Source organism: Mirounga leonina, unplaced genomic scaffold, assembly GCF_011800145.1.
Source record: "Mirounga leonina isolate KUSES-001 unplaced genomic scaffold, KU_Mleo_1.0 Mir_180, whole genome shotgun sequence".
Taxonomy (NCBI): Eukaryota; Metazoa; Chordata; class Mammalia; order Carnivora; family Phocidae; genus Mirounga; species Mirounga leonina.
The window spans coordinates 1,803,283-1,872,630 of NW_023270469.1; the positions used below are offsets into that span (position 1 = coordinate 1,803,283).

The 69,348-nt window shown below is 51.9% G+C and overlaps 2 protein-coding genes across 5 annotated transcripts in view; one reads left to right on the forward strand and one right to left on the reverse strand.

Moving 5' to 3' along the window:
* Nucleotides 1–5,257: 5,257 nt before the first annotated feature.
* Nucleotides 5,258–56,986, forward strand: KLHDC4 (kelch domain containing 4). 4 transcript variants are annotated; one of them, XM_035024635.1, is made up of 12 exons: nucleotides 5,258–5,408; nucleotides 8,513–8,604; nucleotides 12,346–12,424; nucleotides 13,153–13,251; nucleotides 24,331–24,467; nucleotides 42,234–42,326; nucleotides 46,155–46,314; nucleotides 52,422–52,497; nucleotides 54,033–54,244; nucleotides 54,811–55,213; nucleotides 55,933–56,037; nucleotides 56,183–56,986. In XM_035024635.1, exons 1-12 carry the CDS (start codon nucleotides 5,310–5,312, stop codon nucleotides 56,203–56,205), a joined length of 1,578 nt encoding a protein of 525 aa, XP_034880526.1. In that variant the 5' UTR covers nucleotides 5,258–5,309; the 3' UTR covers nucleotides 56,206–56,986. The 4 variants fall into 4 exon arrangements, with proteins under 4 accessions (XP_034880526.1, XP_034880527.1, XP_034880528.1 ...); XM_035024636.1 differs by having other exon boundaries at nucleotides 54,036–54,244; XM_035024637.1 differs by lacking the exon at nucleotides 5,258–5,408 and having other exon boundaries at nucleotides 12,346–12,401.
* Nucleotides 56,987–65,038: 8,052 nt separating this feature from the next.
* The window catches only part of JPH3 (junctophilin 3), a 73,464-nt gene continuing 69,154 nt past the window's right edge, over nucleotides 65,039–69,348 (reverse strand). The window contains exons 4-5 of the mRNA XM_035024634.1: nucleotides 67,774–68,672; nucleotides 65,039–65,827 (exon numbers count right to left, since the gene is read on the reverse strand). Of these exons, the coding sequence (XP_034880525.1) occupies nucleotides 65,747–65,827; nucleotides 67,774–68,672 (980 nt within the window). The 3' untranslated portion in view covers nucleotides 65,039–65,746. The remainder of the gene's footprint in view (nucleotides 65,828–67,773; nucleotides 68,673–69,348) is intronic.

Consider the following 69,348-nt stretch of genomic DNA (forward strand, 5'->3'; position numbering starts at 1 on the left):
CTATCCTAGGATGTTTGACCACTGAGCTCCTCCCCTTGTCTGACCGAGCTGGACAAGGCGTTCTGCAGCCCTTGTCAGTCATGAGGGGACTTCATGCATTCACTGTTTACTCATAGTTCGTGAACATTTAACAAACAGTGTGACCTTGCTGTCTGGGGATAGAAAAGTGAACAAGACAAGGTGGAAGGGAGATTAAAATCTAGGGGAAGAGAGCTACAGCACGTGGGTGATTCTGACACAGTGGGTTTCTAATGTATTCTCAGGACCATTAGAGGAAGTCCATTAGTGGGAAAATCTTGACTTAACCTGGAAATCAGATACTCTGTTATTCCTGGCGTGTCATTGAACAACTGGGCAACACTGCACCAATTCACCAGCCCAGTCTCTGGGCACGTCTTATAACGAACCGGCCCTCAGAGTCTCTGATGGAGAAGGTCTTTCTTTAATTGCACGTTTTCTATTAATTGCATCATTCACTAGTGTGGACAAGGAAAGGAGGATGTGGTGAGCTCTGTGCCCAGAATGCAGGTTTCACAACTGTGCTTCCGTGAAGGGTTAACACCTGCTTCCTCCAGATGGCCTGAGATCAGAGCCTTGTGGATGAACAGTGACAGCAAAAGCCCTTCTTGAGAGCGGGGAGGTTTTAGTGGGTGTGATCTAGATTCATAGCCAGGGAGCTGGAATTTAAGGGGATACCACAAACAGTCCTCAGTGTAAGTTGTTAACTACGAGGCGACTGAGCTTGGAAACAGAGCTGGTTCCGGGGATTCAAGAGCCAGATGCTCAACATAGTGATATTATGGGAATTTTTAAAAATCAAGTTACTTGAAGAATGACGAACATCTCCAACTATTTGGCAAAGGAATTTTACCTTCTTAAAATCAAATTTATCTGGGCGCCTGGGTGGCTCAGTCGGTTAAGCGACTGCCTTCGGCTCAGGTCATGATCCTGGAGTCCCGGGATCGAGTCCCGCATCGGGCTCCCTGCTCGGCAGGGAGTCTGCTTCTCCCTCTGACTCTAACCCCTCTCATGTGCTCTCTCTCCTTCTCTCTCTCTCTCAAATAAATAAATAAAAAATCTAAAAAAAAAAAAATCAAATTTATCATTAGGGAGAGATTTGCACTGTTTCTCTTACTGTATTTTCTCTCATCTCGCGCCTCTGACCACTGCGTTCAGGAAAGCTGACTCTGGGCTGTTTGGGTAGGTTTATGGGACACGGTCGACACAAAATGGATGCGAACCTACAGACTGTCCTTGATTGTCATGTGATGCTCTGACCATCAGTGATAAAGAAGACAGGGGAAGAGAAAGAGTGATAAAGAAAACAGGGGAAGAGAAAGGAGCTAAGCAGATGAGGGAAAGACAACCCAGACCTTTGCTTACCATCAGTCAGCAGGAAAATCCCACAAATGCTGAGAGTGGTTGCATGTGGGAGGGAAGCCCATGGGCGACTTTGAAGTTTCCTTCTTAGACTTGTGTTTTCCAAATTTTAAAAATTAGTATGTGTTAATTACATACTGAAAAATACCACCTAAAAAAAGGAAGCAAGGCTGTGGGTTATGTGGACCAATCCCTCCTATTCAAAGCAACTAAAAATGCTGGATAAATGTTGAAATGAGTTTCTTAAAGACATTTCAGAACTAACAAGGAGTAAAGTGTCACCAAATCAGAACCCAACAGAAAGGAAAAGCAAAATAATTGGGTAGAAAGGAGGTTCTGCAAATGGCTTTTGCTTCCAGGCATGAGCAAATGTTGCCATGTTTGACTTTGGTTCTGAGAGCCTCAGAGGGCATTGCCTGGGCTGTCAGAAAGACAGATTTGATGGAGCTGAGCAAAGAACCCATGAACTAGTAGATAAATCAGAAAGAATTATCCAGAATGCAGCACAGAGAGACTAAGAAATGGAAAATGGGGAAGATTAGTTAAGAGACCTGGCACAGAGATTGAGAAGGGAGGTCACGTATTTAACTGGAGCTCCAGGAGAAGAGGAGAGAGAGAAAGAACAGCATCCTCTGAAGAGAAAATGGTAGAGCCGTCTCCAGCTCCACGAAGCCCACTGAACCCCAAGCATGATAAATAAAAAGAAATTAATATCTAAATATATCTTAGTGAAACTGCAGGCAATAAGAATAAAGATAAAATCATGCAAGCAGTTAGAGGAAAAACAAAACTTTTCAGAAAGATCTTTGGAAAATCTCCACATTATCTGGAAACTAAATAACACATTTCTAAGTAACCCAGGGATATTAGAAGAATTCAAAAGGGAAATTAGGAAGTATCTTGAACTGAATGAAAAATGAAAACACAGCATATTAAAATGTGTAAGATGCATTTAAAAGGAGACCGAGAGCAGTAAACTCTTAGAGATCTCAAATAAATGAAATAAATTGGAAAAAATGATGAAAAGGTCCCCGAATATTTGGAAATTAAACAGCACACTTTATATAAATAACCCCAAAAGGAGAGAATTTTGCTTTCAGCCCCGATGGAGCAACGAGACTGGATTTTCCTTTTCCCCTCCGACGTCCAGAACACTGGATGAATGTGTGAAACAACAGATTGATTTCCCTTCCTCTCCTTCCCCCCTCCTCCCTTCTTCCCTCCCTCTTCATTCCTTGCTTCAAGCATTTGAGGAGTGTCATCACGTGTTTATCTGTCTTGTTAGAACCAAAGCTCCTGGAACAGGTGGTCAGGTCTTGCGTTTTGTATCTCGTGTTCTGGTACAATGTTCACGCGTTGCAGGGTCCAGTTCATTTTGCTACATGAAATGATTGCCAGCCAGCTCAAATTCATGACTTCACAGCACACGGAATCTCTTAAGTTTGTATTTTGCTAAACTCTTCTAAGCTTTTTTGTTATTTTGTTTGATGCTCCCAAGAATGTTTTGTAGTAGGTGGGCTGGCTAAATAGTCCCATTTTTCCAGATGGGAAACATGCAAAGAACCACATCATCTATACCACCCATGGGAGAATTTTCCAATTACACTGATTATTTGTGGTGAGGGTAATGAGTTAGTTCCATTGTTAATATTTTTTCTCTTTCTGGGTTCCAACCTGAAGACAGCAGAGGGCGCCTGACCACACAAAAGATACACTAACAGTTAATGACCTATTGGTTGTTAAGATAATCCATTAAAGTATCAAAAATATGATTTCACTAACATAGGACCATGTAGTTAATCTTTTTACTATTTTGAGATTCTGATCTCATTTTAAATGTTCTAGCTTCTGTCTGGGTAATGAGAATTTCAATCTCACGTAAATCACCATGACACATCCCCCAAGAGCCTTCCAACTCAGCTTGAAGATTCTTTCCGGTAATAAAAGCATTAAACCCTGCATCTACCAGACCCTTCTAAATCTTAATAGGGAATACGCTCTCCCTTTCTCAGTCCTTAAGAGGGGCCCACTGTAATGTATTTCCTACAGATGCTCTGTGACTCAAGGGCCATTTGGCTTCCAGTGCATTGCCTCAACGTCATCCAATATTCTTAGAAAAGTACAAGAAGATTAGGTATGTTCTTAAAGTCATATTGCACTAGAAGGAAAGCAGGGGCAATAGTAAGGACTTGGCCTTCTGTAGCTCATTGTCAGAGATGATTATGTCTGAAGGCTCAGGAGCCAGCTGACGGTGAAATTCTGTAGCTGCTTTCTGATAAACATCTGTTTTTTTTTTTTTTTTCATCATCACACATGGTCTCCTAATCTCCTCCAAGCAGCGCTGGACACAGATGCAGCCTGAATCCTCCTCTACCTCTTCCCATAGTTTCCCCAAACTTCATTTTTCTTTTTACATAACTAGGTTTATGGACAAGGGTTGGAGTTGGTTGGAAAAGCATTCACCCTGGCTCTTTGGGGATTAGCATCTGATTGGATCTGTTAACCATAAAAATAAAAGTTATTTTACTAGCAAAAGTGGGTTTATTCAGCAATGGCAGAGGAATTGCAACTCAGGACAGGTAAGCTGCGGCAAAACCCTAGGCAAGTCCAATAAAGGAGAGGGGTGCTATTTTATGGAGCAGGAGGAGGGAGCTAGGAGGGGTTGTTCGGCACAAAAGTCCGTGCGAGACAACCAGGGTAATGAGGACTTAGCAGCTGAGTTGCTGGGTGGTCTATTTCTTGCAGAAAACGCAACCTACATCTTTCCCTATGGGGCCTGAAATGATTCTGCTGGGCTCTGCAGTGGACAGTGCTTCCTGGAACTGACCTCCTGGCCCCCCACTCTGTTTTAGCGAGGTTTCCTTTGATTAATTCTCGTAGATCCAAGGTAGTTTCTTTACGGCTGAGCCCTGTGTCCGTTCAGTCACAAAGAAGCTAGATGCTTTCCCTTTGCCAGATGTTGGCTCGTCCTTGTCCTTAATTTGCTCTACTTCCCTGATTACCAGCCAAAGGTGGCATTTTCTCACTCACGTTAAGGGTTTTCTTTTCTTTTTTTTTTTTTTTAAAGATTTTATTTATTTATTTGAGAGAGAATGAGAGAGAGAGAGCACACGAGAGGGGGGAGGGTCAGAGGGAGAAGCAGACTCTCCGCCAAGCAGGGAGCCCGATGCGGGACTCGATCCCGGGACTCCGGGATCACGACCTGAGCCGAAGGCAGGCGCCCAACGACTGAGCCACCCGGGCGCCCCTCACGTTAAGGGTTTTCCTTCTACTCCGTGCAAACCACCGCTCGCACGCCCGGCACACGGCGTTCCCACTTCGAAGGGCACTCCGGTCAGACCCTGGAGCACGCTGTGCCTGCAGGCTGCTTCAGTCTGCGGGGCACGTGAGCTGCGCGCCCCCGGAGGGGTCATCAGCCGTCCTCCCGCGAGGGAGAAGCGGGTCCTCCGCGGCGGGACGCGTGCGGCCGTCGTCGAGCGGGAGGAGGGACCGTCCTCGCCTGAGAGTCCAAATCCGAGCAAGGGTCGGGACGTTTTTCTGGGCCCGAAGGCGAGGCAGTCGTTTGACTTCAAGAGGGTCCGAGGAAGAGGCAGCGGTGGCTCGCGCCCCGCGTCACCCGACGGGGTCCCTACGTGCGGGCGCCAAGCCACGGCTCGCCCCGGCCGGGCCCGGGGGAGCGGAGAGGCGGCGGCTTCCCGCCCACGGCTTCCCGCCGACGCGCCCCACAGCCCGGCGGCCCCCAGCGGGCCCCGCGCGCCCAGCGCCGGGCCACGTGAGCGCGGCCCGCCGGCCGGAAGCGCGTGCGGGGGCGGGGCGGCGGGCGGAAGTGCCGCGTTTCCGCGCGCCGCCCCCGCGAGCACGTATTTCCGGCGCGCCGCGCGCCGCTGCCCGCCCCTCCGGGAGTCCCGGCGGCCCGTCGGACCGGCGCGATGGGCAAGAAGGGCAAGAGGGAGAAGAAGGGCCGCGGCGCGGAGAAGACGGCTGCCAAGATGGAGAAGAAGGTGTCCAAGCGCTCGCGGAAGGAGGAGGTGAGCGAGGCGGCAGCCAGGCCCGGCGCGCCCTCCGCGCCCTCCGCGCGAGCCGCCGGGGCCCCGGGTCCCGTCGGGCTTCCCTCGGCCGGCGGGGCTGGAGGAGCCGGCCGAGGGGCGCGGCGCGGCGGCGGTGTGGTCTGGGGCGAGGGCCTCCGCTTCCGAGCCTCGGTCGTCATCCCTAGAGAGGCCGATGCCCCCACGGCAGCCCCGAGCCGGGGGCTTCGGTGGGCGCGAGGGCAGCCGCGGGGTTTGCGGAACAGCTCTTGGGAACGCCGCGGTCTTCTCGTCCCGCCGTCCGTCTCTCCTTTCCGTCTCTCTCGGCCCCGCGGTCTCTCAGTCTCCGTGTCCGCCGCGCGCCCCCGAGCCCGGTCTGCAGATGGATCCGTGCTGAGTTGAGCGCGGATGTTCCGCCTTCTGTTGGCGGTTGCTCGCGCGCTTCCCCAGCTGCGCGGCTTATGATGCTTCACGAGCGTGTGCTGTGCTGCCTGGGCTCTAGTCCGGACGACCAGGTGAGCCCGGTAGCTTTGGCACGCCCAGCTGGTGGGGAGGAAGTCAGGAACAAGAAGTCACGCAGCTGTGAAGGGGCGCGGAGCCACAGTGTGACCAGAGGCTCCCCATGCCCAGCTCTGACTCCGCCCTGCTCCCCTTTTCTCCAAAGCCTTTCGTGTCTCTGTGTCCTCATCTGTCAAGTAGTGGGGTCGGGCTTCTCCTCCTGCTTCCTCTGGGCTCTGCTGTTGTAAGGCTCTTCACCCCCTCCCTGTGCAGCCACAGGCCGGGGTTTGCATCTCCCCTCTGCCACAGCTAGCTGGAAGGCCTCAGAGGAGCGTGACCTGTCTGTGCAACCGCTGTGCCTCAGTTTCTCACGTGTGACTGCACGGGCCTGCGTAGGGTCGTGGCGCAGAAAGATAATTTGTGGGGCATCTTTGGAACAGTGCTTGGCACTTAGTAAGCACTCGGTAACTGTTAGCCGGTTTTCACTCGTGTTCCCATCTCTCTGCAGAGCCCGGTGCTTAGGGGATGACAGGGGCTCCCCTGTGGGGAGAGAGAGTCTGTCGGGCCTGGGGCCTGGGACTTCGCATGTTGCCTTCATCAGCCCTCCTAACAGATCTTGAAGATCCCTGGTCATCTGATGAGGTCGTGTCCACAGAGCATACTCTCCCTTTCTTAAAGTCAACTGTGTCATATAGTGTAACCTCATCATGAGAGTGCATCCCATCATTTCCTGGCTGGGGCCCTGAGGGCAGATCTTGGAGACCGCTGGGAATTCTGCCTACCACAGAACTCACGTGATACCTGGTTGACAACTCCACTTGGGTGTCACACACGTTCCTCCCCCTTCCACACTGTGCGTGTTGAAGCCCTTTGCCCCCAGGAAGGTGATCTCTAAGGTGAACGACACTGGGCCAGGCGCTCTGGGGTAACTGTGACTCCCAACGGTCAGTCCCTTCACCCAGGTCTCCATAAAGTTCAGTGGGTCAGGAACTTGCCTTGCCTACCTGAGGCAGCGGTTTTGCATTAGAGATGCGGTGGCCGATAGGAGAGCCTTTAGGCAACTGCTCACGTAGAAGTGGCAGGATAGTGATTGCTTTTGTGGACCGCCATGAGGGTGAAAACTGGCAGAGCCCCTTCGGATCCTGGTTTGTCCATATCGAGAAAAGTAGAAGCTGCCACATAGCAGTTATGCACCTGAAGGCTTACCTTGGAAAAACTCCAGCTACACGAAGACATTTCACAAAATCGGCCAGAGTAGTGTTTGTGAAAACAAAGCCCTGGAATTGACCCAGATGATCATCATCAGCAGGATGGGTGGAGAAGCCGGGAGGGGAGGGAGTGGTAACTCGGCCACAGTGAACACGACTGGAGTCGGGGTTCAAACTTCATTCAACAGCATCGAGCAAAAAAGCAAGTTGCAGGAGAATGCCCAATATGATGCAGGTGACGTGAAATTGAAAAATGTGAAACGATAATACGTATTACTTAGGGATTTGTTTACGTGTAGTAAGAGTATAAAGAAATGCGTAATAGTGAGGAGCACTCTCCCAGAAAGTGGCTGCTTCCTGGGGGCACATGGGTACACACGGGAGGTGGAGGGCTGCAGGCGGCTGTTCAGGCCGAGGAATGTGGTCTGATGAGAGGAACTGAGGCAGCCTTTGCAGCTTGGAGCCAGGAGGTGGGGTGGGAAATGAAATAGGATAGTCTGGAAGTGTTTTTAGGTTCAGGAAGGACAGCTGCCTACATTGTGGAATGTGGAACTGGGGAATGAGGGCTGTGGGGTTGGGGAGAGCGAAGCAGGGAAGAAGGAAGTGGGGACACATCTCAGATCCCAGCATGAGCAAGGGGAGGAGAGCGAGCATTCAAGAAGAGAATAAGGATGGAGGGAAACTTTCCCCATGATGCACAGGTCACACATTACTGGAGTGTGTGTGTGTGTAATCACTAGTAGATGCAGGGATATGACTCTGGACTGGGAGTAGGAAGACCAGGTTCCAGTGCTGTCCAGCTGGGCAGGTGAATTGGCACATTAACTTCTAAATCTGTTTCTGCAGTTGTAAGAATAGAGACCTTCTTACCCAGATTGGCTGCAGCTGATAGCTGCTGAGCTCTCAGGCCGCAGGCACAGTTCTAAACAGACAAGTCTTGCTTGGAGCTCACCTTTTTATTGTTTTGGCGGGAGGGCGATGTAAACAAAATGAGTAAGCGAGCAGGGGAGTCGCAGACACTGCTATGCAGACCACAGAGCATGTGGTGGGGCGGCCAGGCCTGGCCACATGAGAAGTGGTGGAAGGTGCTGGCAGAAGTCAGGGAGGGCTTGTCCAAATGGGAGGCCCTTTGTGGGGAGTGTGACGGTTTGGAATGAGGTGGTATATGCAGTGTGTGTGCATCTTTGTGTACTTCCCGAGAGAACTGCCTGTAGGGTCAAGCTCTGAGTATTTTTGCAAGTGTCAGAGTCTGTGTCCCTGAAATGGGAGGAACATGTGCTCATCCCTGGATGTGACTGGACCCCGGGCCGGTCAGACAGAGTGGGAAGGTTGACGCAGGTTTTTGACCACATAGGAGGATTTAAGAACATGTCTCAGGTGTGACTGCTTGTCTGCCTTTAGGAAGACCTTGAAGCTCTGATAGCCCATTTCCAGACACTGGATGCTACAAAGACTCAGATCGTGGAGACACCATGCCCCCCACCTTCACCAAGGTAAGCCAGCAAGGACTCTTCATTCGAGCGTCTGATGGATTTGTGTACATTGGAAAACCACTTTAAATTGGCACCATGTTTTCATAAATAACCGGGCACATGGAATGTTTTCCTCATTAAAACCGGTTCCCATCCCAGATAAGCTACCACAAAACAGTTTTTTCACTTTTCTTCTGAAGAATGGGAGTGAGGCTTTTCAGATCTGTTGTCACAAACACAGAAACAAGGTCCCCTGGCTCAGCTACTCAGCAGGGATTGTGCCATTCAAAAGCTGTCCAGCTGATCACAGTTCATGGATGAGAGCATTGCCCCAGAGAGCTCTTCAGTTCTTAAAATGTTTCAGAAGTGTGTGTCACAGGCGTAGAACTTCAGATCACAGTCTCTTGTTGCTGTTCGTAATGACAAGTGTGATTTTCAGACATAAACATGTATAAGTCATTTTAAATGAATTTGTAAATTACGTGAAGAACTCCAGAGTCTTTGGTAGGATTTCAGATACTTGGAATGAGCCAGAATGAGCAGGCTTTGGTTTTCCACTTTCTTACTCTTCTGTGTCAGTTGCTGTCCTCTCAGCTTCTGAATTCCAGGTGTGTTAAAAGTTGATTTAGGGCCCTCTAATTCTTGTATTTGCTACTGACAGGTTAGAGGGAAAACCCTGAATGCATTGAGTTAGGAATCAGGAAAGGCCAAATGACTCTAGAAAAGATATCTTCAGAGAAGGGGAAATGCATTAACTTCACAAGCACACGGGACTGGTTTGGTTGAGAAATAATTCGCTTCCTTTCCCTCAGAATAAAAATTAATCTTACTAGTGTTGCTGTCAGAAATAGATTAATCTTTTTTTTTTTTTTAAGATTTTATTTATTTATTTGACAGAGACACAGCGAGAGAGGGAACACAAGCAGGGGGAGCGGGAGAGGGAGAAGCAGGCTTCCCGATGAGCAGGGAGCCCGATGTGGGGCTGGAGCCCGATGTGGGGCTCGATCCCAGGGCCCTGGGATCATGACCTGAGCCGAAGGCAGACGCTTAATGACTGAGCCACCCAGGCGCCACATAAATGAGATTAATCTTACTAGAGGGGCCACCAGCCCGAGTGGAGGCCCAGGTCCAGCATGTCAGGAGGGGGCTGCCGGTCGTGCCTTTGATGCCCAAAGCCCACCGCCTCAGACACGGGGTTTAGTCTCCCCTGTCCAGAGATGGGGGGGACGACGTGGTGGCCCCTGTGCAGAACGGGGTGACACAAAGCGTGATCCAGCAGCTCCCGGAGTTGCGAGTTGTCCCTGTCTTCATATAAGAAACAACATCAGGAACCGGGATGTACTTTGCCCTGTATTTGGCGTGTTATCCTGGGGGCCACACAGAAGTTACACATGTGGTAGACACACATTGTCCTTGGAGTGGTTTAAGCAAGTGAGTCCTTGAGATCGTGAAGGCTTCGTACCCACAGCACCCCTGAGGGAAGCCATTCTGAATGTGGATTGATTCTCCCCCACCCCGCCGCCTTTTGGTGACGTTTAAAAACTTTCCTAAAGTAATGTGCCCAAAAAGCCAGATTTAATGTTAGGGTATAATTAGGAACCTTGGCGCTTCCCTGGTCAGCTGGGAATGCTTTCTGATGGAGCTGAGATACAATGAGATCTTTCAGTCAGTAACCTTAGTAACTTCTCCCGCCCTCCTCCTCCATCGTATTATAGGAAAAACCATGAAAATTACCAAGTTTTGTGAGTGTATGTGTTTCCAGGTATTGGCTGCGATGTAATTTAATGGGGAAGCAAGGACCATAGACCAGGTGCATCAGAGCCTCAGGGTACCCATGTGCATGAGGGAGGGGGTGTGTGTGGCTGGGTGTGGGGGGCAGGGACCCTGAGGGGACCCTATGGGGGCTCTGTGCCTGACTTGGATTACTGTTCCCTAGCTGTGCTTGTTAATTTTCCCTAGAAAATTTTAATAGGTGTTAAGTGGAAAAAAAGATTTGGAGTTAACTTTGGGAAACAGATGGTTTCCTTTCGAAATTTTTAAGAAACTGTGGTAAAATATATCTAACATAGAATTTCCCATTTTAACCATTTTTAATTGTGCTGTTCAGTGGGATTCCTTACATTCACGGTGCTCTGGACCCATGAGCTGTCACTCCCCATGTCCCTCCTCTTGGCCCCTGGTGACTACTACTTCCTGGTGTTTGATTTGCCTCTTCTAGATATTTCACATAAGTGGAGTCTCACAACGGCTGTCCTTTTGTGTCTGGCTTCTTTCACTTAGCATAATGTCCTTAAGGTTCATCCATGTTGTAGCATGAACCTGAACTCCATTCCTTTTTAAGACGGAATAATACTCCATTGTATGGATGCACCGCTTTCATCTTGTCGATAGACCCTTGGGTTGTTTCCACCTTTGGGCCCCTGTGAGTAGTGCTATGGTGAATGTGGGCATGCAGGTGTCTCTTCGAGTCCCTGTTTACAGGTTTCTTTGGCACGTACGTACCTAGGAGTGGGATTGCTGGTCATGTGCTAATTCTGTGTTTAACTGTGAGACTATTTTCCACGATGTAGTCCAATTTTTTTGTGTGTGTGTGATTTATTTATTTATTTGAGGGGGAGAGAGAGAATCTCAAGCAGACTCCACACCGAGCACAGGGCTCGATCTCACAACCCTAAGATCACGACCTGAGCTGAAATTAAGAGACGCTCAACCCACTGAGCCACCCAGATGCCCCAGCATAGTCCTATTTTATAACATTGGTTTCTTTACGGCAAACTTTCTAAACCTATAAAATGTTTTTGTGTACAGTAAATTTCCAAGAGAAAAAGAGTTTTCCGATTTCTCAAACTTACCTGACCTTGAAACCTTTGTCTTCCTTTACGAAGTATCTTCTGAAATTACTGTTATAGTCTGCCCCCTGAGGAAGTCCACATGAGGGAGTTTGAAAGAAGGGGGTTTTCCAGTGATCACATGAGGGATTTTGAAAGAAGGGGATTTTCCAGTGATTGTTAGTCCTGTCCTCCCACCCCCATCACTGTCTTACTTTCTACTGAGATGGTCCACGTGTATTTAAAGTTTCCTTTTAGCTGGTCTTTTGTCCTCATGTGTGATGTAAGTAGGAAGCTATTTGTGTTTTTTAGGTGGAAGCTATCTGGATACATATTGCAATGTTTAAGTACTGGACTTTTTAAACGGTGAAAGATTTACTCATTTGTTTACTTATTTATTTATTTACTTATTTTACTTACTTACTGGAGAGAGAGTGCAGAGCGAGAGAGAGCATGAGCAGTGGGGAGAGGCAGAGGGAGTGGAAAAGCAGGCTCCCTGCTGACAGGGAGCCCGGTGCAGGGCTCGATCCCAAGGACCCTGGGATCATGACCTGAGCTGAAGTCAGATGCTTAACCAACCGAGCCACCCAGGCGTCCCTGTAGAACAGTTTTGATTGTGATTTAAGAGGATAGACCTGTAAAAAGTTAGCTGTGGGAAATGTGGCACTTAGATTAGGAACACTTAGACTTCTCACTGCCTGATGGCTTTTACCCAAATGCTGTGTGAGTCACCCAGGTCCGGGGCCCTCCCGGTGTTGTGGCTGTGAGGTTGATTTTAAGGGTTAGGGGCCTTAGCTTCCGTTCCCAGGGCCAGGCTTGTCTTTCACAGAAGTCTGGGGAGCTGATACGGCCCTCGGGTGGAAAGGAGGCCGGCTCTCAGCTGGGCGCCACGTGGCTGTATGGTGTGTAGAACTGCTGCTTCTGTCTCTTGTAGGTTACATGCCTCACTCTCTGCTCATCCTGAGAAAGACGAATTAATCCTTTTCGGAGGTGAATATTTCAATGGCCAAAAAGTAAAGTATATATTTTTTTCTTTTCTCCTCAAATTTTCATGCGTCTCATTTTGAGTAAAATTAGTTTAAAGCCATGATATCAAATATGCATTGGTCCCACCTCCTGAGCCTGTAGGACTGGCATGCAACCTTGTCCTTGAGAAGCCACCGGGATCCTTCAGTGAGCTTTAGAGTCACTGCTCTTACTGCCTGCTTGAGATCGACCAGCACACTGCTCACTTGGGTTGATTATTCATATGCTCATGATGGGTTTCAGAGTTGTTTTGAATAGTGGAAGAAAGTGCAGATAATTGTAGAGCTAATTTTCATTTTTGAGCAGGCCAGACAGACCTGTGTTTCAGAATTGTGTATGAAACATTTAGAAAAGCCTGAGTTTGCCTTCCCTCCATGCTGAGGATCCCTGTGAGTTTGACTTAACTTGTTCATCTCCCACTCTGAATTCTCATCCTTTAAGAACCAGGCTTGACTTTGAGAGATGACTTGCCGAGCAGCAAAGGATCTTGGTACCTTACGTGCTGATAGGCATGGTGGGCAGACAGTTTTTTTCTTTGTCATTATCCCAAAGGATCCGAGGGGCCCAGCCGCAGGCTTCCTGCATTGGTATGATTTACGTGGCTTTAGGAAACCCATTTCCTGGGGAAAACTAGTGATTGAGATCCTGCTTTCCACTTACTGTCACTTGCATGGAGGCTTCATTGATGACACGAAGTCCCTCTTCCTTTTTGCAGACATTTATGTATAATGAACTGTACATCTACAATATCAGGAAGGACTCCTGGACCAAAGTGGAGATCCCCAATCCACCTCCAAGGCGCTGTGCTCACCAGGTATGTGTCCGTGTTGACCCTTCGCCTTCTTTACCTGTGAGGGTCTGTTCTGTGCTCGTGGAGTTGGTAGACGACAGGTGGCCTGGTAGAGAAGGCAGGGGGGCTTACACATGGTCACACTTGCTGTCACTGACTTGAACGGATTGCTAAGCTTCTTGCTCTTCAGTGTCTTCACTTATGAGATGGAGGTGCACACCTTCTCCAGGTGGCCTGAAGAGCATGGGAGAGGGCCCAGGTAAACCTGCGTTGTGTGGTGCCCAGCACACAGCAGCCCCGTGGCAGGGTTCTCCTCCTGCGTTGGAGTGACAGGCTCCCGCAGGACCCAGACCTGGTGGCTAGCGAGAGGAGTTCCTCTGGAGAAACGGAATGTTCCAGGGTAGTCATTGAGGCACGAAATGGGTCATAACCAGAGATAGTGAAGGGTGCTGAAGTCAGCCTGTTGTCGGCTGGTTTCTGCTTCCCTGGGGAGCTCTGTCAGAGCTGCTGCCCCTGTCCAGTTCTGTAACTCCACGAGGACAGGCCCTTAGTATTTCCTGTTCATTGTCCTAACCCCGGACTGGGAACAGTGTCACGGTGCAGAAAATAATTTGAGTGAGTGATACGTTTTCAACATGGAGAAAGAAGATTGTACGAGTCTGTTGTGGTGCGAGTGAAGCATCCCTCCACAGTACGTGGGATCCTTTCTCGGGTTCTCTGCTCACGGGTAGCCTACTGATCTGAAACTGGTCTGAGAGGAGGACCTGCCTGCCTGAACTGCACATAGAGACTGGCAGGCATTTGGACTGGTTTGTCTTTTGGAAAAGAAGAATGTACTTGCAGGTTTAGCAGTACGATCTTAGTAAGCTTGGATTTTAATAAGTAATGGATCTTTTTTTTTCTTTTAAAGATTTTATTTATTTACCTGGCAGAGAGAGAGCACAGGCTCCCTGAGCAGAGAGCCTGATGCGAGACTCGATCCCAGGACCCTGGGATCATGACCTGAGCTGAAGGCACATGCTTATTAACCCACTGAGCCACCCAGGTGTCCTAGATAATGGGATCTTGAAGTTTGATCTGTTCACCAGAGACTGCCCCAGTTCTTGAGAATGCATGATCTGCCCCAGTCCTCCAAGCTTAGGACAAGTCCTATCCTGTCCCAGCCATGATCTCTCCATGTCCCCAGCCTTCCCAGATAACTCCTTGGATTCCTGGACCCCAAGAATGCTCACGTTCTGATGGAGCAGTCCCACTCTGGGCCCATGTCACGTGATGTGGGCTCAGGGGCTTCTTTTGAGTTTGTTTTCTTATCCATTTTATCATATTATTTTTTTTTTTAAAGATTTTATTTATTTATTTGAGAGAGAGAGAGAGAGAGAGCACATGAGGGGGGAGGGTCAGAGGGAGAAGCAGACTACCTGCTGAGCAGGGAGCCCGATGTGGGACTCAATCCTGGGACTCCAGGATCATGACCTGAGCCGAAGGCAGTCGCTTAACCAACTGAGCCACCCAGGCACCCTAATCATAGTTATTAACTGTGTCCTGGAAGAATAAGTATAAAAGTCTTTGTGATTTTTAAATGCAGTTTTTTTGCCAGAGTGCTCAGCGGGCTCTGATTCATATGCGTGCCTTAGGAGGACCTTCCTAGTCTGGGACTTAATAATATCTTTGTAGTCAAGGTTGGTTCGCTGTTTTCTGTGAATTTCACAATGAATCAGAGCCACAGGAAACAGAAAATTGGTTGTAAAGTCTTTGGCCTGAAGGTCATTACAGTCCAAATTCTACGACATTGAATTCTGCGACCTAAAACCTTCCTTCTTACAGACTTGTTCAGTGTGATGTCAGAGGTCATGTTCTTTATCTTCTCTTTAACTGAGGCACAGGGGGTGGAAAGAGGAAGCCTGCATGTACACCATTCTTTCTCTTCTAGATTCTGGAGTTCTGGGGGGTGAAGTTGATTTTAGTGTGTAATTTGAGAGTTTAGGTGGCTTTTCTACGAGAACACAGCCCAGTGAGAGATAGGAAAGGGCGGTGGCACCTGCTGTGGGTGTGTTTGGCCGGATGTGTGCAGGCTTCAGTGACTCGCTGCTCTTCTTGGCACCCCGTTTTCTGGGAGAGAGGAGGATGCTGTCACACAGCTCTGCCTAGACCGTGAGGATGCCACCACCACCAGGAGGGGGCCACTGAGAACTGCGGGGACAGGTGACAAGGAGGTGGCAATCATGAGATCATGTCTTCTTGATCCCTGGATGGTTTCTCCCAAAGTAGTCACTAAAACTCACATGAAACAAAAGGTGTTCTCTCCTAAAATAGAAAACAGTTGATGGTTAAAAACATCCTCTGTGTTCTTATCAGCCTGGTGCATTAATGAGCAGTAAGTTTCTGGAGAGGGGTTAACGTGTAAGAGATCTTTCTTCGTGAGATCAGCAGAATTCCACGGTGGTCCATTGGCGCTATAGAAGTGTCAGCCTCCATCTGGGTCCTGGCTGTGGCTCAGTCCCCAGGAGCAGGCATTGCGGGGGTCCTGGGTTGCTCCCTCAGGAAATAGGAGGCATCTTGTACATTTGAGGCACCCTTCTGGGGCCGGGATACGGCAACAAAAAAGGCCAATTTGCCTTTCCTGACGATGCCCCATGGTTTGGGTTTTCTCTGGTCCTGATGGCCTCATGCATTTTTCGGACCCCCACTTTCGCAAAGCTGAAGCTGCTGTCACATCCGTTCCGAGTCTGTTACTTTGGATTCTGATGGGCTTTTTTTGGCATTTGGAGGGAGAGTGGGGAACTTAGGGTTTTCCAGATGTGACTTGACTCCAGGTAATGCAACAGTAAGCAGACCCAAGTGCCTGGGCGGCACACAGCCTCGTGGGACAGGTCAGAGCGAGGTGCTGGTGAAGCCAGCCTTACCTCGCCCCTGGAGTGGTGCGGTCGTGCTTTGTCTTTGTGAGGCCCAGCTGTTGGCTTCAGCAGTAACTTCCAAACCACTGTGTGCATGTGTGCGTGAATATGTATACACTTAACGTTGTTTTAGTTTTATTGTTTAGTTTCCCAAATATGCAAGTTAATCACTCAGGAGAGGGCCTAGGGGGGTAAGCTTGCTGGGTAGGGAAGCTTCCAGCCCAGTGACCTCACTTCCCTGTCCAGTCGGCCAGGCCTGTCGTGAGGAGCTACCGGGTGGTCCAGCCCATGCCTTGATGTCTTCCATAAGAAGAATCCGTATTGGGCGCCTGGGTGGCTCAGTTGGTTAAGCGACTGCCTTCGGCTCAGGTCATGAACCCGGAGTCCCGGGATCGAGTCCCGCATCGGGCTCCCGGCTTGGCGGGGAGCCTGCTTCTCCCTCTGACCCTCTTCCCTCTCATGCTATCTCTGATTCTTTCTCTCTCAAATAAATAAAATCTTTAAAAAAAAAAAAAAAAAGAATCCGTATTTTAGGATATCGTAGGAAGTCGTTTCATTAGTGCTTAGACTTCTTTTTAAAACGTAAACTCTTTCAGATCTCCTTACTGGGCCCTGAATGTATTATTTTTGTGTTACGTTTTGAGGTGAGTGTACATTTTGTGGGTATCTTCTGGCAAATTTTTTTCTGCTGCTGCAGGACATTTTAGAGTACAGTGTGTTGATTCTGAGATGAGCTTTAACTGACGGTGACCTTAATAAAAATCAGTTCTTGGAGAACTTTGGCACGGATCCGTGACCTGGATTAGATCCCTTTCTTACTACTTTCCCTTTCACTCACTTAACAGTTATGAAATAGGGGCCCTGGGTGGCTCAGTCGTTAGGCATCTACTGTCGGCTCAGGTTGTGGTCCCAGGGTCCTGGGATCGAGCCCCGCATCGGGCTCCCTGCTCCGCGGGGAGCCTGCTTCTCCCTCTCCCACTCCCCCTGCTTGTGTTCCCTCTCTCACTGTCTCTCTCTGTCAAATAAAAAAAACCAGTTATGAAATAGAAGGAATTTGAAAATGTAACTTGGATGAGACTGAAACTTTTGAGTTGGAATTGTAAGATCCTATTGCTAATTCCCAAATGAACCACTTTGTTCCTTATTCTTTCCGTAGCCAAGAAACTTTTCTTTTTTTTATCTTTTTCTTAGTTACTTTGATATAGAGCTGTATATTGTTTTTACTCATGGATAGTCTGTTAGAAATATTTGAATAGGGCGGATTATTTGAAATAGCTAGACTTGTAAAACATGTCTTGCTGGAGGTGTATTTGCACAGTAGTGTGACTTCTGTGCATTTCAGTATGGGCATGCAAACTAGTTTCCCTAGAAAACGCTATTACAGATGTTTCAGTTTGAACATCATCAATAACGTGACACGGTGCCACCACACGCGTAATGTCCGTACTTTTTTTTTTTTTTTTTGCAGAAGGGGACTAAAAGAAGATGAATTTAATTTACCCTAAAACCCATTTTCTTCATCTTTAGGGCTGGCAAGTAAAGGGAGATTTTCTTTATTATCCATTTCCTTAAGAACCTTAAAAAAAAATGTAATTTAGCAGGAAGTGCAGATGTAATTTATCATAATCTGTCTTTAGCTGGTACATTGGAAAGGCTTCTCTCTCGGGCTTGCTTTGTGTTGATGTGAACTGGAGATGCGGAGCCCTAGGTGTCCCACCTCGCTCGGTGAGCCGCACACTCGTGACTGGCCCTTTGCTTGATTCCTTAGACTTGAATTTCCTAGTTTTATCGGATGACTGGGGTTGTGTTAAGTGGTTAAAGGGCCTTCTAATCTTTTAAAAGATAGGTCTAATTTGAAGTCCGTAGGAAAGTAATCTGCCTCGTACTTGTCATGTAGTAGTTTTGAAATCATTCTTAAAAGGTGGAGAAAGTTCTGTGTGACTCAAAATCTCAACGCTGGATCCCAAACAGAAGTTGTGTTTCTGTAGAATTCCTATTTTTCTTGACATGGGGTTCACTGATTTTTTTTTTCTCTCAATTTATACATTTGTCTAAATGTTTATACGTTTTTCTTTTTTTAATAATTTCTATTCTTTATTGTTTCCTTTCACTTTGGGTTTAATTTGCCTTTTCTGCTTTCTTAAGGTGGAAATGTAGAACATGTATTTTATTTTATTTTATTTTATTTTATTTTTTAAATTTTTTTTCTATTTATTCATGAAAGTCAGAGAGAGCGAGAGAGGCAGAGGCAGAGGGAGAGAAGCAGGCTCCCCGCCCAGCAGGGAGCCCGATGCGGGACTCGATCCCAGGACCCCGGGATCATGGCCCGAGCCAAAGGCAGACGCTTAACCATCTGAGCCACCCAGGCGCCCCTAGAACATGTATTTTAAATCATCTTTTCTTTTTCTTTTTTTTTTTTTTTAAGAGTTGTGTGCTTTTTTTTTTTTTTTTAAAGATTTTATTTATTTATTTGACAGAGAAAGACACAGCGAGAGAGGGAACACAAGCAGGGGGAGTGGGAGAGGGAGAGGCAGGCTTCCCACAGAGCAGGGAGCCCGATGCGGGACTCGATCCCGGGACTCCAGGATCATGACCTGAGCCGAAGGCAGACGCTTAACGACTGAGCCACCCAGGCGCCCCTGTTTTCATTCTTTACATCCATTTGCGTCTTTACATTTAAGGTGCATTTCTTGGGACGCCTGGGTGGCTCATTCGGTTAGGCATCTGCCTTCAGCTCAGGTCATGATCCCGGGGTCCTGGGATGGAGCCCCACATCAGGCTCTCTGCTCAGCGGGGAGCCTGCTTCTGCCTGCTTCTCCCTCTGCCTGCCACTCCCCCTGCTTGGGCTCACGCTCTCTCTCTGTCAAATAAATAGTCTTTTAAAAAAATAAACAATAAAGTGCATTTCTTATGAACACTGTTGTTGGGTCTTTTTATCCGGTATGACAGTTGTTTTTTAATTGGTGTATTTGTCTATTTCTTTCATTCATTCATTCATTCTTTCATTCATTCATTCATTTATAAGTAAGCCTCACACTGGGCATGGGGCTTGAACTCAAAACCCTGAGATTGAGACCTGAGCGGAAATCAAGAGTCAAACACTTAACCAACTGAGCCACCCAGGTGTCCCTGTCCATTACGTTTAATGTGATTATTGACATGGCAGTCAGTAATGTCTTTGATATTGTTATTTGTTTTCTATTTGTCTCACCTGTTGTTTATTCCTTTTTGCTTTTTTCCTGCTTCTTTTGGGTTGATTGTATTTTAATATCCATTCTTTATCTTTTCTGTTGGCTTAGGAGCTGTCCCTTGTCTTTGTTTTCATGCTTGTTCCAGAGTTTGCAATACACATCTTTAACTTAGGACAGTCTCCCTTCAAATACCACTTTCCAAAAACTGTTAGAACTTTACAGTAGAATACCCACATTTTCTTCTATCCTTTGTGTTGTTATCTCCACAATACAGTGTTACTGGTTTTGCTTTAGATGGTTATTATGTAAAGAAATCTTAAAACGAGAGAAAAAAATATCTTATATTGATTTACTAGTTTACTGTTTCTGGGACACTTCATTCCTCCGTTTTCATCTGGTAATATTCTTTAGCCTACAACTTCATTTACTGTTTCTTGAAGTGCAGGTTTGCTGATATCAATTTTTTTCAGCTTTTTTTCTAAGTGGAAATGTCTTCATTTTACTTTAAATTTTTTTTTTTTTTAAGATTTTATTTATTTGAGACAGAGAGAATGAGAGAGAGCATGAGAGGGAGGAGGATTTTACTTTAATTTTTCATGATGTGCTTGTTAGATAGCAAATTCTAGACTGACAGCACTTGAAAGATGTTCCGGTTCCTGGCTTACATTGTCCTAATGAGAGGTCAGTGGTCATTTTCGTTCTCCTATATTTAACGTGTCTATTTTCTCCTCTAAGACTGCTTAAATGATTTTCTCTTTCCCTTTGGTGTTTTAGCAGTTTGATTTTGATGTACCTTTTAGATTTTTCTGGGAGTCCAGTTAGATGTATGTTAGACTGTTTAATATTGTCCAATAGTCAGTGAATCCTTTTTTTTTTTTTTTTTTTTTTCTTCTTGCAGTGTTTTTCTTTTTTGGCTTCATTTTGGATAGTTTTTATTGCCCTTCACAGTGGATGTGCTGTGAACTTGTGCATTTTTCATTTTACAGATGGTGTTTTTCACGCTAGAGATTGGTTTTTGATTACCATTCCCATGTCTATTTATTATGTTCATATTTTCCTTTAAATCTTTGGGCATGTTTATAACTGTTCTCACATCCTCGTATACTAATTCTCTCATCTTACTTCTGGGTCTCTTTCTGCTCACTGACACTTCTAATGGGTCACATTTTCCCCCTCGGAATGTATGGTTAGATACTGGTTGGATGCCAAAGGATGCTCCTGGCACTCGGCAGCACCTGGCTAGATTGGCAAATGCTGCCCGTTGACGGTCTGGGTTTTGTTCTCATCTCTCAGTGAAGGATGAGATTTGTCCTGGCACACGGTTCAGTCACCGGCAGATCATCGTGATCCTCTTGAGGCTTTCCCTCTGGATGGCCTAGCCTGAGGGTGTGGCCTTTCCGGGGTCTCCACCAAATGCCCTGGGTGCTCAGTGATACTTTTCACACTGTCTGGTTGGAACTTGTTGGTCTCCGAGCCCCTTGTAAGCCCAGGTTGTTGGCAGGCTTTCAGCTTCGCCCTGGTGGGTGTTTGCCCAGCCTCCTGTGGTTGTGCCCTGCAGCTGTGCAGCTTGGGGTTGGAAGGCTCCAGTGGGGCCCCTGTGTGGATTTGCAGTGTGCTCTGTCTCCAGTGTTCTGCCCTGCAAACCAGCAGCCCTTCGCATCCCTGAACTCTGACCTTTGTCTCCTCAGCTCAGTAAGTCCCCCTGCCCTGCTGCGCTCCTTTCCCCGCGTCAGGTGCAGAAAGTGCCTCCAGAGTCGAAGGGCTCGTCCTGCCCATTTGCCATCTCTCAGGAGCACGGTCCTGCTCTTCCTGTTGTCTGGTTACAGCTGCTTCGTGGATGGTCCAGTGTTCCCCTTGTTGACGGAGGGAGTCTGCTGTGTTGCACGTTGGTCCCTCTTGGTCAGAAGGGCAGGTTTGATGCCTGGGCTCTTTGTAGTTTTAGTCTTCTCTTGATTAGTATGTGAACTTTTCTCTTGGTGTTCACAGTCTTTGAGGAGTAGGTTAGATGAAACTATGAGGTTGCTGACTGTAGACCCACCTTCGAGCAGCTTCCAGAGTTCCCACTGTGCTGGGCCTGCTGTTGCCGGCAAGTGGGGGATGGGATGTGGAAGACAGAGCTCTTCTTGCCTGGAGTTTGACTTCATTTTTTCAGAATGACTGAAAAAACCAAGGCACCTGAGTGGTTCAGTTGGTTAAGTGTCCGACTCTTGGTTTTGGCCCAGGTCATGATCCTCGGGGTTGTGGGATCAAGCCCCTCTTTGGGGTCTGCCCTCAGCGGGGAGTCTGCTTGGGATTTTTTTCCCTCTGCCCCATGTGCATGCACGCTTTCTCAAATCGATCTTTTAAAAAAAGGAATGAAAAAACTGATTAAGTAATACATACTCATTATGAAAAGAATTAAAAAGGAAACTAAGTCCATTGTCCATTTTTCCAGAACTATTAATTTGTATTTTTGCATCTCTTGTCTAAACACGTAATTTGGGAGTGCCTGGTGGCTCAGTCGGTTAAGCGTCTGCCTTCAGCTCAGGTCATGGTCCTGGGTCCTGAAATCAAGTCCTGCGTCGGGCTCCCTGCTCAGCGGGGAGTCTGCTCCCCACCCCCCACTCCCGGCTTGTGCTCGTATGCACGTGTGCTCTCTCTCTCAAATAAAATCCTAAAAAAAATAAACACGTAATTCGTATTTTTGCATGTTTGTATTTCCTGTTGGACTACTCATCAGTACATGCAAATCCACCGTGCGTGTGCGTTGTATGATAGCTAGACTTCTGTAACGTCACGCCTCAAGGCGCCTTTGCGTTGTGTAGTACGAACGTACCACCTAACTTCTCCAAACTCAGAAAAGTGTTAGATTGGGCCTCAGCGGATCATCGCATCTGCTTTACTGGTTTGAAACGATCACGTCTTCCCCGCACACGGACTGGCGTTTTAGGGTGCTAGGAAACTGGCTCATCTCTTCATAGGGTGGTCATCTGTGCTGAGAGAGCACATACAAAACGGATTAAAATGGGAGTGGAGAGGGCCGTGTCACCCTCAATATGCCACCAGGACCCCCAGTTAGTGCAGGGCAGGACTGGCATTGGTGACAGAGCCCCAGTTCTGCAGTGTTCTTAGGTGCCAGGTAGGGCAAAGGACCTGCGTTGTTGCAGGAGCTTTGGGGTGCTCCGCGGGTGCCCTGGGACAGAGCCTCCTGAGAACCACTGCCCAACCCACCCAGTGTGCGCTTTTTAAGGGGGCCTTGGGGGGTCCCCACAGCTCCGGACCTATTCCCCCATCCCTGCCACGCTGCCTGCAGCCACGGCCACTGCTTCTGAGCTCCCGGGCAAGAAGGCCCCTCTGGTGTGAAGGACGCGCCTGTGTGTCGACTTCGTTGCCGGGTACCCATGTTTGGTGACCGCATGTGGACCGGCGCGGCCTCTGCTCTGTCACAGCTCGGTTTGCGGGGTGCTTGTATGGTCACTTCTGTAAAGTCTGTCCCCTTAGGCACGCGGTTTCCAGATCATCTCACCTCACGGTAAAACCAGCCAGATCACAACTGTCCTTGAAATCATGCTGCCCACCAGGTGGTGTGTCATTGGATGAGATCTCAAGGGAGCAGGACTCCCGTCACTGGGCGGCCAGTGGGGGGTTTGGCTCTGGTGGGTTCAGGCGGTCGTGGGTCATTCGCACGTAGCCTGCAGCAAGCTCCCAGAGGCCAGGCATTCTGAAGTGATGTGCGGCCTCGGGAGCAGAGTGTCCGCAGGGTGAGAAGGGGCATAGGTTTTGGGGTTCTGGGCAGGGGCTTCCAGAGTCACTCGTACCACCTGTTAGTCTGTACTGAAGCTTGTGTTTGGAGAAGAGGTCTACTCCTTCACAGCTCAAAGCCCTGGACCAGATCGTCCAGAAATTGCCTTTAGAATTCTCCGAATAGGTGTTTATTTGCATCTATACGGGTCGATTTACGTGGAGTAGCATTCACTCTTATTTTAGCTATCTGAAATACATTCCCTTACACGATACTTTCCCTTTTCTGGAAAATCAGAATGCTTTGACTTGCTTTGACACATGCTTTTTAATCACATGCTTTGACTTGATTTTTCCGCTCTTATGGGGGACCCAGCATGTGATTCCCAGTCTCCCCTGGGCAAATCGTGTGCTTTCATGCTTGTATTTCTGGGGTGCTGGGTGTTCTTGCCTCATTTTCGTTGAGGTAGTAACCTTGGGCATGGGAAGTGACCTGAACCCTGGAGTTCCCATCCTCCCTCACCTCCCCACTCAGATGGGTGCATTGGTGGATGAGATGTGCCCCAAGACCATTGTTCTCTGAGAGCTTTGATACTCTGCTGAGCCCAGTCACACTTTTTTTTTTTTTTTTAAGATTTTATTTATTTGAGAGAGAGAACGAGTGGGAGCGGGAGAGGGAGAAGCAGGCTCCCTACTTAGCAGGGAGCCCAATGTGGGACTTGATCCCTGGACCCAGGGACCATGACCCGAGCGGAAGGCAGACGCTTCACCGACTGAGCCACCCAGGCACCCCAGCCCTGTTGTACTTGAAATATGCCCACGTCGGTCTTCAAAGCCTGGTGCTGCACGTGCCTGGTTGGCCTGGCTCCCCTGCTGCCTCTCATGTGCCCACAGGTGTGGGACTGCCCGAGCCTCCGGGATGTGCGGCCCCAAGGGCGCTGTTTTCACCGCTTTCGCTTGCCTTTGCTGTTGTGCTTCAGGCTCTTAGAGATAAATATCAGTTTGTGTTAGAGCTCTTGTGAACGTTTGACACAGCTGTGTCCGTTTTAATGGGATCTGGGGTTGTCTGAATCTCTTTTGCAACCTAGGGATACCTGGACGTGTGGTAGGTATTTGACTTCGGAGGATTTGCTGAATGCAGGATTTCTGAGGAATCTTCCCCTCAGATGCAGGGGAGAGTGATCACTGAGTGTGGGTGCCGGCTACGGCCACCATGTGTCGTGCTCTGGTGGATCTTGGGGACGCAGACCTGGCTGAGAGCTGCCTGGTGGCCCTGACCTGTCCCTTTCTTCTAACAGGCTGTGGTGGTGCCTCAGGGTGGAGGACAGCTGTGGATCTTTGGAGGGGAGTTTGCTTCTCCCGATGGAGAGCAGTTCTACCACTACAAGGATCTCTGGGTGCTGCACTTGGCCACCAAGACCTGGGAGCAAGTAAGGTAAGGTGCTGGGTAGTGAGCCTGACCTCTGGGCCTGGCTCCTGTCCTGTGCGCCATTCTGCGTTCATGGTGACGCAGTCCTAGCCCTTGGAATTCCGGGGCTCTGTGGAGCACGATTGCAGAGCCCTGAGCGGCCAGTCTCGCTGGTGACTGAGGGCAGGGGAGAGCTCGCCTTTTTCTCTAGACCCTTCTCAGAGAAGTCCGGCCTGGCGACAGCCACCTGACCACTTGACTTTGTTGAAGGCGTTTCCGGCCTCGCTGGGAGCAGCGCATTATCCCTGCTAGTTTTCCCATCCACCCTCAGCACCTATATGGACCGTCCGGAATGCAGTTCCCCTCCCGGGCCATCTGTGGATCCCTTTGGAGGCAGCTCTGGGTTTCAGCTTGCTGGCAGTGGACCTGTGGTATTCACTACAAGGGAGCGCTCTTCTTAGGTCTAGTCGACCTAGAAATAGCAGAGCTGGGAAGAGGAGAGGAGGGATGGGGAGAGCTTTCTTGCTGCTCTTCAGTAAACCAGGCTCAGCCGTCGCCAGTGCTTGATGTCTGCCCTTGTCTGTGACATTGATAATGGGTTTGTCACATGTGTACTGCACATTCACCGCCAGTCAGAGCTGCACGTCGGAAGAATGACAGATGGAAAGTAGGGTTAGTTGGCTTGATTCTTCGGGGGTGCACATGCCCTGTGGCCAGGGCCACGCACACCACGCTCCCTGGGTACTGTCTCTGCTTTCAAAGCCGCAGACCAGAGCTTCCTCCCGTGCTGGAGTGGGCGGCTGGATTGCAGAGTTCAGTCATGGTGTGGAGCCCTTTTCGGGGCCTAGGACTTTGGTGGGAAGAGAGCCTCACTCTCTGGAGGCTGTGCTTGGTTGTTTGATGAGGAGCCATTGAGGAGGCCGCTGATGCCAGGCTGTGCAGGCCTGGGACGTTCGCACCGTCGAGTCTGCTGTGTGTGTGGAAGCGTCTGTAGCCGCAGGCTCAGCGAAGCCACTGGAGGGGTTAAGCCGTCCTCCTGAGTTCGGAACCGGGGAGCCTTGGGGCACGCTACCGAGTACTGACTTCATTTCCCTTCCTCTTACTTGCTTTTTGTCTTGGCAGGCACAGCAGTTCCAATTATTTTCATATCAGAAATTGATTTTGTTATGTATATGTGGAAACTTGGTCATTCATCCTCAATTGAAAAAGTATTTAGGCCCAGGGCACACCATCTTTGTTCCTCTTGCTTTGCTTCAGTTCTTTTAAAAACCCAATTGTTACTTATTGCCTGTCCATCTTTGGTGAATTGATTCAAGATATTTTCTTAGCATTTTCATCAGTTTGAGTAGCCTTTTGTCGGCAATTCGTGGATGGGTGAAGGACCGTTCGGGCTCCATGGGACAATACTGCCCTCTGACAGCGGCTCAGTGGGGCCTGTGCTGGTGGCTGTGGGGATGTCCTCAGCTGCTTTGCCATGGCCACACTTCCTCGTGGCCTTCAGCCCTTCCTGGTTCTGTGGCACGTACTGTGGGTGTGTAACACGGAAGCGGGGGGCACTAGAGACACATGGCCACTCGGGGATATGCCCTTCGAGGGGTTTGCTGTGGCCACTGTCTCCCAGCCGGCCGGAGACAGTTGCCCTCGCCTCTGTGCGACCCAGGGCTGTCGGCCCCAGCATGTGTGCACGGTCTCCACGGCTTCCGTCCTGTGTTGGAAATTATCTCTGCGAAACAGGTCCCTCGCTGCTTGAATGCTTATTGTAATGATGCAAGAGTTTTTGGAAAGTATGTCGTAGAGCCTGTTAGAAGCTAACAGGAAACTGCAAGGTGCATCCCATTGGCATTCTTAAGCCTCTGCTTTAGTCTGGATGGAGTGGCAGGGCTGGAAAAGGAGGAGGTGCTTTGCTTTTCTTTGTGTCTAAGTTGTTCTTCTTTCTGGGTGAGGACCCCGGTTCTGGTGGGTGAGCGTCACGTGAGCTGTCCATGGGGCCACGTGGCAGTGTCCACCTGACTAGCAGGTGCGGCCTGCAAGTCAGGAGATAGAGGGTTCTGTCCCCAGCTCTGCTGCTGATTTTGCTTGCCGGGAGATTATTATTTATTATTATTTTTTTTTTTTAAAGATTTTTTATTTATTTATTTGACAGAAAGGGACACAGCAAGAGAGGGAACACAAGCAAGGGAAGTGGGAGAGGGAGCCTGATGCGGGGCTCGATCCCAGGACCCCGGGATCATGACCTGAGCCGAAGGCAGATGCTTAACGACTGAGCCACCCAGGCGCCCCTGCCAGGAGATTATAAATGAGCAGCTGGATTTCTGTGTTTTGCTGCTTCACGTTATGCGGTGTTTCGTGTCTTGAGCTTGTTGACAGGAAGCAAAAAGTCGTAAGTGGTGTTCAGGAGACATTACCTGAGGACTGACGTCCACTTCCGTGTCTTTGATGTCTCCCACCCTGTATCATCTTGGGCGCTGAGCTCCAGACTTCCTAAAACGCTTGGTGCCCTGACCGTTCTCAGGCTGCAGCCCCTGCCCCGCCTGCCCCAGAGGTGGTCCTGAGACCACTGAGGGAAGTGCCACCCCTGCTGCCCCCCTCCCACCGTTCCAGCTTCCCACAGCCCTCCTCATGTTGGGGGTGGGGGCGGATCCGCAGAAAGGTTTCCCACTGCCCCAGAAGCCATGAGCGCTGACCCACATTGATGTGTTAGTTTTGTCTGGGAGATGGCGCCACGAGGACCACGGAGAACAGGGACCAGTGGGGAGAAGGGAGCGTGAGCACGTGTTCCCATGGAGACTGTAGAGGAGTGAGCAGCACGCAGCTTGGTGGAGACTGCGCGGGGGGCAATAGCAGGCCAGCCGCAGATGAAGGCGGGCACTGTTGGGGGGCGGTGAGGCTGGAGAGCAAGACGCCCCCCAGCCAGGATGTCAAGGCACCTATTGTCCCAGGACAGCTTTACATGGGCCTCCGTCCCCAAGTGCGCTTTTAGGAACATACGCTAAAGAAACACTCGCTCTCGTTTTATACAAAGATAGATACCAAAAACCGTGAAGCAGACCAGTCCGTGCCTGAGAAGAAAGCCCAAGAGTGTGTCCATGTGCAGGTGTGCTCGCCAGGTGGGTCAAGAACCGTACCTGCGCGGGGCGGGGTCTGCTCCTGTTCTGCTATCGCTCTGTCTTCGTCCCTGCAGCCAGCGCTGTATTCTCAGAGCTGGAGGGTTTTGCTCATTTACTTAAAACATTGCTTTGCTGTGCATTTTTTTCATACGAGTTCCAGAATCAGTTTTTGAAGTGGTATTTTTAAAAGTTCCAATGCGATTTTGATTGGGTTTCTTTTCTTTTTCTTTTATTTTTTTTTCACCTTTTTTTTTTTTGTCAGTCACCATACAGTACTTCATTCGCTTATAGATTGTACTTTGGGAGAGTTGACAACTTTCTGATCCTACCTTCCTGATCAGGAAGATTGCACTTCTCTCCAGTTAGGTTTATTTCTCACCTGTCGATAAAATTTACAACCGCCTACAAGAATTGCCAAGTCAAAGGGCGCCTGTGTCTCCGCGCTCTCCCCTCGGGTCTGTTCCCGCAGACTCCAGCCGCACTCCCTCCTCGCTGGGAGGAGGCCTGTCGCCGGCGCTGTGCCAGTGCTCCGGGTTCTAGTTTGGTGGTCTTCGTACACCTCCCTTCTCCGTGAGGCAGCTCCTAGACGGCGGGCAGCGGCCCTGTGGAGTAAGTCGTTTTCTGTCCTTACTTGCACTTTGGAAGGGTTCTCTAGAGAATGGTGTCGTGGCTGGGAGACCTGTGGGGTTGTGGCCCAGAGCTGAGGTAACACCTCTCTTCGTGAATTCTTGGACTTTATGCACCAAGTAGCACCTCCCTGCCCGCGTCACCCCAAACATTGAGTCTGGTGCAGAGCAGTTTCAAACGGGGCTCAGGAATCTGCCTTTTATTTAAGCCCTCCCACCCCACTCAGTGATCCAGGCAGTCCTGGGCTGCAGCTGGAGGCCCTAGTTGCTCATCCATTGGCCTTGGTGACTAGTGGGTCTCGTGCTTATTTAGAGCCTTGTTCATGGATGTGAGCATGAAACATGCCCGCTGCCCTTTCAGGAGTAAGAAAACTCGGGTAAAATTCCTTAGGCCCTTAACCAGGAAATAGAGCAGCTGGTGCTTCTGTAATATACTGATTGTTGCAGACTGCAGGCCCCTGGGCTGTTGGCTGGCCTCCCGGCCGGGCGGCACACACTTACCTACCTGGGCTACCGTGACTGCGAGCGTGCGGGAGGAATCCTGAGGGACGCCTGCCTGCTGGGTCCTTGGGTAGGCCGAGGCGCTGCTCCTGGGAGTGGCACTGGGTTGTTGCCGCCCTGGCGCGATGGCTGCTGAGGAGAGGGGCCTGCTGCTGGCGGTGTGGCTCCGTCATCTGGTCTCGTCTCAAAGGCGAGGAGATTCATTCAAAATGCAGACTGAGTTTACTGTTTCTGGGGAAGGCCCCTGAGTCCAGGAGAACCCACATCGCTCGGAAGGTACAGGCAGAGCCCTTGATGAGCTTGAGTGTGTTTTGTGCCCAGGATTTAGCCCGGCGCTCTGCATTCATTTCTCGGTAAATGTTTCTCCCGTGGGGGGTAGTTTCACAGCTGAGGAGGCCTTCAGAGAAAGGTCGTATTAAATCGGCATCCAGAGTATATTTAGCCCCTTTCTGGGCTTTCAAACAGGTTTTTCTTGTGGGACGGCAGGGTGTATTCTGTCTTGCTAGCTGATGACTTTTGATTTATCCGATCGGCAGGTGTGTCCCGCCCATCCTTGCGTGCATGGGCTGGTCTGAAGAAAGTGCCTTTTGGGGAATTGATTTCAGCTTGCCAGCGAGAAGAGGCAGGGCCTGCATGGGGTAGCCAGGGAGGAGCTGCTATTCTGAGGTCTGAAGTCAGGTCACTGGAAGGGGCGCCTCGATCGACCAGTGCCTGTGTGTTTCCTTGTTTCGTGGCCGTGCTGTGCACCGATGGTTTGTGTGGAGAAGAGACGGCCTTGAGTCCCATCCCACCGCATGCCTTGTTCTGCCGCTGGAAGCTGTGTGACCTGAGTTCGTCCAGCCACCGCCCCGAGTGCTGGCAGTACCCGTGTGGATGTGCCGAGGACCAGGTGCGGCCCCCAGCTCCCGGCCTGCTGGGGAGCGTCTCTCCAGCCTCCTCTACTTGGAGCTTGGCCTCCTCGCGTGGTGCTGATGGCTCCGAAGGGACCAAATGCCAGTTGAGTTCTTGTGAAAGGGCTGTTTTGAAAAGTAACCTTGGATGAATTTACCTAGTCTTGTATGGCTTGATGAATTTTACAAAAGCAACCACACCTCTGTGCTTAGATCTGGAAAAGAGCATTATCGCCGTGCCTGAAAGCCCCCTGCGCCCCTTGCAGTCACTCCCCCCTGCCCACCCGAAGGGCAGGTTAGGCTGGCTTTGAGCATCCTGTAGAGGTAGTCTTGCTTCTCTGGCTGTTTTCACTGAGCATTGTGTTTGTGAGATTTGTCTTTGTTGCATGTGGTAATAGTTCGCTCATTTGGGGCTATGTAGTATTCTCTTATGGAAGTAGGACACTGCGTCTGGTGGTTGGTGGGCATTGGAAAGTCACCAAGTTCAGGTTATTGCAAAGGGGTGCTCCTGTCAACATTCCTCGACCCATCTTACCATGAGCATACGTGTACGTTCCTGTTGAGTGTACGTCTGAGCAGAATGAGGCCACGGGGTCGTGAGGTTGTGCACATTCAGCTCTGGCACACGCGGCAGACCGTTTTGCACACTGGTGGTGCTGGTTTACTCAGCTGGCAGCCCTGTGGGCGAGTTCCGTGCTCCTGTGCTCTGTCCCTGGCCGTGCCTCTGTTGTGCGTTTAACACCTGGTGGGCTCTCAGCAGTGTTTTCTTGTCTTCACTTCTGTTCTCGTTCCTAGCAACAGACGTGGACTTGACGTCCTAGAGGTTTGATGAGAGGAAGGGTGATAGGATTGCTGACATCAAGAAGGCCGAAGCTTAGGTGTGCGAATTTGTTGGCGGCCTCACGGTGGGTGTGTGTGACCAGCTTTCCCAGATGTTTTGAGATTTCCTTCAGTCTCTGTCTTCCCTGGCGGGTGCCTGCACGGCTGCTCCGCTCCCCGACAGAACTGTCTTCCTCCTCTTGTAAGGATGCGGATCCTGTCTTGGGGCCCCACCCTCAGGACCTCATCCAGCCCTCACCACCTCCCGAAGGCTACACTGCTAAACTGTTGCGTCAGGGGTTAGGGTTCACCATAGGAATGGGGGGGGGGGGACACAAACATTCAGCCCATGACAGCTAGCTTGTGGTGTTGGCCAAGATCTGTCCTCGGACAAAGATCACTGTACCCATGAGGGTCTCATCAGATAAACATGGGGGGAATGGGTCATACCTGTGGTGACAAGCCAAACCAGTGGGGACAGCAGGCAGGGCATTTGGAGACAGCAAGAGGCCACGTGACACTGCCAGGCTGTGACACGGGGGAGGTTATGGAGCTGTGGGGGATGGGGACATGCCCTGCCGCCTCCCCCTCCTCCCCGCACTCCATCTCCCCTTGGCACTGCCTGTGCCGAGGGAACTTTGTGAGCGGAGCGGGGGCCCGTGGGGGACAAATGGTGAGGGCAACAACACAGACCACTCAGGCGCTCTCATCCCTTCGTCTGCTACGGTGGGCCCACCAAGGGGACAGAGATTTTGGCACCCTTTCTCCATTTATTTCTGAATCTGGGGCCACCCCAGCTTTTACCTGTGACTTGAAGACCCAGAGGGAGGGAGGCCAGGCTACTTACAGAGCTCCGCATTTTCAGATGTCATTTGCGTGCCAGGAAGTCACCCTTTCACGACATGCAGTTCAGAGTCGTGCCGCCATCACCGCCGGCTCACATAGAGCATTTCCGTCACCCCCGAGAGACGCTCCACTCCGTTACCGCTCCCCCCACCTTCCTCCGTCCCCCCCCCGGTCATCTCTCGTCTGCGTTCTGTCTGTGCATTGTCCTCGTCCAGCTATTTCATACAGCCATGGTCCTGCAACTTCCATGCTTCTGTAACCAACTTCCACTTCAGATAATTTGTAAGGTCCAATCTATATCAGTATTTAGTGCTTTTCTGTGACCAAATAATATTCCATTGTATGGATGGGCTGCAATTTTGTTCGTTCATTCGTTCACTGATGGACATTTGGGCTGTTTGCACTTTTCTATCTTGGAATAATGCTGCCAGGAACATTCGTGTACAACGAAGACACTTCTTTGTGCATCGGAGCACTTTGTAAATGAGCAATAAAAATGGTTGAATGAAAAAATACACAGAAATGTGCGTGTGCATTTTCTCTTGATTTGAGAAAGGCATGAACATTTGGTCCTCAGTGAAACCTACTTAGTGTGTGTATGTTAATAACGCTGCATTTGAGACACATGGGCATCCTAGGAAAGAAGGACCATTAGCAGAGGGAGTCAGAATTACTTGTCTGATCCAGTTGTGAGGATCATGCCACATAATTTTAAAGTGTGTGAATTTTGGGACCTGAAACGCACATAGAAGTGAACACACATGTTCCCTGCTCTCCGGGGTCTGCAGTGAGCTGTTGGGCTTGTGGTCTGAGTGCTCTCTGCCCTCCTTTGCAGCTGTGCGTGGAGCCCAGCACCTGGAGAAGTGGGAGCAGGAACATGTATAGACCCCCTGCTCCTGCCCTGCTGACTGACCATCACTCTCGACGTGCTTGGGCAAGGAGGGGGGTCCAACACACAGACAGGTGATGGGGGAATGCAGAAGGTGTGAGACATCAAAACTGTCATTAGGGTAAGTGGTCAGGTTTATTGATGCACAGATTCTTTAGTGCTCAGACCTCCAACTTCGTTTGGAATGGCTCAGTGTCTTAATTGGTGGTTGCATGCGTGAGTTCTGGGGCAGACTGTCTCCTTTCAGTTCTGGCTCTGCCATTGACCAGCCTAGTGTGTTTCTTGACTTCTAGGTCTTGGTGTTCTCATCTGTACAATGGGATTAAAGATAGTATCTGCCCATCTGGTTGTTGTTAAGAATGAGAGCCCATAAAAGGAGCATGTGTAGCATAAGATAAACACCCCAGAAATAGTAGTTTTATCATTAATAGTAATAGTTAAAATAAAAATAAAACAAGGATGGGGCACCTGGTGGCTCAGTCATTAAGCGTCTGCCTTCGGCTCAGGTCATGATCCCAGGGTCCTGGGATCGAGCCCCGCATCGGGCTCCCTGCTCCGCGGGGAGCCTGCTTCTCCCTCTCCCACTCCCCCTGCTTGTGCTCCCCCTCTAGCTGTGTCTCTCTCTGTCAAATGAATAAAAAAAAAATCTTATAAGACAAGGATATAGTCTGTTAGGCTGCCTGGGTTCTAGAGACTGCTACTAATTATTCTGTGTGATGTGACTGAATACCTTATACTTAGTAAGCCCAGAATCTGTTAATTCATGGAAAAGTGGGGCCGAATTCCGAAGGTACGTTGTTGGAAATGAAAAGGGAGATGTTCCTGTACATGTTTCCTGCTCAGGCCATGTTGTAACCATTCTTGGAGGAAGGGCCTTTTCCATTCTGAGGATGAGCCACTAGACTAGGTTCCCTGTTGGGTGTACCTGTGTGACCTTGAATCTCAGGGATTATGAGAGAAATGGTTCCTTTGCTTACCAGGCGTCTTGGGGCTGCCGGTACGGCATGGTACGAGAGCGTATCATTTTGTAAGATGTAAAGTTTAAAGTAACTCAGGGAATCATTTGCCTACCAGGTGCTTAACACTGTTTGTGCCCGAAGCCATGGCGTTGATGCTTGTCCGTTTCCTGTAAATGTCACTGCGGTGGCCGATAGAGGGACCTGGGTGGTGCTGAGCGGCAGCTTGCCCTGTTGAAATGCCATTCGGCACATGGCTCAGATGCACTTCAGAGCACTCACTCCCACAACATTGCACATGTATTTTTGTGCCACATAGAGATCTGGCTGAGTAGGACTTGTTAATTTTCTAAGACTCCATATTTAGGAGTGACGGCAATTGAAAAGTGCTTGTTGGAGATTCAGATATAAACAGGCTTTTTTGGTTGGCTTTATTTTCCTAAAGGGGTATATAGAGTCATTTTATAGAAAAAGTTTCCCTTTTTGGTTACAAAACAGTGATACTGGGCTGCTGCCAGAAAAAGGGAATGGTTTCGTGCCTGCCTCACGAGAGGAGCAAGCACCTCTGGGATTCGTGGACAGGAAGCTGAGTGAGGGCCCTGAACCTGCAGCCTCATGGCCGCTGGGCGTCATCGCGCAATGACAGTGGGCCTTTAGGTTCACGTAGCATTCGGGTCTCCTGCGTAACTCTTTTTGAAGTAGAATCGGAAGCTCCATGTTAGTTTAGTTGTTGAACGAAAACTTGTTCCCCAGATTGTACTTTTAAAGGATTCCATCAGAAGATTGCTCAGAAGGGAGTTTACCTGTTGCCAGCATGCTTGGCGTTTTTCTCCTTAGCCTCTGTAACGTGCCGCTGTGCAGGGCGGCCCGTGTCCGGAGCTGCGGCACAGAGCAGACGGAGGTGGCTGCGCGGCTGCCGCAGCCTGTGAGCGAGGCCGCCCGGAGAGCGCTGCTGCCACGTGCAGGGTGCCAGCTGAGGTCAGCGCCCAGCAGCGGCGTGAGTCTGCGGCTGCTGGCATCGTGGGGGGCCCAGACCCTCCTTCTGAGCCCTGTTCCTTTGGTATTTTTATCATGAGTTTGGATTTAAAAATAGGCTTACTAAGTTGGTGGGTGATACAAAGCTGGAAGGGAGAGCAAATAAATTGGTTGACAAATTCAGCCTCCAAAATTACCTTCGTGGACCAAATCCAGCAAGATGAAGTTGAAGTGGGAGAAGTGTCTCTTGTAGGTTGCATGTAAATATAGGATTAAGAGAGCTGACTAGAAAAAGCTGCCCTTGCTAGTAGAAGAGGAGGGATTTAGTAATTAGTAATCCTGGTTGGCATCAGCACATGGTGAGGCTACCCAAAGGCTAATGCTTCAAGTTTGGATTAACAGGGTATGGCATCCAAGAACAGGTATCGATTACTTTTGGCTGACTTTACACTGATGAGTAGGGTGGTTATTTTGAGTGACACATTAGTTGGGACATTAATAAACTGAGGGCCTTAGGGGAGAGAGACCATGTGATCAAGCATTTGGGGAAAGGTGGAGAGCATGGAATTGGTTCTGGATTGCAATAGGGAAGACCCTGGGGGTCCTCACAGCAGTGTGTGATGAGCTGTTCATCTGGAATTTGCCAAAGAGGACACTTTGGGCAGTTTGAACTTCCTTTTCATTTTGAGATTCTGTGTTTTGGTGGCTTTTTTTTTTAAAGATTTATTTGTTTGAGAGAGAGCACGTGAGCATAAGCGGGAGGGGCAGAGGGAGAGAGGGAGAGAATCTCAAGCTGACTCCACGCTGAGTATGGAGCCTGACATAGGGCTCTATCTCACGACCCTGAGACCATGACCTGAGCTGAAACCAAGAGTCAGACCTTAAGTGACTATGCCACCCAGGTGCCACTGTTGATGTATTTTTTAATGGCACCAGTTTTGGGGGAAGCTCCGTATAATGCACAAAAATAAATGAAGAAGAATGCATTGTATAAGTAAGTGCTGGACTGCATGGTTCAGGTTGTAACCATCCTTTGCAGCCTGGCATTGTTGAGGGAGGTGGACTTTGACTGAATTCTGTAGGTGGGAGAGCTGGGCCTTGAGAGTCACCAAGGCAGCATGCAGGAAGCAGAGGCACCTAGAGGTGGGTTCTCTCATAGGAGTTGAGACTTGTAATCTGTAAGAACCTAGGCATGCCCAGATATGTCAGCTTTTTAAAAATTCGGTTGTTTTCTTATTGTTGAGTTTTAAGAGTTATTTGTAGATTTTGATCCTTTCTCAGACGTGTCTTCTGCAAATATTTTCTCCCAGGCTGTGGCTTCTGATTCTCCTATTATTGTCTTCTGTAGAGCAGAGGTTTTAAAATTTAATGAAGTCCAGGTTATTAGTTGTTCTACATTTAGGTCTGTGATCCATTTTTGTGAAGGATGTAAGGTCTGTGTCTAGATTCAGTTTTTGACATGTGGATGTCCAGTTCTAGCGCCATTTGTTGGAGAGACATCTTTGCTTTGTTGTATTGCCTTTGCTCCTTTGCTAAAGACCAGTTGACTGTACTCATGGGGGTCTAATCCTGAGCTTTCTGTTTTATTCCGTTGATCAGTTTGTTTACTCTTTCCACCAACACTGCACTGTCTTATTTATTTGAGCGAGAGAGAGAGAGGAAGAGCACGTGAGCACAGAGGGAGAGCGGGAGGGAGAAGCAGACTCCCTGCTGAGCAGAGAGCCTGTTGCCGGGGTCGATCCCAGGACCCTGAGATAACAACCTGAGCTGAAGGCAGACGCTTCACCAACTGAGCCACCCAGGCGTCCCAACACTGCACTGTCTTGATGACTTAGCTTCATAGTAGGTCTTGAAGTCAGGTAGGTCAGTCTTCCAACTTTGTTCTTCTCCAATATTGTGTTGGTTATTTGGGGTCTTCTACTTCTCTATATAAACTTTAGATTCCATTCGTCCATACCCATAAAACAGTTTGCTGGGATTGTGGTTGAGATTGCATTGAATCCATAGATCAGGTTGGGAAGAACTGACATCTTGACAATACCATATCTTCTATACATGAACATGGATTATCCCTCTATTTATGTAGTTCTTTGATTTTGTCCATCATAGTTTTGTAGTTTTCCCCAAATAGATCTTGTACATATTGTTAGATTTATGCTAAGTATTTCATGTTGGGGGTGTTAATATAAATAGTCTTGTTTTTAATTTCAAATTTCAGTTGTTCATTGCTGGTATGTAGGAAAGCAATTGACTTTTGTATATTAATCTTGGTGCCTACAACCTTGCTATAATCACTTACTAGTTCCAGGAGTTTTTTGGTCAGTTCTTACAGATTTTATACATAGATCATGTCAGTTGCAAACAAAGACAGTTTTATATCTTTCTTCCCAATATTTATACCTCTTACTTCCTTTTCCTCCCTTATTGCATTAGCAAGGATTTCTGTGACAATGTTGAAAGGGGTGGCGAGAGGCGACATCCCTGCCCTGTACCTGATCTTAGTGGGAAAGCTTTCAGCTTCTCATTATTGAGTATGATATTAGTCGTAGGTTTTTTGTAGATCTTTATCAAGTTCAGAATATTCCCTTCTATTCCTAGTTTACTGAGAGAGTTTATGATGAGTAGGTGTTAGATTTTGACAGATGCTTTTTCTGCATCTATTGGTATGATCATGTGACTTTTCTTTCTTAGTCTGTTAATGTGATGGGTTATATTAATTGATTTTAGAATGTGGAACCAGCCTTGCATACCTGGGATAAATCCCACTTGGTCATACATAGTGTGTAATTCTTTTTATACTTTTTTGGATTTGATCTGTTAATATTGAGGATTTTTGCACATATGTTTCTGAGAGATACTGGTCTGTAGTCTTTTTTTGTAATGTCTTTATTTGGTTTTGGTATTAGGGTAATGCTGGATAGACGATAGAAGCTGTGCTCTGAAAGAGATGATAGAAGATTGGTATCATTTTTTCCTTAAATGTTGGGTAGAATTCACAGTGAACCCCTATGCACCTGGTGCTGTCTGTTTTGGGAGATTATCAGTTATTAATTCAGTATCTTTAATAGATGTCAGCCTATTCAGATTGTCCTCTTCTTGTGTGGATTTTGGTAAGTTATGTCTTTTAAGGAATTGATCCACTTTATCCAGGTTATCAAATTTGTGGGCATAGAGTTGTTTATAGTATTGGTGTGTTTTTGTTTTTTTTTTATCTTTTTAATTTCTATAGAATCTGTAGTGATGTTCCCTCTTTAATTTTGGTATTAGTAATTTGTGTTCTCTTTTTTTTTTTTTTTTCTTTTTAAAGATTTTACTTATTTGACAGAGAGAGACAGCAAGAGAGGGAACACAAGCAGGGGGAGTGCGAGAGGGAGAAGCAGGCTTCCCGCGGAGCAGGGAGCCCGATGCGGGGCTCAATCCCAGGACCCCGGGATCATGACCTGGGCCGAAGGCAGACGCTTAACGGCTGAGCCACCCAGGCGCCCCGTGTTCTCTCTTTTTTTCTGAGCTTGCCTAGAGCCTTATTGAATCAGCTTTTGGCTTTGTTGTTCTCTATTTTCCAAATATTTCAAAATTTTCCAGAGTTTTCAACAATACTAATTTCTGCTCTCATTCTTCTTCTTTTCTTCTGCTTACTTTGGGTTTAGTTTCTTCTCCTTTTTCAAGTTTCCTAAGGTGGAAAATTAGATTATTGACTTTAGATCTTTTTTTCTTTTCTAATATGTGCATTCAGTCCTACAGATTTCCTTCTAAGCGTTTGCTTTCACTGCATCCCACAAATTTTGGTAAATTGTGTTTTCACTTTCATTTAGTTAAAAATATTTTTAAATTTCTCCTATTTAGGGACGCCTGGGTGGCTCAGTTGGTTAAGCATCTGCCTTCGGCTCAGGTCATGATCTCAGGGTCCTGAGATTGAGTCCCTCATTGAGCTCCTTGCTCAGCAGGGAGCCTGCTTCTCCCTCTGCCTGCCACTCCCCCCCCTGCTTGTGCTACATTCTCTCTCTCTCTCTGTCTGACAAAATCTTTAAAAAAAAATTTTCTTCTATTTCTTCTTTGACCCACATGTTATTTATAAGGGTGTTGTTTTAATCTCTGTGTATTTGGGGATTTCCCAGCTATCTTTCTGTTATTGATTTCTAGTTTAATCCTACTGTGGTCTAAAAGCTGACATTGTATGATTTCTCTTCTTTTCAACTCACTGTGGTGTGTTTTGTGGCCCAGAACGTGGTCTATCATGGTGAACGGTCTAGGTGAGCTTGAGAAGAACGTATTCTGCCTGTTGTTGGATGAAGTGGTCTGTGAATGTCTGTTACATTCCGTTGATAGATGGTGGTATTGAGTTCAGCTCTGTCCTCGCTGATTTCTGCTGCTGTGTCTGTCCATTTTTGAGAGAGGGGCATTGAATTTTCCAACTGTGACAGCAGAGAAGTCTGTTTCTCCTTGCATTTCTGTTAGTTTTTGCCTCATATAGTTTGACATTCTCTTGTTGGGTTTGTACATGTTAAGAACTGTTACCTCTTGTCTTTTCGGAGAGTTGATCCTTGTATACTTAGGTAATGCCCATCTAAATCCCTGGTAACTTTCCTTGCTTTAAAATCTGCTCTCTCTGAAATGTAGTTACTCTTACTTTTCTTTGATTAGTTGTCGGCATGGTGTATCTTCTCCATGTGTATACTTTTTATCTGCATGTATCTTTATGTTTAAAGTGGGTTACTTGTAGACAACACATAGCTGGGTCTTGTGTTTGATCTGCTCTGATGATCTCTGTCATTTAAATGGTGCATTTAGACCGTTAACGTTCAAAGTGATTATTGATATACTGGATTATCTACCGTATTTGTTACTGTATTCTGTTTGTTGCTCTTGTCCTTTGTTCTTCTGTTTGTCTTTGACTCTTTTTGGTCGTTTTTTATGGTTTTAATTGAGCATGTTGTAGGATTCCAGTTTTCTCCTTTCTTAGCATATCCGTTATGCCATGTTTTTACTGTTTTTGGTGGCCGCCCTACGATTGGCAGTGTACATTTACAGCTAATCCAAGTCCACCCTCGGATAACACGGTGCCACTTCATGAGTTGTGTGGATACATTGAAAGAGCAAAATCATCTTCATTCCTTCCCTTGTCCTTGTATCATTGCTGTCTTTTGTCTCACTGGTAGGAACAAGCTTACGAACATGTGTCTGTAGAAGCCTACAGTCACATGCATCGCTGCTCCTGTCACTGGGAACAAACTGTTATTTGTTAGATCGGTTAAGATAAGAAAGAAGTTTTGATTTTACCTTCACTTTATTCCTTCTTCAGTTCTTTTCCTTCCTTTATGTAGATCCAAGTTACTGACCCAAATCTCTCTCACTCTCTCATTTCTTGTGAGGCAGGTCTATGGGCAACCAAGTCCATTAATTTTCGTTTGTCGGAAAAACCTTATTTCTCCTTTACTTTGGAAGGATACTTCTGCAGAGCACAGAGTTGTGTGTTGCTGATGTTTTTCTCCCACCGCCATAAATACTTCATTCCACTCTCTCCTTGCTGGCACGGTGTCTGAGCAAGAGTTGGATTTGATTCTCATCTTTGTTTCTCTGTAGGTAAAGTGCTCTTTTTCCCGTGGCTTCTTTCAGGATTTTTCCTTTATCTTTGCTTTTCTGTCATTTGAAAATGACAGGCCTAGGTATCCTTTCTTGGCATGTAGCCCGCTTAGTGTCCTCTGACCATCCTGCGTCTGTGGTTTGATGTCAGAGTTCAGTTTGGGGAAGTTCTCATCGTTTCGTATTTTTCTTCTATTCCTCTGTTTTCTCCTTCTGGCAAGCCCACTGTGCTTCTGTTACACCTTTATAGCATAATTGTCCCACAGTCTATTAACAGTTTTTTCCCAGTCTTGGTTCTCCTTGGTTTGGGGTTTTCAAGCTTTTCATTGCTGTATCCTCTGGCTCGGGGGTTCTTAACCACATTGGCCTGCTCGTGAACCCGTCCGAGCCATTCTGGGCTGTCTGCATTTCTGTTAGTGGTTTGATCTCTTGTATTTCTTTCTGGTTCTTTCTTAGGATTTCTGTCTCGCTGCTTTCATTGTCCATCTGTCCTTGCATGCTGTCTGCTTTATCCGTTGCAGCCCTTAGCGTATTCATCACAGTTGTTTTAAATTCCTGGTCTTGTGGTTCCAGCACCCCTGCCTGTCTGGTTCTCGTGCTTGCTCTGGAACCCTCAGACTGTGTTTTTGCCTTTCAGGTGCCTTGCAAGTGTCCCCTCACTAGGAGGATGTGATGTACCAGTTAGGAGGAGGTGCCGAAAATAGGCCTTCAGGAGTGTGGTGGTGAGGTGTGTGAGCAGGGGAGGCGTGCGCTTGTCCGGTGAGGAGGTCTCAGGTCTTTACTGAGCCCGTGCCTCGGACTGGGAACTCCCCAAGTGCCTCTCAGTTTCTTTCCTCCTCTTCGTCGGTGGACCAGCCTGCCCAGAGGGAGCGGGAGTTGGGCATTGCTCTTCTGTGGGTCAGTTTGGCTCTGTTACTGCTCCAGCACGCCGTGGGCTCTGGTTAGCTACTTTCCCCGGAGGGAATAGAACGCTCAGGCGCTTTTCAGAATGGTTCCTTCTCCCCTCCCCTGCCCCTGCCAGAAGCACGAGGGGATTTTTCTGTGATATTTACTGTGGGAATGCGTTTGAGCCCCTCGCCTAAGTCTCATGGCACGGTGGGGCCCCTGGAGTGACCGGGTCCCCCTGGAGTGTTCCACTCTGAGTGTGGCTGCCCTGAGCCTCCAGCAGTCCGTCCAGTTCAGGTTTTCCTGGCAGTGTCTGCTCGTGAGCCTCTGCTTCTGGAAGCGTGGCTCCTGTATTCACCTGTCTGTCTTTACTTTGGGGCCAGCACTTTGACCTGTGTGTGATCCAAGAAGAGTTGTTGACTTTCAATCTGTTCAGTTTTTCTACTTGTTGGGACAGACTTGTGACTTCCAAGTCCCTTGTATGCCAGACCAGAACTCAAAAAGTCCCTTCTGTTATTTATTGCCATGTATTTTAATATCAGGTTTAATGAGATAAAATCACATTCAATAAAATGACTACCTTTTAGCTGGACAGTTAGAGAGGAGTTTCAGCTAATGCAGAGACCTGTCTAACCACCGCCATACTTGGGACAGATGAGGTGTCTGTCACTCCAAAGTTCTCTCCTGCTCACTTGCTGTCAGTCCTCTTGTAATCTTTGGCCCTAGGCAGCTACTCTCATCACCATAGATTGATTTTTGCCTTTTTAAGAATCTCCTAGAAGTGGAATCCTACAGTACGTGCTCTTCTGACGCCTGCTTTTGCTGAGTGTGATGTCTTTGAGACCTGTCCGTATTGTGTGTAGCAGGAGACAGCCCCCTTTTGTTGCCGACAAGTATTCCGTTGTATGAACGTACCGCACTAGTCATTCGGTCGTCGAGGCATCTGTTGGCTGCTTTTGGTTTTTGACAGTTCTGAATCAAGCTTCTCTCAATGTGTGTATGTAGGTCTTTGTATGCACTTGTGTTTTCATATCTGAGTAAGGATCTGGCATCCCATTGCCAGCTGGTGTGCCAAGTGCATTTCACGGTGTAAGGAAGGGTCGCAGTGGTCATGCCATCTTACAGCTGCCCCCATGCTGTGTGAGGGAGCCAGCTCTCGGCTCGTGCTTCCTGAGGACTTGATCCTGTCATTGGGTTTTGGCCGCTAGTGGAGGCATACTAGGAGGCATACTGTGCCTTCAGCTTGTTCACCGAACACCTGATGATGGCGGGAGGTGACCATCTCTTGCTGTCTTTGTTGGCCATTTGTGTGTCTTTTCTTTCCTGTTTTTATTCAGCCTTCTCTTCAAATCTTTTGCACAAGAGTTCTTCTATGTATTCTGGGTGCGAGTCATCAGATAGATGAGTGTTTGCAGAAATCTCCCCCCCCCCCGCTTTCCATCTTCTGCTGTTTTATTCTGTAATGGTTTATTTTGAAGAGCTGAGGTTTTCTGTTTTAATGGAGTCCAGTTTCTGTATCTAAGTCCCGGCTTGCTCTCAGAGATCTTTACTCCAAGGTCATGGAGACTGTCTCCTATTTGATTGTCCATGTTTACAGCAGCTAGGTAGACTGAGGATGGTCTGGGTTACTTCTGGTCAAGTTGAATGGTACTCAGTAGGTGCTTATGAAACCGAAATCGGTGTAAAAAGTGGTCTTTTTTTTTTTTTCCTTCATTTCAGATCAACAGGAGGCCCTTCAGGTCGGAGTGGACATCGGATGGTAGCCTGGAAGAGACAGTTAATCCTTTTTGGTGGCTTCCATGAGAGTACAAGGTTGGTACCAATAGCAGGACATCTTTCTTTCCTGGAACAGTAAGGAGTGGACTTTTTGTGGGAAGAACCATTCTGAATACACATGGAAAACACTGCCCATCCCTAAAACCAGAGCCAGCTTTGTGGATATGCAGCTGAGGCAACCCCACAGGACCCCCATGCTCTGCTGTCAGTGTCTTGAAATTCTTAATAGTTATTGAATAATGGACTCTGCATTTTTATTTTACACTGAGACCTGCAGATGATATGGCCAGTCCTATGTAACACAGGATTCTCCACCGTTAGCCTGGTACAGCATCCCCCGGAGGGCTTGTTAAAAGTCTGGTTGCCGGGCCCCACCCTCTGGTTTCTGACTCAGTGGGCCTGGGGCGGGATCTGAGAATCTGCATTTCTGCAAACTTGCAGGTGATGCTGCTGCTGCTGGCCAGGGGACCCCACTCTGAGAGCCTCTGGCCTAAAATAACTTTGAACTTCTCAGTGTTGGGGAACGCAGCGAGAGCAGTGATGTCTGAAGAGGGGCCTCCCGTGTGCCCGTGTGTGGCCACATTGGTACGAGCTGCCGTGATCGTGTGTTCTGTGTGTGCTCACGCCAGGCCAGGCTCGCTGGCTCTCCGGTTGTTGGGAGCCTGTCGTCCACACCATAGCCTCTTGAAGGTCCTGAGTTCAGTCCCAAGAAACAGGACATGTGGTGACAGGTCTGAGTTCCTGTCATCATCGTCATGCAGTGCTGGGTTGTGTAACGCGGCAAGGCTGTCCTGCCTGGCAAAGGCCCATGTGTTGTGCTTTGCCCCTGACCAGGCCCTACGTGGAGGAGGGTGGGCGCGTGTCTCTCCCAGTGGCCGTATTCTAGGCTTCCGTCTCCTAACCCCTTAAGGAATAGCAGAGTCATCAATATACGAATGGTCGTGGTACCGCTCACATTTCTGTCACATGATTTTTTCTGATAATGACTGGCTCCTAAATCTGTCGTTGTACGTGGATGTGAAGGAGGACGTTCGTGTTAGGAGTCTTGCTGTGTTTCATACCCCCCGTTACCCCGGTCTTCGTTGAGGTGTTGTGGTGTAGATTTGGCTCAATTAAAGCTGCAGTTTGTCTTCATGAATTAAAGACGTTTTATTAATTGAGAAAAGGAGATATAAATTCTTTTTTCTTTTTTTTTTTTAAAGATTTTATTTATTTGACAGAGAGAAAGACAGCCAGAGAGGGAACACAAGCAGGGGGAGCGGGAGAGGGAGAAGCAGGCTTCCCGCCGAGCAGGGAGCCTGATGTAGGGCTCGATCCCAGGACCCTGGGATCATGACCTGAGCCGAAGGCAGACGCTTAACGACTGAGCCACCCAGGTGCCCCGGAGATATAAATTCTTAAATACCCTTGGAGGGGATTTCAAAAGCATAATTCAGTTCAACTTACACAGGAGTGATTTTTGTGTCCTTAAAGCTGTAACATGGGTGTACTGATGCTTTAATGTTGAGTCTCAAAGACCGTCCCGTTGGTAGAACAGGTTGTGGTCCCACGTCATAGATGAGGACACCAGGCTCACCAGAGCCCAGAGCAGCGTGGCCTCCACAGAAAATTGCTCCTTTTTGGGCAGCCCGCCCTCCCGCCCTACAGGCGCACGCGGGTTATTGCCGTATCGGATGAGAGAGCCCCGGCTGTTTGTAGAAGTTTATACCTAAGGGATTGTCATTTATTGTTTATTCTGGGCACTTTTTAAAAAAAACTAGGAATTATTTGTCACACACACACGGGGATTCGTGAGTGTGTTGGTACATTAATTCACCGCTTGTGTGCAAGATGGTGGGACCAACGCAGGCCTTCCCCTGGGAACTCACAGGTTAGAAAGTGGATCATGGTTTATAATGGTTGTAATCTGCAACTTTTTCAAAATCCGAACTGTTTTCAAAACTATTATCATCTGTTACCTTGCTTAAAGTTATTGTTTATAAAGTATTAAAACACGTAGGAAGGGGTGCCTGGGTGGCACAGTCGGTTAAGTGGCTGCCTTCGGCTCGGGTCATGATCCCAGGGTCCTGGGATCGAGTCCCGCATCGGGCTCCCTGCTCTGCGGGGAACCTGCTTCTCCCTCTCCCTCTGCCTGCTTCTCTGCCTACTTGTGTTCTCTCTCTATCTCTCTGTCAAATAAATAAATAAAATCTTAAAAAAAAAAACAAAACACGTAGGAAAACACGGTACTAGTAAAGCTACCTGTGTGGTCACCTTCCATATGAAACAAGTTAGTTTGACTTGTAAAAACCAAAGAACAGTTGATATTTATGTGTAGAACAGCATTTTTTTTTTTTTAAAGATTTTATTTATTTGAGAGAGAGAATGAGAGACAGCACAAGAGGGAAGAGGGTCAGAGGGAGAAGCAGACCCCCTGCTCAGCAGGGAGCCCGATGTGGGACTCGATCCAGGGACTCCAGGATCATGACCTGAGCCGAAGGCAGTCGCCACCCAGGCGCCCATAGAACAGCATTTTTTTTTAAAGATTTTATTTATTTGAGAGAGAGGAAGCAAGCACGAGCAGGGGCAGAGAGAGAAGCAGGCTCCCCATTGAGCAGGGAGCCCGACGTGGGGCCCCATCCCAAGACAGTGGGATCATGACCTGAGCCGAAGGCAGATGCCCAACCAACTGAGCCACTAGACGTCCCTAGAATAGTTTTTTTACTAAAAATCTGCAGGGTAAAATCTGAGGAAACAGTAGAATCTAGCAATGCCTTCTCAGAACGCTGAGCATTTGTGTTCTCCGTTCACGTATGAAAAGCCATCCTACAGAAGGTGCGTTTCCGTGGGTGCCAGTCAGGAGGGGCACCTGCCAGGTGGCGGCTTGTGCCCCGGGCTGTGTGCGGCAGGGGACCCCAGCCTCTGGCCCGCGTTCCTCTCCTGGCGGCCCTTCCACACACTGGCTGCGGGGCGCCCCACTTGGGCTCAGACTGTGGGATGGCTTCTCACTTCAGGCCTGGCTGCCTGTTCTGAATACCTGGAGAGCACCTCTTATTCTTCTCATGTCATTCCGACCTGAGGCCCCTTGGCTTTGCCTGTGACTGTCCATGACGTTACATCAGAACACTGCATCCTCGAGCTGCTGTTTTCCCACGCACAGGCTCCTTCTCCAGGTCCCTACTGCACTCAGGTCCTTGGCCACTTCAGTCCCAGGCGGACTAGGCAGGGCCCTCCTGCTGCTGCCGGGCTGCTGGGCCCCCGGGACGGGCCTCTAGGCATACTGGTTTCAGGAATGCTCAGCCCAACTCAGGGTCTCCTCCCAGCCCTAGCCCAGCTCTAAGTGTCTGAGTATTCACCTGGCTCTGTAATTCATGAGCTAAAAATTACACACGTGGAAACCTAATTTCCACTTGATTGTGGATTTTGTAAACTTTGTCAGGAAGTATGGTATAACTTTCAGCCTAGAAAGGCTTTCAGATCCAGGCAGATTACTGTATTCTTTAAGCTAGCATTATCTCTAGTTTCCAGATGCAAACTCCCATATGCCCGCGGTCCCTTCATGTGGATTTAAACTTTTTTTTTTTTTTTTTAATTTGACAGAGACCCAGCGAGAGAGGGAACACAAGCAGGGGAGTGGGAGAGGGAGAAACAGGCTTCCTGAGGAGCAGGGAGCCCGATATGGGGCTCGATCCCAGGACCCTGGGATCATGACCTGAGCCGAAGGCAGACGCTTAACAACTGAGCCACCCAGGCGCCCCGTGTGGATTTATACTTTAATGAAACCAATAACTTAACTACAAATGGCAGAAAATTTACCTTTAATTTGAATCAGGTTCACTTTTAAATGTTCCCACCTCCTTGTTTGTGTCCCTGTGTTATAACCAGAGATTACATCTACTACAATGATGTGTATGCCTTTAACCTGGACACGTTCGCTTGGAGCAGACTGTCCCCATCAGGGGCTGGGCCCGCACCTCGGTCAGGCTGCCAGATGTCCGTCACCCCCCAGGGCAGCATTGTCATCTATGGGGGCTACTCGAAACAGGTGAGACGCGGCCGGCAGGGAACCAGGAGCTCCTCTCTGTTGCCTTTTTCACCAGGAATGGAAACTTCCAAATAGGATTGCGAGTTGGTTTAATAGAAACGCTTTCTGTTGAAGTAGAGATGGATGTAGTGTTCATCTGTTCCCCTGTGGATATGTTAAGATTTTTTTCAGCCACATTAAGCCGTATCATGTCGCAACCCATAGGGCCCGAACATGCTGCAGTGTGAATAATTCTGTATTGGGAGGCGCGTGCTCTTGATGCCTGAGCCACAGGCACCAGGTACGACGTACAGTGTTTGATTATGGTAGAGGCCGCCGTCGCCGCGAGCAGCACAGACATGCTGGAGTGAGTGCCCCGCACGCCTCTCTGGGGGTGTGCACAGCGTGATGGGCTGGCTCTGGTGCGTGTCCCCCGCACAGGGTGCCCTGCACAGTGTCGGCAGCCCACAAGCAGCCCCTCACCAGCTTGCACGCGCCTGTGAGCCCCAGAGGGATGAGGTGGCCTCTCACTGCAGGCTTTTTCTTAGCCTTCATAGTTTGAAAATTTCTCCAACACAGAGTGACTTAAAAAGACTTACAAGCACTTAACGTCCCCCCACCCAGACCCTTCTGTAGTTAGCGCTCTGTTGTCCACACTTCTTCATGTACTGTTCACATCTTTCTGGGCGTATTTCAGAGAAAAGTGCAGACATCGGTCACTCCCCCCTGAATCCTGGAGCATGCATACCAGCATGTAGAGTTCAGCATTCAAGTGTTTTTTTGTTTTTAACTTTATTTATTTTACATCCTCTCTGCACCCATCAGGGGGCTCAGACTCCTGACCCTGAGCTCAGGAGTCACATGCTGCTCCGGCTGAGCCAGCCAGACACCCCTCAACGTGCCATTCTTAATGTACAGTTTCTCTGCAGTCACGTGCACACATTTTAAGTGTGTACCTGCTGGTTGTGACAGGTGTGTGTGCGGGTGCTTGGAAGCCCTCATCTGCCATGCCCTTTCCCCCACCTGGAGGCAGGTGCCGGTCTCTGCTTTGTCTCACCTTGTCCTCGACGTGCTTGTTCTAGGACTTGTGACAGATGTGCTCGGTGGAGGAAGACGTCCTTCCTTCAACGTGCTTCTGAGATCTGACCACGTTGCACGTTTTAGTTGCTTGCTGCTTCGTGCCAAGCAGTATTCCGCTGTGACACACAGTTTCTCAGTTCTTTATTGGTGGACACCAGGCTGTTTGCAGTTTTTGACCATTATGAACAAAGCTGCTGTGAGTTTCTTGTGCAGGTCACTGTGTGGCTCTACCTTCTGGTTTCTTGGGCAGAGACCCAGGAGCAGGACTGCTTGGGTCACAGGGTGGAGCGTGTTGCAGCCCTTCCCGCACTGGTTGCGCACACCCTTGCCAACCCTTGATGCCGCTAGTCAAGGTAGAGCGGCCTCTACCTTTTTTTTTAAGATTTTATTTATTTTTTGACAGAGACACAGCGAGAGAGGGAACACAGGCAGGGGCAGTGGGAGAGGGAGAAGCAGGCTTCCCGCTGAGCAGGGAGCCCGATGCAGGGCTCGATCCCAGGACCCTGGGATCATGACCTGAGCCGAAGGCAGACGCTCAACGACTGAGCCACCCAGGCACCCCCCGCCAGTCTTTTTTATTCTCGGCCATTCTGGCGGATGTGTGGTGTCTCATTGTGGTTTTAAATGTCATTTTCCACATATGGAATGGGCCCTTTGACTTGGGGGGCCGAGCAGGTCGCCTCTTGGTGGTTGGGATGACGCAGTCAAGGAGTCCGTCCTGCACTGGGGGGGTGTCCCGCTTCCGCCTTCTTCCCACCCCTCTCACCCTAGTGAGTCATGGCCCTACCGCTCAGGAAGTGGTCAGCCTTTGTTCTGGAAAGAGGATATTGGTTTTCTGGCCTTAGCTAGATGTTTGATAGATGGGAGGGCCCGAGAAACAGGTTGCTTTGGCCACAAGCTTGTGCCCACATCTTGTGCTTCATAGAGTGAACTGGACGGGATACAAAAGGGAACCTTGTGACGCTCACGCCACTTTAAAGAGGATATTTAATCAAAATAGTGCCTCCTTCTCAACAACTGCTCTTCTCCAACTAGGAACAGTGGCTAGGGGTGTGGACAAGCTGAATCCACTTCACTCAGTGACCACTTGCTCCAGGCCTTTGGCGTTTGAATCACAATGAAGAGCTTGTCTGTTTGGATCCATGGGGGATTTATCCCAATCAGGGGAAGATGGGAGTTGGGGCTGCTATGGGATATTAGGGTGTTAGTCTAAGTGGGTGACTGGCTGCCTGAGTCCTTACTGGAACACACTTCACGGTCCTGCAGCCTGGACTGGCGGAGTGCTGCTTCCTGCCCGGTGTCCCCACCCAGGGCAGGCGTGGTCGGGCACCATGGCAGTGAGCTGACAGCCGCCAAACACGGCATCGAGTGTAGATGCCCTGGAAGTGGCCGGGGGCGGCCTGCAGAGCAGGGTCTGAACTTGTGAGGTGTGGGAGAGACGGCCTCTTGGTGGTTTCGTGTATCACAGATGGTCCACCTGGGCACCTCAGCTGTCCCGGGCCGGGTGTTGAAAGCTTGCTGCTGTTGTGAATCCAGGGAACCAGGATGAAGTTTTGCTAACTTTATAAAAGGCCCTCCCGTTGCCAAGATGCTCAGGTGGCTGGTTGGCAATGCTGGCTGCTTCGAGAGAGGGGGCAGGGCCGTCTGCACCTGTTGGACTCGTGAGCCCGGCATTCATGGCTTGGCTTACAGTAGCTCCTCTTTGCCTTTGGGGAGGACGTCTCATGCACACGGGGTAGTTTCTGTGGGTGGTTCCGTGCTGGTTCTCAGCCATCAGGACAGGAGCGACAAGGCCATGGGCCTCCCTGCCCTGCCCTGCCCCGCCCCACCCCCTCCCCAGGAGCTGCGGAGCACCTTCTCCCAGTGGCGTGTGGCGTCTTCCTTTGTCCCCGCAGGCCCTGGTGGGGATGTGCTGAGGACGGTGCTTTCGCTGGCCCTGGGAACATGGGTTCCTTGAAGGTGCTTCTTCCACATGGTCCTTTTCACTTTTGACTCTCAACCAGGTTGCAGCCATTCTGTCTGGAACCTCTCCCCACCCTCTGGGGACAAACTGGGGAAGGCCCCAGAGAGTGGACAGTTGACAAACAAAGGGTCCTCAGAGCGCAGCAGCGCAGGGCCCTTACTCGTCTCAGAGCCGTTACCGCCCCTTGCTGGGGTCAGATTGCCCTGAAACTGGGGTGGCCCAGGAGGTTGAAGGGAGTCCATCTCCACATCTGAGGCCGAGGGAGCTAGAGCTGCTGATTCAAAGAGCCGAGTGCAGAGTGTGAGTGCAGTGGGAGGAGGTGCCTGGGTCTCAGTCACACTCGTAGTCACTTTGGAGATAGTTTTGTTGTTTTTCAGTGTAACGTTGTAACGCTTGATACACGTCTCTGTCGAAAGTGTCTTTGGGTTCCATGGATTCCCTTAGTTCTGCAGTGGACAGAAACGAGTGAGCGGGGGAGTACGTTCTTTGTAAAATGCATCCAGTTTCAGCCTCTCACCCAAGTGCCCCTCCCCAGAGAGAGGCTGAGACGCTGTACGGGACGTCACACTGCGAGGTGGGACGGGGACGTGTCCCAAGGCTTGTGCAGACTTGCTTCCTCCGCCGCGCCCGTTGAATCCCGTGGGCGCCTGGCCGTGCCCGTTGGGAGTCGCAGCACGACAGCAGCGTCACACAGGGCAGCTCCCTGTGGGTCCCTGTGAGGACTGCAGACTGGATTTGGGGCACGTCCCTGCACTTCAGGAAAAGTAACTGCTGTACGGGAGGAGTTAGTGAGCTGGTGGGGTGGGGGCCCCGGCACCAGTGGGCTCTGGTCCGAAGGGCTGCCCGTCCCCGTCCAGCCAGAGCCCTGGCCCACGCGCCAGCCGGCACGAGGCTGTGGCCCCGGGCTGTGGCATCGCCCTTCTCGGGAAGCCTTCTGGCTCGTGGGCCTTGGGAGGAGGTGTTTAATTGGTACAGCATAGAAGATCCCCCTTAACTAGAAGGCTCTGGCCACTGCCGCAGCTCTCAGGTCAGCGGGTGCAGCAACGCGGGGGTGCGGCTCCGCTGTAACTTACGTCTCTAGCAACAGAGCGGTCACTGAACTCGTTCCAGGTCCCCTCGGCGGGCAGGGCCTCTGGCTGTGAATGCAGTTCCTGCACGTGCCAGGCCTTTTGGTGTGGAAGGGTAGCCCCTCCCGCTGTGCAAACATCTTGTCTGAATAACGTGCAGGCATTGCCTCACTTGAATCCTGCAGATGTGTCCGGAAGGAAAACCAGAGAGGCGCACCCCCAGTTTTCATTTCCGGAGATGCAGGCCATTCCCCACTCAGGGCCGATCCTGAACCTCCTGGGCTTTAGGATAGTCAGGTCACATGTCCAGTCTGTGGACAGTGGGATTGTGGCTTTGTTTTCCAAAAGGAGACCAGCTTCTCCCCCCTGTAGTAAACGCACACCTGTGTTTGAAAGGAAAGGAAGTATGCGTCCATATTTCCTGATCCTGTCTTGCGTTTGGGGGGCGGGGGGGTAGAAGTAACCGCAGCAGCGAGCACTCCTGGTGCCCAGATCGCGGTTTCTAACCATGACCAGTGAGAGGACCTGGGGCTCCTCAGGGAAATGGCGGATTCCAGGCCTGGGTCAAGAAACGTACGGGATGAGGCTGGAGGATCTTGTGGTGCCCCAACCTAAGGGTGTGCTTATAGGAAACCCACATGACGGGCTGTGTCAGACGGACACAGGAGCCACCAAAAGGGTTTCCAGTGGCCAAAGCTGGAACTGTTTTAGCAACAAAGTAAGTAAAGTGGATAGGATTACAGCCCAGAGTAGAACATAAAAATCTGTGAGTCCATTTGATTATAAGCAAATGATTGAATGAGTAAATAAATCAGGGGAAAGGGACAAATCCCTATGCAGAATTCCACAGAAATCATGTAGCCAACTCCGCCCTCGAGGGCTGGAGTCTGACTTCCGCCTCCGCAAGCGGGGCTGTGCACAGTGATGTCCTTCCCCAGAGGGCTGTGGAAAGCTGCAGACTCGGAGGGGGCAGAGGTGACAGCCAGGTGACCGGGATCAGCAGCAGTGGAAAGTCTGGGCGCCAGCGTGCACCCCTGGTGTGCTACAGGGGAAGGGCGCCTTACCTGTGGGGCCCACAGCCCCAGCAGTGCTGAGAGAAGCGTCAGACAGACCTCAGGGAGACCCAGGATGCAGCACAGCTGAGCAGCGACTTCTCGGCTCCTGAGGGAAGGCAGAGATGGGGAGTCTGGGCCAGTGCAGCTGACGTGACGCGGAGGGCTCAGGGCTGAGAAACCTTGGTTTCATTGCTGGCGACGCTCAGAAGAGGGTTTTTTTGTTTTTTTTTTTTAAATATTTTTATTTATTTATTTGACAGAGAGAGACACAGCGAGAGAGGGAACACAAGCAGGGGGAGTGGGAGAGGGAGAAGCAGGATTCCCGCCGGGCAGGGAGCCCAATGTGGGGCTCGATCCCAGGACCCTGGGATCATGACCTGAGCCAAAGGCAGACACTCAACGATTGAGCCACCCAGGCGCCTCTGAGGTTATGATTTGAATTGAAACCAAGAGTGGGACACTTAACCGACTGAGCCACCCAGGCGCCCCTCAGAAGAGTTTTTAAGTGGTAGCACCTGGCTGGCTTGGGCAGCAAGTGTGAATGTCATTCTTGCAGGGAAGTCTGAGCACATGAATTGAAAGATGATGGGGTTGGGGACACACGGGAACTGCGATGGAACTTCATGATGGCCTCGGGGGAGGGCCCCTCCACCTGGAACAGGGTCGCTGCAGAGCCTTGGGAGCTCACGACAGTTCTTGTTAGAATGGTGAATTCTTAACATTCAAAATCTATTCTTGGTTAATAAGTCATACTAACATTTTTTATTACATCTGCTCAATGAGGTCAGAATTGAACGGGTCGTAGTTCCGATTTTCTTTGAGGCTCATCCGAACGAAGGCTCCCAGGGTGCCCCCCACCCCCCTGCACCCCAGTAGGGAGGCAGACCACAAGCTTGAGGGAGCTGGGCAGGGTGTTGTAGGTGGCGCCTGGCCAGTTCTCACAACTCCCTGTTCCTTTTGCAGAGAGTCAAGAAAGATGTGGACAGAGGCACCCAGCATTCAGATATGTTCCTGTTGCAGCCTGAGGACGGAAGAGAAGGTACATGCACTGGGTCATGGGGGTGGGCCACGGGCTCCTACGGGAAGCAGGGCAGGGACCCGAGAGCCCTCCTGCTCTGTGGATGGGGGGCTGGGGGAAGGGAGGGTGGCGGCGAACCCCTGCACACTGTGCTGGAGTCATGGGCAAGTCCTCACCGGAGCAGGCAGGCCGGGTGCTCTTGAATAACCCTAAGTGTCTGCACAGCAGGGACAGCTGAGGAGTGCTCACCCTCGGGTGTTTGGGACAGCGACCTCAGAGCGAGTGGAAGCCACTCTTTGTCAGCTGTTCCCTGACTTGTTCTCACTCGAGCAAGTGGCTGCTGGGATGTGGGATTTGGGCATGGTTCTTGTGGGTCAGCGGCCCCCCGTTTGCTTTCTAAAGCTCAGAAAGTCAGGTGGTGGCCTGTGAGACTTGGGATGAGCAGGCCGGGCTAGACTCAGGTGATCCAGTCTGGTCCTGGGTCTGCTTTGGGACCCGCAGCAAGCCTCTCACCCGCCCCGTGAGGCCGTAAGCTGTAGAATGCACGCAGCACCCTTCCGTCTCTCCCACCCTAACCTCCGTGAAGCCGGGCACTTCTCAGGAAGTCAGCCAGGCTGCCCTGCAGTGACCGATGAGGACATCTGCCTTTTCCTCAGTGGGCACCAAGGTTTGGAGTCAAGGAGAAAGCTGCCTGGTGTGCACATCAGGGAGCCGGAGCTGGAACCGGACCCTGAGCCCGTGTGCTCAACCTGTGCACCCGGGCATCAGGCCCTCGACCGCCAGCAAGAAGCACGTGGTGCACTGTGAGCTAGGGCACTCTGATGTTTTTCCTTCTCTGTTTCCGTACCACGTTAACGTGCTGGCTGTGAGGAGTAGTCCTCGTGGCCCAGTACTGGGTGCCCCCCGGAGTCACAGCTGTGCTGTGTGCTGATGAACAACAGGTGGGCACGACATGGTACGACGTTGGCCATTTGTTGCTTCTGTTCAGTTTTCCTTAAACGTTCAATAAAAGGACAGTCTCGGTTCTTTTTTCTAGATGTGGTGGGAAGATAATCCCCCATGCTTCACACTGGGTCACATTTTGAGCGTTACCACGTTCATCAGGCACGTGCCGAGAGAGCGAGAGTGAGCATGTTGCCTGCGGGAGCGTCTGCGGTTCTGAGCAGTGGGCGAGTGCGCACAGCCCGCACGGAGCAGCTCTCTCGGTCCCCCGGCCCCCCCGCGGGGCCTGGCGCGGCGTGAGGCCCTCCCAGCACTGCGGCCTGCCCGCCTCGCTCTCCGCCCGGCCTCAGAGCCGCCCCTGGGGCGTGGTTGGCCCAGGGGCTGTCTGGAGGGCATGTGGAAACATTACTTAGTGCACGCAGGACCTTCAGGAGCAGGATGAAACTCGGGGGCGTGTTGAACTGTGTTTTGTTTCTGCAGAGGGCTCAGAATGCCTGAACTTGGTGCCCTTTTACCTGCAGTCTTGCGTTTCCGCTTGTCCCATTCACTGGGGTCGGTGATCCTGGGTGAGCCTTCGGCCGGCAAACTCTTACCCTGTGTTCCCTCTCCTCCAGCAGGCAGGTGGGCCTGGACCCGGATTAATCCTGCAGGAGCCAAGCCCACTCCGAGGTCTGGCTTTTCGGTGGCTGTGACCCCGAACCATCAGACACTGCTCTTCGGGGGTGTGTGTGACGAGGAAGAGGAGGAGAGCCTGGAGGGGGACTTCCTCAATGACCTGCATTTCTATGATGCCGCCAGGAACCGCTGGTTTGCGGGGCAGCTGAAGGTAGAGCCGGGCCCCGAAGTGTGCACCCCGATGCAGGGCTGCACCTGCTTTCCTTCTGCCGCGTCAGCCGGTTCTTTTGGCAAGGCTTCAAGCTGCCCCGGGCCTCCCCAGTCCCTGTGTGTGTGGGGCCCATGGGAGCTTTCGGCGTCTTTACTGTCGTCGTGGGCAGGGACGCCCATGTCCCTCCACTCACTCCACAGTGGCACCATGGGTGGCCGTCCCAGCAGCGGGGTCCCACTGGGGCTTCAGATCTAGAGGAGTTGATGGGGTCAGCGGCCCCGACGCCGAAGGAGGTGGCCCACTCTGGCGGAGACCCCACTCCGGCAGAGACCCCACTCTGGTTGCAGAGTCTCTGTGGGAAAACGGGTGGACGTGCAGCCAGTGTCTGGATGCGTGGCGCTCTCTGCCTTTTTCTTGGAGGGGTCACACGCAGGCAGAGGCTCTGTGCCCCCAGGGTGAACCGCAACAGGTGCTTCACCTGTGGCCCAGCCCCCTTGGGGCCCAGGGGTTCTGCCTGCTCACCGCTGTCTGCTGCTAAAACGCATGGCCTTGCTTCTTCTCAACAGGGACCTAAGTCAGAGAAGAAGAAACGTAGGAGGGGCCAAAAAGCAGAGCCCGAAGGTGCTGACAAGCGGGACTTGGGGGGGGCCGGTGCCCAGGAGCCGCTGGAGGTGGTCAGAGAGGTGGTCACAGAGGACGGGACCGTGGTGACCATTAAACAGATGCTGGCTGCCCCGGGCTCGGCTGGACAGCCCCCATCCAACGAGGAGGACAGCCCTGATGAAGCCGGCGGCGCCGTGGTGGAGCCGAGCCCCCGCTCGAACGCCATGCTGACCGTGAAGCACGGGCAGCTCTACCTGTACGGAGGCATGTTTGAGGCAGGTGACCGCCAGGTCACCCTCAGCGACCTGTACCGCCTAGATCTGCACAAGATGCAGGAGTGGACGGCCTTGGTGGAGATGGATCCAGGTGAGCTGGGGTGGAGGTACGCTCCTCCTCAGGTTGGGGCGGGAACCCCAGCAAAGCGTCTCTGTCGCATCTGCCTGCAAGCAGGCGCCCCCTCAGATCTGCCCTGTGCCACTGAGCCCGCGGTGGGCAAGGGGCTGCATCCTCTGTGCGTCCATCCCTGCTCTGGGAGCGGAGGGGGGTGGGCTGCCTCCTCGAGCACTCCGATGAGCCTCAGACCCGTCCTGCTGCTCACCAGGGGCCTTGTCCAGAGCAGATCTCACAGAGCCCCTCGTCCGGGGACAGCCGCCTCAGCACGTGAGGGGAGCCGGCCCAGGACCTGGGGCACCTCCAGGCCTCCTGTGCTCTGGTCCAGACTGCTCCGTCCCTCGCCTCTGTGTCCTTCCCCGGCAGCTGCTGGACACAGCCACCACTCCTTTAAGCCCAGAGACTAGAAACAAAGTTAAAATCCACACTTGGGGAAAGTTCCTCTGTGGCCAGTGAGAGACTCCTATCTTCCACCGAGCCCAGGCTAGAGCTGGGGAGCAGGAGAGAACTCTGTATGGGTCTTGTGTCTTCGCCCGTCAGTCTCCTTCACCCCACCTCTGCTCGGAGACCAAGAGAAAATGCGTTTCCTCTGAGCGTGCGGTGATGCCGGGGCTCGGGCCGCTTCCACACCGGGAGTCTTGTGAGGGGGCTGCCCCACTGTGCTGAAGCTTCGAATGCGCACTTTTGCTTTAAAGGAACTCAGGAGTGGCTGGAGGAGACGGACTCCGAAGAGGACAGCGACGAGGATGAGGGCGCCGAGGGCGGGGACGAGGACGAGGACAGCGGCGGGGAGGCTGGGGGTGAGTGTGGTGCACGTGCCGGTGAGGGGTGCCAGGAGACCTAGAGCTTGGGGGTTAGTTGGCTCCCAAAGTCCTAATTTTTACTGGTAATGAGAGACTTTATGGCTTTACTGAAGTTTTATTAAAATTTGGCTTTGCTTTGTAGATGTGCTCTCGAGGCAAGCTTAAGTTTTTGAAAGAACATTCGTACGTGGAGTGCATTTGAGCGGCGCCGTGTTGGTTTCTTGGATGGAGTGAAGAATGCCCTCGCCATATGATTTCTTTAAATTTGGTGCCCGTGATCGCCCCATCAGGCGGTGAGCGGGTGGCCTCTGGAGCTGCCAGACCCAGGCCGCCGTCCTGGGCTCAACGTGCTTCCCTCCCGCCCCCTCCTTCCCCACGGAGCAGCTCCCGCACGCACGGTGCTGCCCGCCGAGCGGCTTGCGGACGGCCTGCTCGGGCCCCACCAGTGTCGGGTAGAGCTCACCCTGGACAACGTGGGGCCCCACGCCGGGAAGAGAGCAGCCCACGCCGTGGCAGACGCTTTGTGCGACGACTTGGCCTGAGCGCCGTCCCCCCGCCCCCAGAAGTTAACCTGTGTGAGGTGCAGTTGCTTTCCCTCGGTATCACAGGGTGTGATTTAAAATAAAGCGGCCTTGGGGCGCAGCCGCAGCGAGGTGGTGATCTGTGCGGCCCGCTTGCCCTGGTGGTGGTGGCGGGGCCCCGTGCTGGGGCGAGGCCCCCCCCCCCCCCCACTGCAGGCGGCACCTGGAAGACGAGGTGGCACGCGGGTGCTTTGTGGGCGGTTTCCCTTTGGCCAGACAAGGAGCCGCATGTCCTGGTTGATGGTACTTTGTCGGCCTGGAGGTCTCAGCTCTGATTTCCAGAAGTTCTTGGTGGCAGCCTGCCGACCACCTTTACACGCTTTGTGTCTCTGCCGATGTTTGAAATAAAGTTCCTGTTGGCTGGGCGGTTCTGTGTGTTCTCTGCCGCTGGCTGTGCTCGGGGGCCTCTGAGTGAATGTCCCCGACGACTCAGAACTGCTCCACTAGCCTCTTTCAGGAAGAGATGCTAGAGCCCCTCTCTGCTCTTTCCCTTTCAGGCTCCAGGCTGTCATTGGCAGAGTAGCAGGAGGACGGGAAGCCTGAGGTCGGGGACCCCACTGTCTCCACGTGGTGCTGCTGTCCAGCGCCCGTGGAGTGGGGGTCATCACGGTGGCAGCCTTGGTGCGTGCACATACGGAACGGTGCCCGCTCCAGGGTGCATGGCTGGGGTCAGCATTTCGGCCTTGAAGTCACACCTGGTACCTTTCTTCATCTTAAATACCTGCTACAATGAGAACGTGGTATTTCTAGTTTTTAGCAACAGGGCCAACATCCCATTTGTTCCCTCCCATAGGCCATCCGCATCATTGCCTGGATGCTAATAGACAGAGCAGGGCCTGGCCCGGGAAGGTGGTCATGGAAGAACAGGGCTGACCTGCCCCAGAAACGGCCCCTCGCTCGCCCAGCCTTCTCCCGCTGCTCAGCCCCCACCAGCTTCGACAGTGGGCCCTCAGCTGTCAGACTGGCAAGCCTCTGGAATGGAGCCTGGCAGGGGTGGGCTCTCAACAGCAGACTAGAACTAGGACCCTGTCCCCTGATGGTATCCTGTCTGCTCGTCTGCCTGCCAGAGCCCCACTCTGGGGGCTGTGCCTGCGGGAGCTCCGGCCATCAGAGAGAGGCCAGGCTGGGGCCCAGGCGGCACGGCACCCTTTCGGTCGACGTGGGCTGGGTTTGGTAGAGAAGCTGGGTGCTCGGCCTCGAGTGGCATGTTTGTGGCCGTTCGCTTGGATGCTGGAGCAGTCTGGGCCTTCCTCGGACACTCAGGGCGGAATCTCGCTGCAGGGTCCTCAGGCGTGGCTGATGGGATGCCGTGGCTCGTTCCCGGGACCTTCCGGGTCCTCCCGGTGCCCGCTCTGCCCACTGCCGGGACGTGGCACTCAGCCCCAGCTGTGCGGTCCAGCGGTGCCGCTGCTTTAGGAGGAGCTGCTTGGAGGAGCTTGTTGGCTCCACCTCGGCTTTCTGTTGTCAGAGGCCGGAGCGTTACTGATTGTCTCTGTGACAGAGCAGGTCTGAGGGAAGAGGGTATTTGTTAATCAGCCAGGTTGAAAGAGAACTCACAAATCCCCTGAAGAAACTCCTTGTACAAACAAGTCTCTGTTTTGCTGTCATGTCCGTAGGGTTATTGCTAAAAAACTCAGTTTGAGTGGACCAACAAGAATAAATAAACAAGCTTCCAGAGAAGGAGCTGTCTCTGCTGCTTGATGCCGTGATTGAAACACCAGGATGGGCGCACCTTAGAGGCTCAGCAGGGGGAGAGGCGGCAGTGTGTTATAGGATCGCCAGAGTCTGCCAGGAACAGGACCAGCACACCCACCCTGCAGTCTGTCGGTGACTCGTGTGCCCCACTGAATGTTCCGGATACCCTGATGGCCACCACAGGCATGAGTGGCCAGTACGAAGCCCAAGGCCTCCATTCCCTGCGTTGCTGGAACCAGAACAGCTGGATACAGCTGTATTCCGGGTCAGCGAGGGCCCTGCAGTCGCATATCCTGTCTTGTCTGCTCCTTGGTTGGCTGAGTTCTTGGTAAGCCCCCGTACCACCGGCTGGGTTGTTGGTTCTGCCCCTTTCTCTTACGGTGCCCATCCCTTGGCCGTGCCCTCTCAGACACCAGCAGAGCTCCTTGGGGGGCTGGGGGGGCGTTGAGTGTGAAGACTTCTGTACCCTCCCTGAGTCCCTGGGGCAGCTGAGCGGCTGTCTGGGTCATGCAGCAGGAAGATGGATTCCAAAGGGCTGGTCAGAGGTGGTAGATTTCTGGGGTTGGCTTCAATGGAACAATCATCCTTACCAGAGTGTTTCTCTGTTTGTCTCTAAAAGATAACAAGAGTGGTATTTATTGCCGTTTGACACGTTGTGGGTTCCTTACCAAGTTTTCCAGACAGGGAGTCGGTGGCTAGCTGACAGTAGAGACACACTGAGGGGCCAGAGGCTGGCCAGGGCCTGCCGGTGACAGATGGTGTCCTCCGGGCTGTTGCCTGGGGCTAGAGGGGCCCTCAGGCTGCCACCCAGGGGAGTTTAGGCACAAGCTTGGGTTCAGATCGGGTGACCCAAGTGAGGTTCACACTTGGGAACCAGCCCCCCCAATGTGTGTTGGGGTGAGGAAGAGGTGACACAGTGATGACTGGGGGCTGGGGCGGGGCAGCTGCTTCCTCGGGCGGGGGTGGGGGGACGTGCCCCACTTCAGCTTGAGGGAGCATGAACTCCCATCTGCTGTCCACTGCTTACTTCCGTGAGCACTGAAGGAGCTTTCTGGTAACTACTGCTTCCCTGGGTGTTTTGAGCCAGCAAGCAGGGGCTGTGTGCAGGCCTCGGGTCACCAGAGGCCAGTGTTGTCTTCCCGGCCCACGTAGCCCCTGAGGATAGAGCAGAGGCGTCTTCGTTTCTGTTTTGCGAGAGAGCTTTGTCAGTGCTGGGTTCAGGCTGGGCCTGGCCACCCACCAGTGTGTGACCGTGGTGTCCGGTAGGAAGCTAAGGCGCCGAGCGGCGCAGCCAGGGGCCAAGGACATAAGCCATCAGGGTCTGAGGAGCCTCCACGGGCACAGCCAGTGCTGGGCCTGGTTTCCCGGTGCCGAGCAGGCGTGGGACCCTCTGGACCAGACCTGCTTGTGGAGCTGGGCAGCCATGTGCCTGGAAAGGCCCAGGTGTGTCTGGGGGGGTATCCTGAGATGGGAGAAACTCTCATCGGAAAGAAAGGCTGAGTAAGCTCCCCCATGAGAAGCTTAAATCAAACTGGGTTTAGCACAGCAATGCCGTGAGGCCCCTGGGGCAGCGCCTGTGGGGTGTGGGGGGCTGCTGGGGCCGGCTTCGGGAGGAGGGGGCGTGCTTCAGGCTGGGCTCCCAGAGCCCTCCTGCCCAGGACCTAGGCTGCAGGGCTGCCGTCGGGGGAACACAGGCTCTGCCCCAAGAAGTAATTCCGTTTCTCCGTCTCAAAATTGTGGCATTAGGAGATTTCAGTGAAGACCCTGATCTGTAATGAGATGATGCAAGGGACCCAGAGTTTTCAAATGATGGTGTTTATTACTAAAAGGAGCAAAATTGTTTTAAATCTTGACAGTGTCCCTTGCTTTCAGATAGCGAAATACATCATAACGGTATGACTTAAAGTGTTACATTCATTAAGAAAAAGTATTTAAGTTTCACTTTGTAAGTAACCAAGCTATTTTTCCCAGCTAAAAGATAAAATGGCGAGGTAACATTTTTAGCCGCTTCATCAATAAGAAAAATCAAAACATAGTCAACATTCCCTTTTTGTCAATGCACAAACGATTGCACTGCATTGAAGTTTACATGCACCAGGAAACAAAGTGGGAAAAGAAAATGCAGATTGAGACCGATTCATGTTAGAATTCACAAAAAGGCATCTCTGTCAGGGTGAGTGGTCTCCGGTCTAGTGGAGGGCGAGTGTGCGCGTGCCCTCGCCTGAGCACTGAGGGCCGTGTCGGTTTTATTTCGATCAGGCTACAGCGGGATGGTGGTTCTTTGGACATGGTGAATGGTGCAAATAAGCCGAGTCCGGCTGTCGGGTTTGGCTCCGTGCCCGGGGGTCCCCCACCCCCCCGGCGTAAGCCGCAGAGTGCCCGGGCCGCGCACCGCCAGCGGGCGTAGGGCAGAGAGTGCAGGCCACACTGCTCTGGTGGCGGCAGTGACCGTGCTGGGTAGGGTGGGGCCCCCTCGGGGCGGACGCCCCACCTCCTGCGCCCGAAGCCGGCCCAGCTGGCTCACCGGAGGGCAGCCCTCCCCTGACTCCTGCCCTTCGCAGGCGAGTGGTATGGGTGCCACTCACTGAAGGGCACTTGGCTGCGAGGTGTGGGGTGCCCCGGGGACTGACCGTGTTTAGGGAGGGCGACCCCCTCAGGCGGCGGGCGTTCTGTTGGCCTCATGGTTGAACGGTGTTGGAAAGGCCTTCCTCTGTGACGTGTGTCCTCACACGGGAAGCGCTGGGCGACGGTAACTCTGATCTTAAGGGACTTGAAATCTGATCTTCGTAGCAGGCATGGAATGAATCGCCGGGGCAGCTGCTCCCAGCACGTGGAGGGGAGCGGGGACCCAGCCAACACCTGCCCTGCCGTCCCTCGGGGCCGCCTGCCCTTCGTGGGTTTGGGCTGCCACTGTGCCATGTCACCAGGCGGTGGGGGCACAGACGGGGAGGGTGTGCGCAGACACAGCAGCGAGGTGTGTGACTGGGTCTTCGGCAGGTGGGAGCGGTGGGGGCCGACAGAAGTGAGGTAGGTATAAGGTGGCTGCTCTCTGCCCTCCCTGCTCTGCCGTCCCCCGAAGCGCCGGGCCCAGGCCGCACACCCGGACTGGCCCCGGCCGGGCTGCCTGCTTCTCAGAGGTCGAGGAACAAGTTGGAACAACACGTGTTGGCCCTTCTGTGTCTCAGGCACCTCCGTGTTGGGGTTTCGTGCAGAGGCAGATTGGGGAAGTGCCCTTTGTTCCTAGCTCGTGGGCTGCAGTTTTGGAGAAGGCGTAGGGTCCTCGGGGGTCTCCACCGTCCGGGCGCCACACGTGCTGGTGTCTCCTGTCTGCGGCTTTTCGCGGAGCCCAGCGTCTTCCCCATTCTCTCCCGCAGAGGCTCTCGGTGCCTGCGACCCTTGGTCTCCCGAGCTTTCAGACTGTAAATTACAGCGTCGTCTTTCTGTTGTTGAACAAGGGTAACTGCACTTTTTCTTGCTGTTTTTAAGGCTAAGTGACACTTCCCGGGAACGGATCTCAGGAACACTTGGGGACAGATCATTTTTCCAGTCTTTGCTTACAGTAGCATTGACACGTGGCCGGGCCTGGGCAGGGAACGAAACTAACAAGACAGCTCGAGTTTGCCAACAAGAGCGCACTTCACTCTTACGCCTTCCTTTTGTCTGGAATCCTGGTCCTGTTGTTTCACATTTATGCTTAAGTGACGTGAGCAAATCCTGTCCGAGGCAGGACATGAAAACACGAGCCATTGTCCGCTCTACTCAGGGCTGGCTGTGGGTTGTAGGGCCCAGCAGCACATGCAGCTGTGGACATAGAGGCTTAAAATCTAGTAGGCACCTTTATGTTAAGTTTCTGAGACCAAAGGCAGGAAAAACTGGAAGACAAAACCCATAGGAGTTGAAGAAAGTGAGCTTCATCTAGAGCCAAGGTTGGCCCTCGCCTTTGTCTTGAGAGGTGTTGTCTTGTATCCTCCAGCGAGCACCTTCCCCTGGAGGAAGGCGCTGCTGGTGTCCGAGGCATGTCCCCCCGTTGGTGGAAGTGAGACCTGCCTCAAGAGGGGACCCCAACACTGGTGCTGATTCGGGGGGGGTCAAAAAAAGGTGGCCAAAAACCCAAACTAAAAAATGCGAGAAACACCACCACTTTATTTCCTTCATTCCCCCAGATGTTCGTCCGCGTCAAGCCTGTAACGTCTTGTATCTGCACTGGGCTTTCAGTAACGTCTTTTGGTTTTAAGTGGGGTGGCCATATAATGGATCGTCCAAACTGGGACTCTCTTGAAAGGGAAAGGGAGCACTTTTAGGACCAGGATGTGGGGCTGCCCTGTTGGTGTGGGCACCAAACACGGGTCCCGAGGGGCAGCTGCAGGCTGCGGGGACCCACCCGTGTTCTTCCTACTTTGCTGGGGAGTCTGGGTTGGCGCAAACGGCAAGGAGCCCGTTATCCTACAGTGTGTGTGGCGGGAACAGCCCGCGCAGTCGTTTCGACAAGACATGAGTGTATTGGCTGGTAAATGTGGTTGTGGACTTGTGGGGAGAGTGATTTTGGCAACGGGCGTCGAACTTCTGTGGCTCCCGGGAAGTTTTCTCCAGCGATGTCCTCTTCCTGTCAATTACTTAGGCTTGTCTATTGCATCCCTGCTCTGTGTCTTTCGGAATCCCATGTGCTAATGATTAGCAAGCTTAAAAGGGTGGATAATTTTTCATGTGCTTGAAATTATCCAAGCACTTGACAGGCACTGAGCAAATTTCAGAAAGCACAAGCAGCCCGTCGTCTTAAGTTTCCTTACGTTTCTGGTAAATGCAACAGATGCTCTGTGGGCACAGACGAGCTCACCTGCTGACCCCAGAGGGCAGTGTCCTTCCCAGGTCTTTCAGGGTGAGGTGTGAGTGCAGGTTTCCCAGCCCGGGAAGGGCGGCAAGAGCTGGGCATGGAGCGGCGACTTGTTCGCGCCCCCCCCCCCCCCCCCACGGGCTCAGGCTCAGGAGCTCCAGTCACTCAACTTCTCTGCCTCCGGCTTTCACAGCTAGAGCGTGGAAGAAGCTGTCAGGGGAGAAAAGGGCTCTTGCGAGGTTGCTCTGGGAGTAAATAAAAAAGTGTCAACACTTTGTACCACGGGGGACAGCCCTGACACGCACGCCTGGGCTTCCTGATGTTCCCGTGGGGCCTGGTCTAGCTCCGCCTGCGCGCCCACCAGGAACACGCAGAGAGAAGCAGGTTAGCTGCCCTGGCCCCACAGGAGGACTGGCACCTGCTGGGGGAACCTGAGGCTCTGGGCCAGTAGGAAAGCCAGCCCGGCGGGCAGAAGCGTTCGCGCCTGCTGAGCGGCCTGCTCCCTGATCAGCGGGGAAACCAATGAACAGTCAGCTTCTAGAGGCTCTCAGACCCAGGGCGTTGTGGTCTTGGTGGAATCCACAGGGAATTCCCTGGGCGTGCAGGGAAAGGGAGGGCGGGCGATGTGTCACAGCTGTGGTGTCAGGGCCAGGTGCGTGATGGGACGCGAGCCCCTCGTCCCGAAACCACTCTTGCTTTCACGGGGCGGTGACTCACGTTTCTCTGTGCTCCTCCCGGGGGCGGGGGGGGGTGTGTGTGTAACCTGCAGCTCTAGGCCCCATTTTATGTCGTGCTGTTACCGGAATGTACAAAAGTCTGTCATCTTTACGAACAGTCACGAACCGAACTCTAAAACCCAGGCCCCAGCATGGAGGACTCTGAGCTGCAAGGAGCAGGAGTCTTTATTTGGTTCACCTCAGATCTGCAGCAAACCACTCAGTAGTAAAAAAGAACGGAAAGTACGATGTACAAAAAGATGTAATTTCCCTTTAGAAAGCGACATTATTAGCAGTGTATTTCTTACGGATCCTCGCTCTCCTATGTCCCCACTCCCCCAAAAAAGACCCCCAAACTAAGACAAAATGAGAGGAAATGGGGAGTGAATGTAGAACAGAAAAAAAAAAACTGGATTTAACTGGAACATGCTCTAATCTTTAGTTTATTTCTGGTTAAAAATATAGCAATCCAGTGCAGTGTAGTAAAGAAATCTGCTTGAAAGGTAGCAGAGAAACAGCTAAACATAAGCAAAGCAAGGCAGAGTCCATAGCCGGGCTGTGCCCGGGACGGCTGTGGAAGCTCACGGTTAGGGCCGTCCCAGGCGTGAGCTCAGAGGCCTGGGTATGGACGTGGCCGTGGCCCACAGACACGTCCATACACACAGGCCAGGGCTGGCTCCAGCACTAGGACCACGGGGCGCCCAAACATTCCGGAACCTGGTTCTTTCATTGGATGATGGAGCGACAGTGGTAGAGAAGGCAGAACTGACTGAAACCAGTTACGTGGGGGGTGGGGGGCAGAGGAATAGGCTACGATTGCTCAGGAATTTTTAAGCCACTGGGTTTTGCCCACATTCCTGTCCTGGGACCAGACCAGCTCCGGCGCATGAACGAGGCATCTGGAAGGAGTGTGCATATCTGGGGGTGGGGAGTGGAGGCCGGCACAGGACAAAGATGTGAAAACCCGTGTGCTTAGTGACTGTGAGAGGAGGATGTCACTGCCATGACGTCTCACGGGGGCGAGGGAGCCTGGATACACCTGCATGCCAAGTGTAGAGGTGCCACACTCGGAACCAGCCGTGCTAAGTGAGCCCACAAGGCTCCCTGCCCTCTGCCCCATCCGCAGCCCTGCTTCCTGGGGGTCAGGGCGGGGGTGGGGGGAGCGGTGGGGGGGCAGACTGGAGGGAACATAAGGACTTTGCTTTCAGACTCTGTGGGGAGTGAGCCTCGCCGTGAAGGCCAGAGGGAGCAGAGGGCGGGGTGTGGCATTACGGGTGGGGGGAGAGAAGAGGCAGCAGGTCCCTGCGTCCTCAAGTACACAGCACAGATTCAAAACAGAGGCCCAGGCTGCTGCCAGTGGGGACGGCACACTCTCTTCCCCCTGCCGCACGCCCGTAACCATCCCCTGCTCGCTCCTCCAGGACCCAGAGGAAAAGCAGAGGTAGCTGACTTCCCACACTCAGCCTCCCAGTGGCCGCTTCCCCTTCGGCCGGGCACGGCTGGACACGCGGGGATCTTCCTCCGGCTGCCTCCTTCTCCAGTCCCAGGCGGGGTGTGATGGCGGCGAGGACCGTGGCCGTTTGAGTTTTTGGCCATTGATTTGCTGGGATCCCTTTCCTTCCACACCAAGCTGGAGGGTCGGCGTGCTGGCCTCCTTCTGCCATGCCACACAGCATCGTGTTATACAAGCAAAGAATTTTGGCTAAAATCCAAAAAACATTACCCAGAAAAAAAGGCAAACTGTGAGTAATACCCAATCATGTTGTTCTGTGAAAAGACTCGGAAGTGGTTGTTGGGCCGTCCGAGTTAACGATCCTTCCCTTTTGTCGTGGGTTACGTCCCTTCTGTACACCAACCGTTGTTTTTGCTAACGTTACATCTCATCAGATGAAAAAGTTAATAAACAAAATGGCGACTCCAATGTTGAGCAAGATCACCATGGCCACCAGGATGGGAGCCGAGCCCTGCAATGGGAGGAGGACAGGAGAGGTGAGCCCGCGCCCAGCCTGCCCCTGCCCCCCCACCCCCTCCCCAAACCAGGAGCACCGAGAGGGCGGCTGGGGGGTGGCCCAAGTCTAGTAGAGGGTCCTCTTGCTTCTTGGGCTGCAGTGACTGCTCCTGGAATGCCCTCCCAGCGCCAGGTCACTGTAAGTAAATGTCCTCTGCAGCTGGGACAAAATATTGGCCCTGGGATTCCTGATGTGGCCCATCCAGAACGGCTTCAGCCTGAGGCCCCAAACCCGGTGATGTCCAAGCCCTCGAGCTGGCTTCCCAGCAGACCGCTCCTTCCCGTCAGCTGCTCAGCTCTGTGCCTAGTGCTGTCCTGTGCAGCCTCGGGCTGCCTCCAGGCCTTTCCTGCCCCTGGAGCAGAGGCCCCAGTGCCCCAGCCTCCCCTCCCTGGGGCCGGCTGTCCTTGGCGCCTCGGTGCTGAGGGCTGCAGAGGCCACTCTTACACGAGGGGCACCAGCAGAATACATACAAGTGTCCGCTGCAGGCCAGCCGCTTGCTCGCACCTCCCCCCGGGAGCTTCATCTTACAGCACCGACATAGTTAAGGAGGCCACATGGAGAATCTCCTCCCACATCTCCCACCCGTGTCCATCCAGCTTCCCACCATAACCGCACGCGTACCGTGCACACGTGTGCGCGCATGGGTACACACACCCGGAGGCGTGCAAATGTTTCTGGCTGCTGGGACAGGGATCAGAGCTGTGAGTACAAGCCAGTCTTCCCCCAGCGGGCGCTCATAGGGCCGAGCTCCAGTGGGATCTGGGCACAGGGAAGCAGGAGCATTTAGGAACCAGCCCACCCAGAAGATGCTCACAGTGGTTTCAGGGGGAAGGCACCTGCCCCCGAAAGCATCTCTTCCAAGTAGCACAGGGCCCTGACCTGCCAGACAATGCGTTCCTCCAGGGGACAGGCATGGACACCGACCCTGCCTGGCCACACTGCTGGGTCCCAGAGGTGTCCGAGGCTCTGCGTGCCCCATGGAGCAGGTACAAGGCACTCCAGCAGCAGGGGAACAGGCCCTCGTGGGCTGATGCTGCAGGTTCCAGAGTGGAGCGTATGGGGGCATGAGCCCTGGGGTGGGGCGGAGAAGCTGTCTGACCAGGGGCACAGGACATGTCTGCCCCTGGGAGGCAGCCTCCAGGTGGAGGGTCCCCGAAGGTCCCTCCTGTGTGTGAGAACCCACCTGGCCCCACACCATCCAGCCCAGGGGCCTCCGTTATCCTTCAAACTGCCTGCCGTGGGAGGCATGCTCATACAAGGACCCAGGAGTGAGCCCCAGTGTCCCCCACTGGCCATGGTGACCTGGATCGCAGCTGCAACCCACGTGTCAGATCCCGAGGTGGGTGAGCCAGAGAGCAAGCATCCTCAGGCTACGTGGGAAGAACTAGAGCTCTGGGAGGGAGGGGAGCCTTGGTGTGGACGGCCTTCACAAAGTTTTATCCTGTCCATCTTGCCCCTGAGAGTGGGCTTCGTGGGAGGACCCCAGCGCCTGGCCCCATGTAAAAGGTGTGGCCTGGGCACAACAGTCCTGAGCCAGTCCCCGGCCCCATGCCCCAGCGGCTCTGGCTGACCCTGACCCCAGGACCCGGGACCGTCCATGAACCCAGTGATAGCAAGGGCTCCTCGCCAGAGCAGGGGAGTACCCTCCCGGGCCAGGGGGAGAGACGGGCTCCCGCTACGGCCCAGTTTCTTTTGGGAGCTTCGCTGCTAGGATCGAGCCTGGGAGGAGTAACCCTCTCTGGGCTCTAAAGGAAAGTGGGACCCGTCGCCCGCAGAGGCTTCCTGTGTGGAGGGTCCCTTTCCTGGGGAAGGAACCGCCACCCCTGTGCGCAGAGCCACCCCTCAGCTGAAGGTGGCAGGGCACTGCCTGCCCCCATCGCCAGTGGCCGGCGACCACTCACCGTGCTGGACTTGAGCTCGTCCCCGTTCTCCTCGTCCGACTCGGGTGCGACGGGTGAGGACTTCTGGGGCGGGGAGAAGGCCAAGTCCCAGCGCAGCAGCCGGGGCTCAGCCCGGTCCCCCAGCCGCAGGCTTTCCAGCCTCTGTACCGCGGGCTCCGTGCAGGGGGCCGGCCTGGCGCTGTCCTTGTTCTGGGACTTGGACCGCAGTCTCTGTGCCCCGAAGCCCCGGTCGTCGGCGCGGTGGTCCTCCCCCAGGCCCCGGCAGGCCACCCCCTTGCTATAGCGTCTCTTCTGGGGGTGGGCCTCCTGCACGTACGCGTCCATCCTCAGCAGAGGCTTCATCTCCATCTCGTAGTTGCTCAGCTTCTCCTCATCCAGCTCCAGCAGCTTGGTGCCCCCGGAGCTGGGATTGCCTGCCCGGTGGTGGGAAGTCCAGGAGAACATAGGGGGCGACTCCGTCCGCCGCTCCCGGGACTTGGGGTTGCTGGGCTGCTTGTGGCCGGAGCCCCGGCAGCGGAAGTCTTCCACGGGCTGACTGCTCCAGAGGGCGCTGCCGCGGATGCCCCTGGGGCCACCGGCCTTCTCCTCACCCCAGCTGTTGCGGGCATAGTCCCCTCCCCGGCCCTCCAGGAGCATCTGGATGTCCCCGCCTCGCTCCTCGTCCACCGAGACCTGCCGGGAGAAGTGGGCAACCTTGTTCCGTGAGGCAGGGGCCGGGGGTGGGGTGGCCGTGGGACTGGCGGGGAAGCTCTGCAGGGGGCTGTCGTCGGGGGTCAGGTCCGAGGGGGTGGTGCCTTTGCGGTACAGCTCGGGGCTCTCCTGCTGCAGGGGCGTCCCCGTGGAGGCCACCTCGATGTCACTGCTGGAAATCGGGTGCTTCGGCCGCTGGTACTCGAGCCCTTTATGGAGGGGCAGGAAGCACAGAGGTTGGGTTACTCAGACCCTCTGTGTCTCGTGAGGCCTGATCTCACCAGAAGACCGCGGGAGACCAGGACTGGACCTGGGCCATGTGGGGCAGCGGCCAGGGCTAGGGCACGCGCCGTTCGCCAGTGGGGTGCGGGCACAGTGGTTCCCAGAGCCCTTTTGTAGAACCCCAAGCCCCCCACCCGACAAGCATTTGGGGGGTGACCAGGTCCCGAGGGTGCAGCGATGGACAGAAGCTCTGGGCCGTGCCGCCCCCCACCCCGGCTACACAAGAGCCCCAAGGCTCAGCATGCAAGCGGAGGGGCCGGCCTGCTCCGTGCTCTCAGGTCCCCTGCCCCCCACCCCAGGTTCCTCTGTAAGGTGGAAGGAAGCCTCTTGCATTAGGTGGCCTTCTACAGGGTGCAGTGTGTGAGGACAGGAGTGGTCTCTCCTCTCCACTTCTCTGCTGGGGCAGGAAGGGCCACAGGAGCCATGGCCTCCATGGGCTGGCAGGGGCCGGGCCCAGCCCTCCACTTATGCAGGAGGAGAAGTGCGCCATGCTGTTTCTGCTGCACACGTGGAGGCCCGAGGCTCCCGCTCTTGCCTCTGGGGCTTTGGACATGGGGCAGTGAGCGGCACGAGGCTGAGCTTTGGACACCGAACAGTCGTCAT

Excerpts from the sequence above, each read along its gene's own strand:
- KLHDC4 (XM_035024635.1), top strand. The coding sequence starts at position 5,310 with ATGGGCAAGAAGGGCAAGAGGGAGAAGAAGGGCCGCGGCGCGGAGAAG. Across the intron at positions 42,327-46,154 it reads GGCTTCCATGAGAGTACAAG|AGATTACATCTACTACAATG; the intron begins GTTGGTACCAAT and ends TGTTATAACCAG. Across the intron at positions 46,315-52,421 it reads ATGGGGGCTACTCGAAACAG|AGAGTCAAGAAAGATGTGGA; the intron begins GTGAGACGCGGC and ends TTCCTTTTGCAG.